The sequence below is a fragment of the Lithobates pipiens genome, unplaced genomic scaffold, assembly GCF_037356315.1.
Source record: "Lithobates pipiens isolate NorthernLeopardFrog02 unplaced genomic scaffold, aLitPip1_a1.2 Scaffold_10, whole genome shotgun sequence".
In the NCBI taxonomy this organism is placed as follows: domain Eukaryota; kingdom Metazoa; phylum Chordata; class Amphibia; order Anura; family Ranidae; genus Lithobates; species Lithobates pipiens.
This window is the reverse complement of record NW_027507686.1, coordinates 141,099,926-141,172,014: the sequence shown is the minus strand read 5'-3', so window position 1 is coordinate 141,172,014 and position 72,089 is coordinate 141,099,926.

The following is a 72,089-nucleotide window of genomic DNA, read 5'->3' as shown; positions in this document are numbered from 1 at the left end:
GTTGTGCCAAACTCACTAGGAACCCCCCTCTCCCCAACTGCTACCTCAGCTGATAGCAATCTTCTATCTGATGACTTGATCCAACCCAATACACACTCTAAATACCTTTATCATGATCACATTTATGGACAAATTCACCAAAGCATGTAGTGTAAGGGCCTGCCTCAATACTTTCAAATGCTATTTTTATTTTTGAAACACATTAATTTTCTTGCTATGTAATAGCAGAATGTCAAAATGTCATTCCATTTTGTTATTATGACACTTCTTACCTGTCCGGTGGGCTGCCAATAGTGTAACTAAGGAGGGGCTTCACAAAGTATCACACATTATTTAGGCATTCAGCTCTCAATCAAGTGGAGAGCATTGCCTGTCCTAAACATCCCCCCTCATTTTTTAGCAGGGGCCCATCAGATGGGGGGGGGGGGGGGATGGGGGGGTTCTGACTCTCATAAGGGGACCTTATACTTTAGGCTTTAAATACTCATTTCAAAAAATGTTATACTAATTTTGCCTAAAAATGTAGGTGTCTAATCTGCATACAATGTTGATTTTTCAAATTAATAGTTTTTTTTCTTGTGTCACTACACAGTGTCTTTCAATGCCACAGGAATGGCAGACTGTGGCCTCCCACTTTGCCATTTTTATTATAGTTGTGCCTTTTTCACCAACAGTGCAAACCCAAGTTCAGAGCGAGATGAGGGGACAGTCTCTTCTTCAGATAATCTTATTATGTTGTGGGTCTGCTACACACACACCTTCTTTTTGTTAACTAATGTGTAGTGCATTACTGATCAAAATCGTGCTCATTTTCAGCACCATGGCAGGAAAATGGCATGATTGTCCAAATTTATACATCACTGTGGGTGCTTTTTACTAAAGGCACATCCGCTATGCACTACAAGTGCACTGCAAAAGTACACCTGAAACTGCACTTGGAGTGCAAAGTGGAGTTGCCTTTATTAAATTGCATGTATCAAACCGTAAAATACAGAACACAGGAACTTACAAAGTTCAACTTGTAAAAGTGAAGACAATATCAGACATGAGTATGTACAAACTGGGCTGATATTGCCTTCATCACATGGGGTGTGACCCCTGGAAAATCCAAATTTGGAAGATGCACACAATGTGTCAACATGTGCTAACTCCCATCATGGGGGATCAATTGTACATGCTTTGGGGCTGCAACCCCTTCATCTCAGACACTTTTGACAAAACATTTACATTGATCCCCCATGATGGGAGATAGCGCATGTTCCAAATTTTTAATTATGCAAAATACAACATTTTTATGTTAAAAAGCAAAAATAAAACCCTATCTAGTTTTTTTATTTTTCACACTCTCCCCAAAACATCAATGATGTTCTTCATTTTATTTTTAACATCATTGATGTTTTGTTGTACATTTTCCAAATCCCTATTGCACCCCATTATCTCCCCGATCAAGATCTGGGCACTTTCACTGGTAAAACGGGAATCTTCCTCCACATCACCTAGAAAACAAAGCAAACAAACACACCATGTAATCCAAATATGGTGATATACATTGATGAGCTTACCGGAAGCTGTGTTCTCCGACACTCACCTGGGGTGACAATTTGGCCAACCTCCACGATCTCTCCTTCCTCCTCCTCCTCCTGCTCATGCTCCTGCTCCTCTGTTTCTTCTTTTGGAAGTTTCCCTTCTTTGGGAGGGGTGTGGTCCCTGGTGTCCTCATGGTCCCTGGTGTCCTCATACTTGCCGAGTCTTCTCTCCCCTATGAGAATGTAAACAAAGATTAATTAGCACACAATTAGGGCAGAAATAGGAATCTGAAACATTGCTTGGAAGTGTTGTACAATTGTGTTTTTGGGCCGAGTTACAAGGTGAGAACATTATTGGGGACACTTTGTTAAGCTGGAATACTTCCCTGCAGAACGATGTTTCATACGAACGAACGAAACCATAACCTTGAATGTGGCCATTTTAAAATGCACAACATGAAATCAAAGCACATAGAGCATGTATGCAAGCAAGAATAATCATATGAACACACAACTACTTACTTTTTTTAAGAACACGCTTGATCCTTAGGTACTGCTCGTGCTCCCTCAGTTTCAGGTCTGACCAGCGTTTTCTCAGTTGATCCTTGGATCGGTGTACCCCAAAATTCTTCAGAAGACTCTTCACAACTTTATTCATGATCTTGGCCTTTCTGATATTTGGGTTTGGGTAAGGTCCATACTTCCCATCATAGTCGGTCCTGTTCAATATGTCGACCATCTCCAACATCTCTCCAAAAAACATATTTGAGGCCTTAAATCTTGTCTTCCTGGATCGGGACGTTTCAGGCTCCGGGCTTTTCTCATCCTCCTCCTCGTTAGTGGAACTATTAGTGCGCACCTGCATTCTCTCCGCCATGTGCTCTCCCTACTGCGTGGGAAGCGAAGGGGCGGGGAATAGTCTGGAAAGAACGTCAGGGGCAGGCGGAGTTTCACGCATGCGCACTGTATATAAAACGCAACACATGTGTATCGTCCGTACGATCTGGGAGGAGAGTGTGAGTCACGGACGCGGCGAACGTGGAAATGAAAATAACATTTTTAACTTGTTGCTTCACTAGACTAGACTGCTTGTATCTAGGCCAATGTTGGGACAAGATTAGGAGGGATTTTAATTGCACTATTAGTATTTGAGGGTTTGTCTTGTGTTCTTGCAGACAAAATGGATCCATTCAACAATGCCAACTTTATGGGGCTATTCCTCGAACTCTACATGGAGATGCCCTGCCTGTGGCAGTTCCACAACAAGTTTTATAATGACAGATCAAAGAGGAACGCAGAACTGGAGAAACTGCTTGCTTTGGTGCAGATCAGGGTCCCCACGGCAGACATGACATATCTGAATCGCAAAATTGTGGCCATGAAGCTTACATATTTCAGGGAGAGAAAGAAGCACCTGGAGTCCTTGAGAGCAGGAGATCCAGATGCTGTTTATTACCCCAGGATGGTGCACTTTGACAGGCTGCATTTTCTGGTAGACCAAGGGGTACCCAGGCCACCACTCAGGCCACCACTCTCCAGGCTTCCTCCAAGGCATCCTTCACCCCAGCTGAGGCTTCTGATGTCCAACCTGGGCCTTCCAGGCAGCACCATGTGGTGGGGCCCAGCTTGAGACAGGGTTTTGCATTGTTGAACGTATTTCTTGTGTTACATTTAATGATGTTAACTAGATGTTCTTATTGATCAGTAAGTTGAGATTTCTCCAAGTGGTTTACATCTCAATACACAGTAGTGACCAAAAATGATTGGGACGGGAAAGAAAAATGCTGGTGTCAGAATGATAGTCTGTTCTATTTGGTAACATTCAATTAGCAAAAGCCAGGAGAACAAAATGTTGTGATTGATAATCAAAAAACTAAAACTATGTCCCCTTTTCATACACAGGAAGACCTCAGTCGGGGGGAGGCTGTGGCAAGTGGCAGCCAGGAGGTCCACCAACGCCCTCCTTTTCCTGCCCCAGCTACAGGAGCCCAGCCACAGCCTGGAAGGATCCCTGGTGGGAAGTCACAAAGGAAGACCAGAGAGTGATGGCCTGGGTTGAGTCTGGTGTGCCAGAAGATGCAGCCTCTTGAAGATCACCATCCTGGGGACAGAAATGGCATCTGAATTTCCTGCTCTCTAGGACTTCGGGAGCAGACTTCTCTCCCTGAGATATCTACTCCTCAGGCCACCAATTTTTTAATATCTCATTTAGTCATGTCTGCCCTGGGGGCCAAAGGCTGCACCAAAGTTAAGAAGTTTCTCCAGTGCTGCGTTCCTAGTTTTATTTTCGAGCAAACAAAATAAATTTTATTTTTGTTTGATGAAATACTTGTGTAATGTGTTTTCCTTCAAAAAGTACAGTTTATTTGTGAGCAGGCGGGTACATTTCCAAAATACAAAGTGAACTAAAGAACAAGGGGTACCAACACTAAACAACCTCCTGTAGATTAAAAAAGAAAATATAAAAAATACAATAATGTTGTTGTTGTAAGTTTACACCCAAAAAAAAATAAAAAAATAAGGAGAAATTAGCAAAGTGTCTTTAAAAGGAGATTTTTAGGGAATCCCCCCCCCCCAAAAAAAAAACATCCAAAAAATAAAAAAACAAATCAAACATTGTGTAGATGTGACGCAAACTAAAATTGTATTGCTGAAATGGTTAAAAAAGAGTAATGAAATCCGTTCGGGAGAAGTGTGTGTGACTATGAGCATCAAAAGAAGTTCATTCTTGCAGCATTGTTAAAGATCAAGAGAATGCGCTTGATGAATGATTTTTTGTTTCAAATATTTTTATTAAGATAATACAATTATGTATAAAACCAAATACAGAATAAAGCACAAACATGAGGCAAGGTAGTATACATAGAAAGTTCAGTGGTTTAGTAGTCAGCCAAAATGTAATAGAACATCAGAAAAACATACATAATAGCTTATAGATAAGTAGACATAAGCAGGTCAGAGCTCAATCATAGAAGGGAGTTATAGAAAAATCAACTCAAAACATGTCTCTTATGTAGGATTTTTAGGGGGGTTGTTCCCCGACCACTCACCCCTTTAGGGCGCAATCTGTGAGTGGGGGGGAACAACCGGCGAACCTATAATCGAAAAAAGTAAGCAACGGGGATAGGGAAGGGTACCGGTGGCGGTCGTATGATTAGCGACGGTCCGTCCAATGCCTGTATGGCAAGATAGGGTAACGAGTAGCTATCGTAGTGTGTAATTTTTGCCGCCTCGGGGCAGAGATCAGTTCCATAGGAAGGAGAGCATGGGTGGAACAGTAAGGTGATAGAAATCGCTAGACCTAATTGGGGGTAAAGAAGCCTTCAGGGATAGGTCACCTCCCAGCAATGTATGGGGGGTAAAGGAATAACAGGTTGATTGGAAGAGCTAAAGGGTAGTAACGGACCTGAATCGTAGATAGGGAGGCATAATGTTTTTATCTGGAAGGTTTAAGTGTACCATATTATATCAGGGAGGAGGGGAAGAGGGAATATTAGACCGTGTGGAGGAGCGAAAATGAAGCCAACATGCCCAAATAGCCGAGAATTTGGAGTGTCTATCTTGGGCTTGGTGGATAAGCCTCGACTTGGTGATACCATTCTTCTAGAGTGGGAGGCGTAGAGGATTTCCAATGTCTGGGAATGCATAGCGTGGCTGAGTTTATCAGATGTAGGGATAATGATTTGTGATAAGTGCGTTGTGCTATAGGTGTGTGATGCAATAAATATTGTGCTGGAGAGAAGGTCAGCGGGTATGTCGTTATCTGTACTATTTTGTCGTGGATCTCTTTCCAGAACGGTTGAAGTAGGGGACAGTCCCACCATATGTGTAGAAAAGATCCAAAATCGGCACCACATCTCCAGCACTTGGGTGGGACAACAGGGAACAATTTATGTACTTTATCTGGGGTGCGGTACCAACGTGAGCAAAGTTTATATCTGTTTTCTTGTATCGAAACATTTACAGTGCCTTTATGTGTGTGAGCATAAATCCTAGACCAATCTCCTTCAGTCAAGCTGGCGAGGAGATCGGCATCCCATCTCTGTCGAGTGTGTAGTCACGTCAGAATTTAAAAGAGGTACTATGTTGGATATCAGATGTTTTTGCGGCGTGTCACTGTTGCATAAGGTTTCGAATGGGGTAAGTTGTTTAAACCACCGGGAGGGTGGATTGCACGAATTGAAAAAGTGCCGGAGTTGCAAAAACTTGAAGAAGGGTATTCGGAGTTCGGGAAATTTTCCAACCAGCGCTGAATGTGATAGTAGGTTTCCTTGTTCTAAAAATTGATGAGCACGGTATTGAGTGAGTGGTTTTTGGAGATCATCTCTGGTAATGTCAGGGGGGAAATCAGGATTGTTCGAAATGGGGGTCATGGGGCCGTATGATGGAGTAAGGTTAAGAGAACGGTGTGTCCGGTGTAGTGCTTGTAGTGAAGAATTTATCAGGGGATGAGTCTTGCATGAGTCAGGAATAGCTTGTGTGGATATCCACGGGAGGTTCATCAAGGGTAAGTGGGTCATATCTTGTTCTAATTGGATCCAAGCCTTTTCTTTATGGTGGATATGCCAGTCAACAATCCTGGTAAGCAACGAGGCATTGTTATAGGTGTGGAGATCGGGCATACCTAGGCCCCCTCTGGACTTGGGGAGAACAAGTTTGGCCCAGCTTATTCTTGGGGACCTGTGGGACCATATGAAGTCTCTACAAATTTTTTTGTAAGTCTGGAAAAAGATTTTCGGGAGAGTGATGGGAATAGCTTGGAATAAATATAGCAGTTTAGGAAGCACGGTCATTTTGACAATGGCTATTCTCCCAAACCAAGAAAAGGAATTCTTATGCCAATTTAGTAAGTCATCCTTTATTTTCAGGAGTGTCGGGCTAAAGTTGTGGTCGTATAAAGTTAGTAGATTAGTAGGGATATGAATACCCAGGTATAACAGGGCGTTGCGTTCCCATTGAAATGGGAAGTTGAGTTTGCATTGGGATACTACTGGTTTGGGTGTAGTTATGTTTAAGGCCCTGGATTTGTCAAAGTTAATTTTCAGATTGGAAATATTATGAAAGAAAGTCAAGTCGTTAAGCAAATTGGGGATGGTTGTAACGGGGTCTGACAGAAAAAGTAATATGTCATCCGCGTAAGCGGGCAGTTTATAGGTTTTGTCTTTGATCTCAATTCCCTTAATGTTTGTGTTACCTCGTAACATTCGGAGGAGGGGTTCTAGCGTCAAAATAAAAATAATTGGGGAAAGGGGGCAACCTTGACAGGTACCATTAGCGATGGAGAAGGCGTTCGACAGGCGGACATTTACTCTGATTTTGGCTGTGGGGGTGGAGTACAAGAGCATGATCATTTGAAGCAAACGTGGTGGGAAGCCCAAGTGTGTCAGGACAGCAGCCATATAATCCCACGCCACCCTGTCGAACGCCTTCTCCGCGTCCAATGAGAGAAAGAATCCTGCCGTTTGTGTAGAGGTTAGCCAATGATGGATGTTTAAAGCCTTCGTGGTGTTATCTCTAGCTTCACGGCCAGGCACAAAGCCTACTTGGTCGGTTGAAATTAAAGTCGTGAGCAGGGGAGATACGCGATTCGCTATAATTTTGGCATATAATTTGAGGTCCACGTTCAATAATGAAATGGGGCGATAATTGGGAATTTGAGAGGCGTCTTTGCCGGGCTTTGGTATAAGAGTGACGTGAGCTTCCAGAATATCTATATTAGACCTGTTGGATGTGGGGAGATCATTAAAAGTTTCCATAAAGTGGGGTATAAGTACGTCTGAGAAGGCCTTGTAATAAGCAGCTGACAAGCCATCAGGGCCAGGGCTTTTACCTGCCTTGAGTTGTTTAAGGGCTAATAGGGTTTCAGTGGATGTAATTGGGGCATCTAGTAAGGAACGATCTTCGGGGTCTAAGGGGGGTGGAGAGTATGTAGCAAGGAAATTCTGTATGAGTGATTGTCTATTGGGATCGGTAGCTGTCGGGGGGTGCGGAGGCAAATTGTACAGTGCTTGAAAATAGTCTGCAAAATGTTGTGCTATTATGTCTGAGTCAATAATTGAATCTCCGGTGGGCGTAGAAATTTTATGAATGGTGCGTTGCATTTTCCTTTTCTGGAGAGCTCTCGCAAGCATTTTACCGGCTTTATTGCCATATTCATAAAAAAGCTTTTGCGTCAGAATAAATTTGTGCTTAATGGTTTTCTGTAATTCTTCCAGCAGTTCCTGTCTAGTTTGTATAAGCTCAGGGAAGTGCTTTTCTGCAAGTGTACGTTTGTGAGCTTGCTCCAGAAAATGAATACGTTTGTATAAGGAGTCCACATGAGCTTTACGTAATTTCGTGCGGTTCGCTTTTAGGGAGATAAACAACCCTCGAACGACACATTTATGTGCTGCCCATACGGATCCCTTAGAAATGTCGGCAGACCCATTGTCTGTAAAATAGTTTTGAAGACATTCTGTGACGGAAGCTTTATTCGCGATATCAGTTAACAAGGAGTCGTCCAATCTCCAAACAGGAGATCGGGAGGGTGTTTGTGGCAAATGGAGGACCATCGTAATCGGGTTGTGATCGGATATCAAAGCAGGCTCAATCGTGGCCTTTTGTAGGCTGTGAAAATCATCTTGTGAGAGAAAGAAATGGTCCAATCTCGAATACTTCTTATGAGGGGGGGAATAGTACGTGTAATCCCGAACAGACGGGTGTAGTGTACGCCAGGTGTCATGGAGAGCTAGCAGCCGCAATTGAGATTTAATGTCTTTAAGTGCCCTGTATGTGAGGCTAGATGAGCCGTTGGACGTGTCAATTGAGGGAGACAGAGGAACGTTAAAATCCCCTCCAAGGACCAAGAGTCGCTGGTGGAAGGCTATCAATTTGGACATAGTTTCTCGGAAGAATGGTACTTGTTGGGTGTTCGGGGCATATAGGTTGGCAATTGTGATCGGTCGGTTGTGGATATGGCCCTTAAGAAAAAGAAAGCGACCGTTCGGGTCTTTTTGAACCTCAGAGATAGTGATGGGGCACAGCCTTGAAATGAGGATCGAAACCCCTTTAGATTTTGCCTCATCATTCGTTGCATGGTAAGCAATGGGGTAATGGTAGTTATGTAGCTTCGGGACGGTATCTGTCCGGAAGTGGGTTTCCTGTATCAGGGCAATATGGGCTCTCAATTGGTGTATGGTATGCAGCAAGTGGGATCTCTTTTCGGGAATATTCAGGCCACGAGCGTTGATTGAGTAAAATTTAGTAGCGTTAATCAAATCAACTTGGGGTTGTGGACGAGGTGTAGGGGGGGGGTAAAAGAAGCCATGACTGGCAGTAGGCGAGATGAAGGTGACCAAGGGTGGGTCAGGGGGTAGGGAGAAAGGAGGGTTACGGTAGCGCTAAAACAATATGAGTCTTCCAATAAACAGGGCTAGTGGGAGAAGGGGAGAGGGGGTATTTACCACGTTCTCTAGTGGTGTGAAATTTCGTGAGATGTGGAGTGGGTAGACACCACCCCTCTTCGGGGTTGACAAGGGTGAAGCCCGATGAGAGCGTGGGGTTTGGCGAAGAGGAGTACCTAAGCGAAGGTGAGTGTGCGGCTATTCAGGACAATGTATACGTGTCATTATTCTTAAAGGTGTATGCTTAAACAAAACATTACTAGCATAGAGAAGAGTGTGGACAGTGGTAATCCTAGTAGTTAAACATAAGAGGAAAACAATCTTAACACATAAAGAAAGAGCCGTAAGGCACACGGCTCCCAAACTAAGCAATATAGCTGCAACCATATCATAAAAGGGGGTCGACCTGCTATCTACTATATAACATTGCTGTGTCATAGTCTGAAGATAGGCACGGAAATATAGGTAGTCTAAGAGACATAGTATTAATCAGCATACTAGATAGCGTGGAGTGTTGCAGATAACGGCAACATCTTAAACAAATGAGGCAGTGTATGGCAATAGTTCTATGTATCATACTAATCCGCCGGGATGAAGAATACATACGTGTGAGCCGGTATCAGACTCGATACAGTCCTATTAGAAGCTTGTCACTCGTTGAGATTCCAGGAGTACAGGTACAGTATAGACGAAGCAGTGTGTCAGATGCAATTCAACAAAAAAGCATTGTCTGTACGTATAAGTGAGACATGACCAGCTACTGTGTGGTGAGAGGAGCGAGCGTCTTCTGTAGGGTATGTGAGCTGGAGGAGGTCTCAGCAAACACCATGTTAAGGTCGGACGTGTCGGTTGCATTGAGTAGACGTGGAAAGCCAAATAGGTGAAACTGTATGCTTCTGTGCTGCGTGATGACGTCCCGAAGCAAAGGTACAGTTCGTGGGTCTTGCGAGAGCTACATCAGCATGGATGATAGGATTAATTTCGAAAGAGAGATTGTGGGTTGTCGTACCTGTAGCTCGCGGTCGTCCGGCAGTGTTGAAACTAGCGAAACGGTGCTATAGTAATTTGGCCGCAAAGGTTATCCGCTGGAGGCGGATGTCGGCAGTGATGTGAACAGAACGATAAGTCTCAAGTTAGGGGAGGAAAAGTCTGATTCATAAGTCAAGTGCCTCTCATCCAGCAGGAATGATGTGAAAGCAGGACAGGAGGGATGACTCCGAAGTAGGTCAAGTATGGACGAATAATCAAAGGTTAACTATAAACCAGGCGGAAAGTCACTAACAGAAACTCTTAAGTAGATGTAACATACTGCGGAGTATTCCGCACTAAGAAACCTTGTGGAACATGTGAAAAGATGATAGTGGAGTCAAACTCAGATGTGAAAGCTTGTCTCCAGCAGGTAAACTGACCTTACTGATCACTTGAATGCGGGGGATCTAGTAGTCCCTCCGAGCCCTCCGTGAGCGAGGAGAGGATGACGGGCTGTGATCCTGGCGGAGGGCGTTGTCCCCTATATCCGGACGGAGATCTCCTTCTGCGCTGATGATCATCCTGAGTGTCCATGGGTTCCATGTGGCATGAGATCGATTTGTAGGCCATGGGGCGGAAGTTGGCATACCAGTTTGGGACTTCCATCAGGGGCACATTCAATGTAGCACAAAAATTAGGGAGATCCTCAGGAACCTTAAGGTAGGCCGTGCGACCTTGATGAGAAGCAGCGAGGCAAAAGGGAAATTTCCACTTGTATAGAATACCACGGGTTTTCAGCGCTTCAAGCAAGGCTGCGGTGTTGAAGGGTAATACCCGAGAGGTCCTGAAAAATCTGTATAGGTGCAGACTCGTAGGATAGCTGGGGTCTGGACCTGGCTGCTTTCAAAATGTCTTCCTTGAGACGGTAGTTAACCAGGCAGCAGATGACATCCCCCGGCGGATCCGCATCGCGGCCTTTAGGGCGCAAAGCGCAATGGATCCTTTCAAACTCCACTGCAGTTTGTGGGGGTCTGTCCAACACAGTGTTGAAAATGGATGTGATCGCTGAGGGGACATGATCACCCTCAATGGATTCCGGGAGGCCTCTGATTCTCAGGTTGCGCCGTCTGCCCCTGTTGTCCAAGTCTTCCATGTGCCTCTGCATGTCCCTGAGTTGTAATGTATGACCATCAAGCAGTGTTTTTTTCAACCGTGTGCACCCGGTCAGTCAGGGCCCTGATGTCCACCCGTAGCTCAGCAATGGCTGCTGACAAGGTGTCTTTGATGTCAGTGGCAATCGTTCTAAGATCCAGCATGCTGATGTTTTGCTGGGAAGGCAGTGTGCTCTGTGCGCGGTGGCTGCCACTACCATTGCTCGTAGGGTTACTGACTGGGAGGGTTTCTGTCAGTATGATATCGGTATGAGGCGAGGATCTGATGTCTGCGGCCTGTGATGTGCTATGGCGGGAAGGCGCCATGTTCCCCCGCTGAGAGCGAAACATCTCCGGGATGTTTCCCTGCGATTGTCCGGCTGAATGTCTCCTCGGGGAGCGGGAGCGGGATGCCGAGGATGTGCGAGAGGCTGTGCCCATCTCTGGGGTCGATGAGGAAGCGATAGTACCTGCCAAAGCAATGCTTCGTGTCCTGAGGCGCCGGAGCTCACAGATTACACGTCCGCCATCGGGCTCCGCCAAGCCACGCCCCTGATGAATGATTTTTTAACATTGCAGAGTGACGAATGTGCTATAATCGCTTACGGGCAGTAGTTTTACCTGAACGAGCGCTTCTGTGTCGGAATTTGAATGTGAGCATGCGTGGCACCTGGTCCGATCAAAATGCTCTACACATGATCGGATTAGGTCCGACCGGCCCAGCATGCGTGGCACTTGGTCCGATCAAAATGCTCTACACATGATCGGATTAGGTCCGACCGGCCCAGTTGGTCGGGAAATATTTCCAACATGTTGGAAAATTGGGTCGGACGGAGATTCGGACGGAATCAGTCCGATGCATACCACACACATTCCGACAGATTCTCTGACCGTGTGTACAAGGCTTAAGAACATTTAGACCCAAAATATTTTCTAAATACAGGTGTAGCATAAACAGTAGCACTCCATCAGTTATAGAATAGTTTATTGCTATTATATACATTATTATTTAACAACAGCTGTTAAATCAGCATAGCTGTAATACTGGTATGAGGCAATATATAATTTAATTAAACTTGTCATGGGTAAAATATTGGGAGCATCTATTGCTGACTTGTTTTTGAAAACTATGGTCTCCCTAAGCTATCACTTTTGTTAAAATCAACCAAAATGGCAGTCACTTGCATCATCACTAAGTGACCATCCAGGCCCCTGGAAAAACAATTACACAGGAAGTACTAACTTGTGCTCTACAAGTGCCAGCATTTAATACACTGGAAGAAACCTGTTCCTACCCTCTCCCTCTCTGTTTCTCCTGACCAACTGTTAGCCAATTGGTGGACATGTTAAGGATATTTAGCAGCATTCACACACCGTTCTAATTCAGCAGTGTGGAATGTAAGAGCAATAAACCTGTCTCCAGCATTACGCATTTGGGTGAAGTTGACAATGCTCAGTAAACAAGCAGGATTTTGCCGATGTTTGGGTTTCAGTCAATCAACTTCACTTCTGTTTATCCCACCCACATGTTATCTGATTGGTTTGCCTAGTTTCCCCAGTAGTGATGGCCAAACGGTTCGCCCGGCGGTCGTTTCGCGGCGAATTTCGGCTGTTCGCTGTCCGCCCAATCGGCGGACTATTGCCACCGTTCGCCCAGCGGACTTCCGTGTTTACTGTGTAAAAGAACTTTGACCTATGATGACACATCCATCATGGGGTACAGGACAGCCAATTGAGACATTACAGCACATGGACACTTGGACATTCCCCCTAACTTATAAATAGACCCGATCCGGCGGCCATTTTACATTCTTTCTTCTGTCACTATAGGGAGAGGTTGCTGTGTGGAGCAGGGAGAGATTGCAGTGACCCAAATCGCTAGCTATTTGGTACACAAAAGTTTTTTTCAGGACTGGTATAGGTGTTAGGTGTAGTTCAGGATATAGGTTTGAGGCAGTGCTGTGCTAGTGATTGTTGCAGCAGCCTGAGTGTCTTTTGTCAGTGTAGAGAAAGGGACAGGACGCTGTGTGCTGCAGGGACAGTCAGTTTAATCATTAGCTGTTACTATTAGGTCCACAAAAGTGCTATTCAAGTTATTGTTCCAGCAGCCTCTGTTTTGTCAGTTTATATAGGGACAGGCAGGAAGCTGTGTGTGAGGCAGTGAGGGTCAGTTTAATCAGTAGCTGTTACTATTAGGTCCACAAAGGTTCTTTTCAGGACTGCTATGGTAATAGGCTTGTACACGTATAATATTCTTTCTTCCAAATATAGAAAGAATATTATACTTGACTGCTGCCCTTCTTCTGCAGTCTGCTAATCATTCACAACCTACTTTTTCCACAAAGGTCCTTATAAGGACTGGTAACATGGTCTAGGGTGCTGCAGTACATAGGGTTGAGTGAGGTACAGTCTGCTATTCCATAAGGACTGGTATAGGTCCACAATACAAAGGGTTGAGGTGCACTACTGCTGACCGCTGCCCTATACTGCAGCAGTCCTTCATCAGTATAGGGACTGACGTACAGTCTGCTAATCAGTCACAACCTACTTGTTCCACAAAGGTCCTTATAAGGACTGGTAAGGTCTAGGGTGCTACAGTACATAGGGTTGAGTGAGGTACAGTCTGCTATTCCGTAAGGACTGGTATAGGTCCACAATACATAGGGTTGAGGTGCACTACTGCTGACCGCTGCCCTATACTGCAGCAGTCCTTCATCAGTATAGGAACTGAGGTACAGTCTGCTAATCAGTCACAACCTACTTGTTCCACAAAGGTCCTTATAAGGACTGGTAACTTGGTCTAGGGTGCTGCAGTACATAGGGTTGAGTGAGGTACAGTCTGCTATTCCATAAGGACTGGTATAGGTCCACAATACATAGGGTTGAGGTGCACTACTGCTGACCGCTGCCCTATACTGCAGCAGTCCTTCATCAGTATAGGGACTGACGTACAGTCTGCTAATCAGTCACAACCTACTTGTTCCACAAAGGTCCTTATAAGGACTGGTAACTTGGTCTAGGGTGCTGCAGTACATAGGGTTGAGTGAGGTACAGTCTGCTATTCCGTAAGGACTGGTAACGGTCCACAATACATAGGGTTGAGGTGCACTACTGCTGACCACTGCCCTATACTGCAGCAGTCCTTCATCAGTATAGGGAATGAGGTACAGTCTGCTAATCAGTCACAACCTACTTGTTCCACAAAGGTCCTTATAAGGACTGGTAACTTGGTCTAGGGTGCTGCAGTACATAGGGTTGAGTGAGGTACAGTCTGCTATTCCGTAAGGACTGGTAACGGTCCACAATACATAGGGTTGAGGTGCACTACTGCTGACCGCTGCCCTATACTGCAGCAGTCCTTCATCAGTATAGGGACTGAGGTACAGTCTGCTAATCAGTCACAACCTACTTGTTCCACAAAGGTCCTTATAAGGACTGGTAAGGTCTAGGGTGCTACAGTACATAGGGTTGAGTGAGGTACAGTCTGCTATTCCGTAAGGACTGGTATAGGTCCACAATACATAGGGTTGAGGTGCACTACTGTTGACCGCTGCCCTATACTGCAGCAGTCCATCAGTATAGGGACTGACGTACAGACTGCTAATCAGTCACAACCTACTTGTTCACAAAGGTCCTTATAAGGACTGGTAACTTGGTCTAGGGTGCTGCAGTACATAGGGTTGAGTGAGGTACAGTCTGCTATTCCATAAGGACTGGTATAGGTCCACAATACATAGGGTTGAGGTGCACTACTGCTGACCACTGGCCTATACTGCAGCAGTCCTTCATCAGTATAGGGACTGACGTACAGTCTGCTAATCAGTCACAACCTACTTGTTCCACAAAGGTCCTTATAAGGACTGGTAACTTGGTCTAGGGTGCTGCAGTACATAGGGTTGAGTGAGGTACAGTCTGCTATTTCGTAAGGACTGGTATAGGTCCACAATACATAGGGTTGAGGTGCACTACTGCTGACCGCTGCCCTATACTGCAGCAGTCCTTCATCAGTATAGGGACTGAGGTACAGTCTGCTAATCAGTCACAACCTACTTGTTCCACAAAGGTCTTTATAAGGACTGGTAAGGTCTAGGGTGCTACAGTACATAGGGTTGAGTGAGGTACAGTCTGCTATTCCGTAAGGACTGGTATAGGTCCACAATACAAAGGGTTGAGGTGCACTACTGCTGACCGCTGCCCTATACTGCAGCAGTCCTTCATCAGTATAGGGACTGACGTACAGTCTGCTAATCAGTCACAACCTACTTGTTCCACAAAGGTCCTTATAAAGACTGGTAACTTGGTCTAGGGTGCTGCAGTACATAGGGTTGAGTGAGGTACAGTCTGCTATTCCATAAGGACTGGTATAGGTCCACAATACATAGGGTTGAGGTGCACTACTGCTGACCGCTGGCCTATACTGCAGCAGTCCTTCATCAGTATAGGGACTGACGTACAGTCTGCTAATCAGTCACAACCTACTTGTTCCACAAAGGTCCTTATAAGGACTGGTAACTTGGTCTAGGGTGCTGCAGTACAAAGGGTTGAGTGAGGTACAGTCTGCTATTCCATAAGGACTGGTATGGGTCCACAATACATAGGGTTGAGGTGCACTACTGCTGACCGCTGCCCTATACTGCAGCAGTCCTTTATCAGTATAGGGACTGAGAGTTTTGTCACTGGGTCATTTAAAAAATGACAGGCAGAGGAAGAGGCAGGCCCTTCCGCAGAGGTGGTAGGGGTAGGGCAGGAGCAACAGGCTTGAGCCAAAGTGGGAAGTTGCAGAAGGTGAGTTCAATTCATTTAAAGGACACGCCAGACTTGGTTGAGTGGCTCACTCAGCCTTACTCTTCTGCACCCTCCTCATGCTATTGATCTGCACCCTCTTCTTCACTCTCTGCTATGTGCACCCCCAAAGACACTACCACCAACAACACCACCACCACCACATACCTTCCGCTTGAGTCACAGGAATTATTTTCCGATCCATATCAAGACATTTCTCATGCGCAGCCACTCTTGGTATTGGATCAGGAAGAGGAGGTAGCAACAACCGCTACTCAGCAGTCTGACGACAGTACCCAGATCAGCCCAAGGAGGAGGTTGGTCCCCGGTGTTGCTGCCTACTCCGAGATCTCTACTTATAGCGGTGGGGAAGGTGACGTCGATGATGACGTGTCTAGTGATGTCACGTGGGTGCCCACAAGAGAGGAAGAGGATGGGAGTTCAGAGGGAGATATGGACCAGCAGATAGGGAGGAGAAGCAGGAATAACTTACATTGCACAGGAGGGATAAAGCAGACTGCAAATGTATCAGGAGCGAGTCATCGACCATGTACAGTCACATCTGGCGCTCCCAGGACACCGGCACATGGCTCCGCAGTGTGGGCTTTTTTTAACGTGTCCGCTGCTGACAATAGCATTGCCATCTGCAATCTTTGCAGTCAACGCATTAGTCGCGGTAAGCCCAACACTCACCTAGGGACGACCGCCTTAAGAAGGCACATGAGCAGCCATCACCGAGCCCAGTGGGAGCAATGGAACATACAAAGCCACACTCCAGGCTCTCACCGTCCAGCCTCGTCTTCTACTTCTCCTTCTCCTCTCTCCTCACAATTGTCCTCCACTCCACCTTCCATCACGCCAAGCTCATGTTTTTCTGCAAAAAGGCAGGCTTCCGTGGGCCTAATGTTCGAGCGTAAAAAAATGATGACGCCGTATAACCCTCTTGCCCAACGGTTGACGGCTGGCTTGTCAGAACTCATAGCCTGCCAACTACTGCCATATAAACTGGTGGACTCGGAGGCCTTTCGCAAATTTGTGGCCATTGGAACACCACAATGGAAGGTCCCAGGAAGGAAGTATTTATCAGAGAAGGGCATCCCAGAGCTATATGGCCATGTTCAGCGGCAAGTGAATATATCTCTGGCACACAGTGTCGGTGCCAAGATACATCTGACCACAGACACGTGGTCTAGCAAACACGGGCAGGGAAGGTATATAACTTTTACTGCCCACTGGGTGAACCTTCTGACGGCCGTCAAGCATGTAACCCGTGGCACCCGTGTAGATTTGGTTTTACTGCCACAGATTGCATGCAGGTCTGGCCCTTCTTCTCCTCCTCCTCCTACTCCATCCTCCTCCCTCTCCTCCTTGGCTGACTCCTCCTTTTCCGCTGCTAGCGTCTCTTCCGCTGCGCCGCCCAAGCTCCCCAGAACCTATTCGACATGCCAGGTGAGATGTTGTCATGCCGTGCTGCGTCTGTTGTGCCTGGAAGCCAAGAGCCACACTGGCCCGGCACTCCTTTCAGCTTTGCATTCACAGGCAGATCAGTGGCTAACACCGCTCAATATGACAGTTGGTAAAGTGGTGTGTGACAACGGTGCCAATCTGCTTAGCGCATTGAAACAGGGCAAAATTACGCAAGTGGCATGCATGCCACACATCTTAAACTTGGTCATGCAGCGATTCGTTGTCAAATACCCTGGGATCCAGGGTATCTTGCGGCAGGCAAGGAAAATCTCGGCCCATTTCAGAAGATCTTACACAGCCATGGCTCGCCTTGCTGACATTCAGTGGCGACACAATCTGCCGGTCAGACGTCTTATTTGCGATTGCCCGACGCGATGGAACTCAACCTTCTATATGCTTGATAGGCTGCTCCAGGAGAAACGTGCAGTTAACGTCTACCTGTATGAACTCTGCGGCAGAACAGGTTCTGGGGAGCTGGGGGTTTTTTCACCACGCCAGTGGCTGCTCATGCGCGAAGCATGCAGACTTCTGCGGCCATTTGAGGAGATCACCAAACTGGTCAGTCGCAGCCATGGCGCTATCAGTGACATGGTACCTTATGCCTTCTTTATGGAGCGTGCATTACGTCGTGTCATTGATCAAGCTGTGGAGGAGCAGGAGCGGTAAGATGAGGAAGTCGCAATGCTGGATGAATTCCCGGGGGGGCTACTCTATCTGAGACAAGTGAACAACAGGAGTCTGAAGAGGAGTCAGAGGAGGATGGTTCGGGGCGAATGAGGAGGAGCAAGAAGAGCATTCTTTAAACCTTTCTGGGATCCCTGTTGTTGTACGTGGATGGGGAGAGGAGAATGAAGAGGACGACATTATCCTGGATGATGAGCAGGAGCCAGGCCACCACACCGCTTCCAGTTTAGTGCAAATGGGGGCCTTCATGCTCCAGTGTTTTAATAGGGACCCCCGTATAAAAAGCATAAGGGTCAAGGACCAGTACTGGGTGGCAACGTACTTAGAGCCCCGGTACAAACACAAAATGGCGGAAATGTTCCCGCCGTCACAGAGGGCTGGCAGAATGGAGCACTTCCAGGCCTTGCTTCGAGAAATGCTGCATTCTGCTTTTGCGTGCGCTGGCAGAGGAGCAATTCCCACTCCCAGAGAAGAAGTTGCGGGTACCAATCCAACAGCACCTGCAAGAAGAGGCCGGTTTGAAGATGTGTTGGTGACTTCGGATATGAGGTCATTCTTTCAGCCGACCCATCGACAGGTGTCATCCGGATCCAGCATCAGGGAACGCCTAGACCGTCAGGTGTCCGACTACATCAGGTTAACGGCCGATGTGGACGCTCTGAGGAGTGATGAACCCCTGGACTACTGGGTGGGCAGGCTTGACCTCTGGCCAGAGCTTGCCCAATTTGCAATCGAACTGTTGGCTTGCCCCTCGTCCAGTGTCCTGTCCGAAAGGACGTTCAGCGGAGCAGGGGGGATCGTGACCGATAAGCGTACTCGCCTAGCTCACGACAGTGTTAACTACCTCACATTTCTAAAAATGAATGAGGCGTGGATCTCGGAGGAATTCAACACATGTGACCAGTAGACCATGTCTATAAACAATTTTTTTAATCGAGCACACAGACCTTCTTTCTTCCTTTGGCTCACTTCCTTGTCCAAAAAAAGCACACCTTACTATATGCCGTACCCTCCTGTTTGAAGAGGTTGAGCGGTGTCATATTTCTACTGGGGCTGCTTATTATGAGGGGCTCCCACCATCCCTGTGCTGTGCTGACTTCCTCCTGGGGCTGCTTATTATGAGGGGCTCCCACCATCCCTGTGCTGTGCTGACTTCCTCCTGGGGCTGTACCTCTGCTGTGCATATTATGAGGGGCTCCCACCATCCCTGTGCTATGCTTATTATGAGGGGCTCCCACCATCCCTGTGCTGTGCTGACTTCCTCCTGGGGCTGCTTATTATGAGGGGCTCCCACCATCCCTGTGCTATGCTGACATCCTCCTGTGGCTGCTTATTATGAGGGGCTCCCACCATCCCTGTGCTGTGTTGACTTCCTCCTGGGGCTGTACCTCTGCTGTGCATATTATGAGGGGCTCCCACCATCCCTGTGCTATGCTCATTATGAGGGGCTCCCACCATCCCTTTGCTATGCTCATTATGAGGGGCTCCCACCATCCCTGTGCTATGCTGACTTCCTCCTGGGGCTGCTTACGGTGCAGGTGTCAGTGCTGTATATCATGGTGCTGGTGTTAGTGCTTTATGTCACGCTGCTGATGTCAGTGCTCTCTATCACGGTGCTGGTGTCAGATCACTATCACGGTGCAGGTGGCATTGCTGTATGTCACGCTGCTGCTGTCAGTGCTCTCTATCACGGTGCTGCTGTCAGTGCTGTATATCACGGTGCTGGTGTTAGTGCTTTATGTCACGCTGCTGATGCCAGTGCTCTCTATCACGGTGCTGTTGTCAGATCACTCTATCATGGTGCAGGTGTCATTGCTGTATGTCACGCTGCTGATGTCAGGGCTCTCTATCACGGTGCTGCTGTCAGTGCTGTATATCACGGTGCTGGTGTTAGTGCTTTATGTCACGCTGCTGATGTCAGTGCTCTCTATCACGGTGCTGTTGTCAGTGCTCTCTATCACGGTGCAGGTGTCATTGCTGTATGTCACGCTGCTGATGTCAGTGCTCTCTATCACGGTGCTGGTGTCAGATGACTCTATCACGGTGCAGGTGTCATTGCTGTATGTCAGCCTGCAGGTGATCATCTCCCACACCCTCTTCTTTGCCTACCCTGACCTTCCCTCTCCTCCATTGCCTTCATGTGCTCCACAGTCCTGAATTGTCACAACAATTTCCCATATAAAAAAAGAATGCTTGTAGTTGTCGATCCCAGATTCACCTCATACATGTGTTATGTCATTGGCCATGTGGTGGGACTATGTTTGCACAGCTAGTAATTATTTTGTGGCTGAAAATTTGACCTGTAGGTTTGCAAAGTTTGCCTCCCATTGAAGTCAATGGGGCCCGCCGCAAAAGTTACGGTTCGCGAACTATCGGTCGCGTTCGCGGTCCGCGTTCGCTAAACGTCCCGTCGGAAGTTCGTCCGTCACTATTCCCCAGGTCCATTAAATGCTGGGACTTGAAGAAAACAAAAGAGTACTTCCTGGGTACCTGTTCCTCCACAGTAAATGGATGGTCAGTTAGTGATGGTGTAAACAGCCACAATTTTTGTTGATTTTAGAAACTGGCTTAAGATAATGCACACTAAAGTATTTACATGTTTCAAACAAGCAGTAAAAGAACTTTCAAAAAAGCACTCATTCTTCTATTACAATTTCTGATTTAATATGTTTGCTAAGCTAAATACATTACTTTTTGGGAAAAAAAGGTACGGTTGCCTTTTAAATGCTTGTAAACATGAACAACAACTAACATATTTCAGCAGCAGCACAAGCACGGCATTGTTAAGTTTGCCTGATTCGTCATCAAGTTGCAGATCAATTTAGCACAATTGGGAGTATTTTTACTCTCTAACCTTCCACATTGATATACAAGATGTGACGTGGAGTGATATTTTCATATGTTCTCTTGTCTCCGCTGAATTTATAAAATTTTAATTATTTTAAATTATACACTTTCCTGCCCAGACCGATTTTCAACTTTCAGCGCTGTCACACTTTGAAGGGCAATTGCGCGGTCATGCTACACTGTACTCAAACTAAATTTTTAGCATTTTGTTCCCACAATTAGAGCTTTCTTTTGGTGGTATTTGATCACCTCTGGGATATTATTTTCTGCTAAATACATAAAAAAGACAAGTTTTTTGTTTCAGTTACAAAACTTTGTAAATAAGTACATTTTCTCATTCACTGATGGGCACTGATGGGGCTGCACTGATGGGCACTGATAAGGCAGCACTGATGGGCACCGATGAGGTGGCATTGATGGGCACTGATGATGGGCACTTTGTGTGAAGTTGTCATGGGGCACTGATATGCGGCACCGATGGGCACTGATAGGCGGCACTGATAGGTGGCACAGATGAGCATGGATGGGCACTTATAGGTGGCACTGATGTACTGTAATGTATTGTACTGATGGATGCCAATCAGTGCCAAACAATAATGCCTGCCAATTAGTGATGCCCATTGTGGGCACTGATTGGTATCCATTGTGGGCACTGATTGGCATCCCTGGTGGTCTAGGTTGGCATACCTGGCGGTGGGCATCCCTGGTGGCCTGGTGGCATCACTAGTGGTCCAGTATGGGCATCCTCAGGGGGGCTGCACTGATAATTGATCAGCACAGACCCCCCCGTCAGAGGAGCAGCTGATTGGCTCTCCTCTGCTCGCGTCTGACGGACACGAGCGAGGGAAAAGCCGATCACCGGCTCTTCCTGTTTACATCGTGATCAGCTGTGCTTGGGGTGTGCTGTGGCTTAATATCCTGAAGATGTCATATGACGTCTAGTCAGGATATTGAAACCACTTTGCTGACATCATTTTACTGTATGGCAGATGGCAAGTGGGTAACTGCCATCAGATATAAGTCCAGTAGAAGGTCTGGAACGTTATAAGCATAGTTAGAAGGGGTCTGATGCTCACTCAGCTTTTACTGATATCCCAGGTTAGGAAAAAACAAGAGTACATCACCAATAGTTTATGACTACTGGATTGCGGATTGCATCCTAGTAGGACAATACCTTAAACTGTATGTTCAGGCCCTCAAGACCAGGTGTTCTGCCTGAATTTCTAAAATGTTAATGCGCAAAGCAATTTCTGATCTAGGCCACTTCTCCTGGACAGCTGCCTCTTCCAGGACGGTCCCCCAACCTAAACAAAAAAATGTTGGCATATGTTGTTACTATTTCCCAGGTAACTGAAAGAAGTATTTTCCCCTTTGCAGATTTTTGGATGTTAACCATAAACTGAGTCTCCAGCGCACCCAGCCTACAGCACCTGGTAATTCCAGGTGGTCTTTAATCCGGGTACTAACCAGGACCCTGCGCTATCAAGGTGATGTGGCCGTAGGCTTTGCAGTTAGACACAGTGGTAATGTAGAGCTTGAAAGTTTTGTTTCAAGCCGATAGGATACTGTTTTGCAGCAGTCTAGAATGAGACTGAGCATAAGGAATGGCCTTGAATGAAGCCACTATCTTTCCTGACAACTTCACATAAAGTTAAATAGGAGAAAATCATCTTGCTTTGACTACTTAAATCAGTTCCTTTATGGCACTGATCTTAGCCTGGGGTATGAATACCCTTTTCTGGGTGTACCTAAGATCAGACCCAAGTATTTTCTTCATGTTTTAAAGAAGATTCCTCATAGGTTGAGAATCGACCTAGATATTCCAGGTAGTTGAATTTGGTGACCATACTTCGGTCTAAGCAGGCTAACAACTGATCTAACAAGAACAGATCTACTAGGTAAACCATAATCGTTAAACCTTGGGCCCTCACTCTGGCTAGAAAAGGAGCCAGAACCTTGTACTCGAGGTGTAGCAGCTAGATCAGAAAGCAGAGCTACACACTGAAAATAAAGATTTTCCACTTTGAAAGAAAATATTATTAGTGAGCCAGGAAACAGGCATATGGAGATATGCATCTTTTACGTCGATAGACGCCAGAGGTTTTCCTCCTTGTAGGATGGAGATAGATTTTATTGACTTCATGCCAAAAAAGATTATATTCAGGAATTAAATTTTAGACCTTTGAGATCCAAAATGTCCATTTGGATTTTACCAAACCCCAACCTCTGCTCTTATGTGGGGGCCACCATGAACGCTTTTTTCCAAAAGATGGTCCAATGATAGAGAGAAAGATTTCTTTTTCTCTGGAACCTTAGGAACATTTGATCTGAGAAAACTGAGGATAGGGAAATTCTTGGAACTCCAGTTTGTACCCAGTTTGGAGCTATTGAGGAAGTCCCCCATTCATCTTGACACTCCTTCTGCCAGATCCCTGAGAGCTGCAGAAGCATTATCCCTATTGAGCAAGTGTGGGCATCTCCTCATAAGGAGGCTACAGAATCTTGTAGGCTTCCTCCCCCCAAGACCTCTTTTGTCCCTGGGGTTAACCCTGAGGATTACCCTTTGAACCTGATGGCAGAAGCCATCATGACAGTCTAGAGGCTGATGCCCCTGGCACAGAAGAAGGAGCTTTGAAAAATACATTTACTCCTTCACTTAAATGGAAAAAGGGGTATCTTTCTTTCAGTAGAAATTCTTTGGATATATTTATCCAAAATATCCCCAGATAGCTGTTTTACCGCAAAAAAAAAGGAAAACTAGCCAGGAGCTTCTTGCTTGATGCTTAGCAAAGGGCGTAAGACCTAAAGGATAGAGCTGTCATAGCAACTATTGCAAACATAAAGCTGCCTCCTGGACCTGCTGAGCAGGATAATCTTAAACACCTGTTTAAACTGAGTAAATATTACGCCGCGCTATAAATATGATCTCATCAAAAATAAAATAAATATAAAAGGTATTGGATCAATATAAAATACAGCAGCTAAAATAAAAATAGATTATTAAATAATTAAATTGAAAAGTGCTGTGCTAGGTATTATGCACTATACACCCAATAATGGATACCAAATGCATACATAACATAAAAACACACAATTGTATAAAAAGAAAAGGGGGGCAAGTGGGACTTTAAGTGAAGCATGTCAATTGAAAATAAAAATAATAAATACATGTGAGTAGATGAAATTATTTCGTTTTAATTTATAATCCATAACCCCTAGGGGCAGTCCATGATCTGAATGCATACAATGGTAATACAGTAATATAAATATAGATATACACTCAATATATTTTCATAATAATGATCATAAAATCTGGAGTATAAACAAATCAATGGACATACATAGCTGCAGTTCATAACAAAAATACATAAATTACCAATCAAAATCATAAAATCACATGAATAAGTACAAACTCTATAGGACAAAAATCTTATTATCAAGGATTAAAATAAGCTTATTTGGGCATCCTTAGTTTGAGAACTCGACGCGTTTCTTGGCTTCATGCCAGTCATCAGGGGTGGGATGCATGTTTTTACTAAAAAAGCAAATAAATATGACAAATATTAATATATGTGGAACCTCAGTTAAATGGAGAGAGTATCAAATTGATCCACTTAATTGATAAAATAACTTACAATATAGCCCAAAAATTGGGCAGAACTTCCAGCAATGGGAACTGTTAGAGCTGAGATATAACCGTCTCATCTGGGGGTTGAGGCAGGGTTCCGACCATCCCCCCCAACAATGTCAGGGGGCAGGCCAGGGGGAACCGAACACAGACACCCTCAACATTAGTCCACTAGGTACTGAACGTACATGTGTGTTACCCAAATCTGTGAAAAAGAAAAAAGAGAAGTGTGTGTGTGATGTGTCACCAAAAAACACCAAAAACACAAAAAAAACAAAAAACAAGTGTTGTGTTGTGAGTGTTGGATTGAACGTGTTAAATGAATATGTGTGAATGAGATATGCACACATAATTGGGAAATAGGAGAAAGATAAATGTGTGTTAAATAAGTGGGAATGGATGATAAGGAAATAAAGAATCATCCTTTCAAAATGTGTGAAGGAATGTGTGCAGTGCTCTGGATGAAACAATGTATGTGCATAAAGGAGAGAGAAAAAAAACCCCATGAATAAAACTCTATTACCCATATGTAGAGTTAAGGAGTGATCTCTTAAAAACACACAAATATTGACCAATGGTGACGTTGCAGTAAATAAAAAATAAAATAAGGGAGTGGAAACTCAAATGCACAGTAAATATATAGTGCTCATGTGAAAAAACATATAAATTCATAAGATTTAAAAAGCTCATAAAAGTTCATATTATGTATGTGAAAAAATATATGACAAGTATTAAAGTGGGGTACCCCCTAAAAAAAAAAATTAAAAGTCAGCAGCTACAAATACTGCAGCTGCTGGCTTTTAATAATCGGACACTTACCTGCCCCAGGGTCCAGCGATGCGGGGGAACAAAGCCCCCCCCTCGCTCCCCGCTCCGCTCGCGGCGCCGTCATGCATACTGTGGGCACCCGGCTGTGGCTTCACAGCCGGGCACCCACTGCGCATGCGCGAGCGGCGCAGGGCGCCGTGATACGCCGTACAGTCACCTGGGACACGTGACAGGTCCCAGGTGAATGTGCGGCGCGAGGGGAAGTGATGTCACCAGCCCGGGCAATGAAGAAGGCAGACTACGAGGGACCCCCTAGCAACCGGTATTTAGAGGTGAGTAAAAATTTTTTTTTTTGCCAATTATTTTTTTTTTTTTTTTTTAAGAATTTTAAGTAGTTTTATTTTTTGGGTGGCAACACCACTTTAAAGTGCTCGTGTGCAGACAAAGTGTCCTGCTGTGCATCTAATCAATATGCTGAGTAGTTCATGCAATTACAAAAACAACCTGGTAGGTGTTCAAATGTGCCACGGAGACAGGATGGCACGAGGAGCAGTTTATCTGGCATAGGAGGAGCTGCACATCACCCCCATACCTTTCCAGCATCTGATCTTATTGGTTATTGCTGGCAATAGAGTGGTGCACTAGATGCACTTCATAAATGTGAGTACCCTGTGTTAGGGTTTGTTTTATTTGTGGTCATTAAATTGTTTAGACCTTACTACACCATCAAGCGCTTTTATTTTTGCATACAACTGAGGTATTCCACTGAGGAGCCCTGGATGCAGTTTTTCCCATCTGAGCCCAGAGGAGGTTCTAATGCATCTTTAGACTTAACTTAATCGCTAAGTAGCATGCTCTAAGATGAGCATTCACTACCTAGGGGATCACTGAAGGGAGGACACCTTGACACATTTGAACACCTACCAAGTGGTTTTTGTGATTACATGGACTATTTAGCGTATTGATTAGAAGCACAGCAGGACACTTTTGCCTTGTACACACGGTTGGACTTTCCAACGGAAAATGTGCGATTGGAGCTTGTTGTCAGAAATTCCGATCGTGTAGACTCCATCTGACTTTTTCCATCGGAATTTCCGACACACAAACTTTGAGAGCTGGATCTAAAATTTTCCGACAACAAAATCTGATCGCGTAAATTCTGATCATGTGTAGACAAATCCGACGCACAAAGTGCCATGCATGCTCAGAATAAATTGCTAGACGGAAGTGCTTGGTCTGGTAAAACTAGCCTTCGTAATGGATATAGCACATTCGCCACGCTGCAATGTTTAAAATTGTTTAATGCAGCATATTCTCTTTTTCTTTATAATGCTAGAAGAATGAAGTTGTTTTACTGCTCATATTCACACAGACTTCTCACATACTTCTTTCTTTATTATTTCTCGTGATTTCATGAATATAATATTTTTATTCGTCAGATCTCCCGAATAATTTTTTTATTTTTATGTTTTAATATTTTTAATTATTTTGTGTTTTTTTTTAATCAAGATCTCCATTTATTTTTTGGGATTATCTCCATAATTTTTTTGTGGGTTTTGTGTGTCAAGTTTCCACAACACCATTATTATCTTGTATTTTTAAACCTCAAGGAGGTTGTTTGGTGTTGGTGTCCCTTGTTAATTTCACATTGTATTTTAGAAATGTACCTGCCTACTCACAAATAAACTGTCCTTTTTGAAGTAAAACACATAGGCAAGTATTTCTGAAAAATAAATATACCTTTATTAGATGGTCATAAGAAAATAAAGAGGCTGAAACTGGCGAAGCCTTTGTACCCCAGGGCACACATCAACTATTTAAAGGCAAAATTGGCGGCCTGAGGAGTCCATATATAAGGGAGTACAATCTGGTCCAGAAGTCCAAGGGATCAGGAACAGCAACAGAAGACATCTATGTCCCCAGGCAGTGGTCATATAACACCCTGCATCTTTTGTCAGACCAGACTGAGCTCAGGGCATCACACTCTTGTCTTCCATAGATACTTCCTTCCAGGCTTCCTTCCAGGATGTGGCTCTGCTGTTGGTAGTTGTGGCAGGAGGAGGAGGAGGGCGATGGTCGACCTTCTGGCTGCCACTTGCCACAGCCTCCTCCTTGTATGGTCTTCCTGTGTATGAAAATGGGACATAGTTTTAGTTTTTTGTTCATCGATCACTCAATTTTGTGCTCATGACTGTTGCAAATTGAATGTTAATAAATATAACAGACTATCATTCTGACCCCAGCATTTTCCATTATTGTCCCAATCATTGTTGGTCACTACTGTATATTGATATGTAAACCACTTTGTTAAATCAGAAATTAGTGATCAATAATAACATCTAATTAACATAATTAAATTTACAAAAATAAGTGTGTTGAACGATGCTCTACCTGACCCAAGCTGGGCCCCTCCACTTCTTCCTGCCTGGAAGGCCCAGGTTGGAAATCGGAAGCCTCAGCTGGGGGGAGGGAAGGAAGTCGTGAAGGAAGAATGGAGAGTACTGGCCTGGGTTCACTCTGGTCTGCCAGAAAATGCAGTCTATCATAGAACCACAGCTTGGGTACATAAATGTCATCTGCTGCTCCTGAACTCAGGGAATCCTGGACCTTCTTGCGCACCCTAAGATAAGTGCTCCTCATGCCACCAATTTTGGCCTTCAAATAGGTGATGTCTGACGTGGGGATCATCGACTTCACAAATTCAAGCAGTTTTTCCAGCGCTGCCTGCCTCTTTCTTAGCTTATTAAAAAACGGGTGGGTAACCTGCCACAGGCAGGGCAGCTCCCTGAACATGAGTCAATGAATATGAGGATAAATTCCCTATCTTTGAATGGATCCATTTTCTCTGTAAGACACGACACAAGACAATGTCAGGCTAAACTCTTCTAAACTTGTCCCAATATAAGCCTCAATCTAGAAGCAGTATAGGCCAGTGATGCACCAAGTTAAAATTGTACCTTCGTTAGAACGATCGGCACTTCCGCTACTCCTTCCTCCACTCACAGATCGTACATACGACACACGCGTGTTATGTTTTATATACATTGCACATGTGTGAAACTCCGCCCACCCCTGGCGTTCTTTCTAGTCTATTCCCCACCCCTTCTCTTTCAACACAGTGGGGAGAGCACATGGCGGAGGCACAGCAGGTGCATGCTAATTTCATCAATGAGGAGGACGAGGAAAGCCCGGAGCCAGAAACGTCCCGATCCCAGAGGAGATTTAAGGCCTCAAATATGTCCTTTTTAGAGATGGCAGAGATGGTGGACATATTGAAGAGGAACAACTATGATGGGAATTATGGACCTTACCCAAACCCAAATGTCAGAAAGGCCAAGATTAGACTAAAGTTGTGAAGAGTCTGCAGAAGAATTTTGGGGTACGACGATCCAAGGATCAACTGAGGAAAAGCTGGTCAGACCTGAAATTGAGGAAGCACGATCAATACAGGAAGATCAAGCGAGTTCTTCAAAAAAGTAAGTAGTTGTCCTGTGCTCATATTATTATTATTATTACTTGCATACTGCTCCATGTGCTTTTCCTTACTGTTGTACAGTTTAAAATGGAAATTTTCATGGGTTCAATCAGTCGTAAGAGACATTGTTCGTTTGCCTACTAAAATACGATGTTTTGGGAAGTTGCAGTTGCAGTTAACTACAGTTCTTCAGGCCTATTTCTATTCAAAGAAGATTGTTGTCTAGATGGGTTTGTAACTAGAATGAAATGCAAACTTGATTCAATGTAAAGGAGAGGACACTCAGCAGCTGTTTCCACATCTGGACTCAGGAGCACTAGTGTGGGACACCAGAACACCCTTTTTATTAGGGTGTCCCACACACGTGCTCCAGTGGATACTATAGGGGTGTCTCCATCTGTGAAACTTGCATAAAACAGGTAAGTATTCCAGCTTTAGGAAGTGTAAAAAATAATGTTTTCAGCCTGGAACTCTGCCAAAAAATGCAATTGTAAGACACTTCCCAAGCAATGTTTCATATTCCTATTTATGCCCTGAAATATCTGTGTGCTAAGTATTCCTTTTTTTACATTCTCATAGAGGAGAGAAGACTTGGGACATCTGAGGATACCAGGAACCCCCCCACCTCTGAAAGAAGGGGAAATCCTAACACCAGAAGCAGAGGAGGAGGAGGAAGGAGAGGTTGTTGAAATTGGCAAAATTGTCACCACAACAGGTGAGTGTCTGAGACCACACCTTCAGGTAATAGATGTATGCCTGCATATTTATAATACATGGTGTGTTTTTTTGTTTATTTTTAGGTGATGTGGATGTTGTGGAAGAAGAATGTCATTTTACCAGTGAAAGTGCCCAGATCCTCATCGGGAAGATAATGGGGTACAATCGCGATTTAGAAAATCTAAAGAAAAACATCAATGATGTTGAACAAAAAATGAAGACCATCATTGATATTTTAGGGAGAATCTAAAACACGCAAAACTAACTAGCATTGATTTGAAATGTTAAAATCCAATTTTACATTTTTAGAAAAGCCAAATTTTGAAGATGCACATTGTGTCAACACGTGCTACCTGCCATCGTGGGAAATCTATGTACGTGTTTTGTGGGTGCATCCCCTTCCTCGCTAGTAAAGTGGCTGAGATGAAGGGGTTGCACCCCCAAAACAAGTCCATTGATCCACCATGATGGGAGATAGCACATATTGACATTAGGCATGGGATCAGGAGGAAAATGCCTGGTTTGAGTCATAATTTGTATGCTTCAAAATTTGGCTTTTACAGGGGTGACATCACCCCATCTGCTGAAGGCAATATCAACAGAGTTTGGACATACTCATGTCTGATATTGTCTTCACTTTTCAAAGTTCAACTTTATAAGTTCCTGAGTTGTGTATGTTATGCTTTGAAACATGCCTGTCTTCACAAAAACAGCTAGTTATATTATATAAAAAGAGATCCTGCGCTACTAATGAAAATGTAGGATACCTAAATAGGTGCTGCAGACACTGTATGAGTCAAACAAAGCTCAAATGGTAAACAAAAAAGTATATATAGTGGTGTTGCGCTCTTATTATAATGGTATTAATGAATACTATAATGAATGAATTTATTTTAGACCCAAAAAAAGTGTCCAGGGTAAAGTGAATTGTGCTACTACATAAAGTGCTAATGTGCTAATATAAATAAACATATGTCTAAAAACAACATAATATTCACAGTGACCGTGCAAAAAATAAATGAATAAAACAAGTAGTGAAATCAATAATCAAACAAATACATGGAGGTATCAACACTAATAAAAAACTAATAAAAATAACTATAAATAAAGATGCGTGGCACACTAATATAAATAGAGTCAGTGGCACACAAAAATAATAAATAGAAGAAGATCCAAATGCTACTATAGTGAAAGTTTTCATAAAGTGAAATGTCTTCAAAGTTTAGCTGCAGTGAAACTGGTGATAAATCTCAAACAGTTGGCAAATAGTGTTCAAAACACTGATGATTCTTTGGTGTCCACAGAGCCCGTAGGTGTACTAAATAATTACTTTGCTGCTGTAAGGTGAACAACATAAACAGTTAAATCTTCAAGATAGGCTGGCTCCTGTCTACTTCTCCTGTCCAGAATCTTTTCTATGCAAGGGGACACTTTCTTTTTGCTAAAATACTCATAAAACAGAATAGGGAGCCTGCTATGGTGTAGTTTTTTCCATATTTAAAGATTTATTTAAAAAATTTAAATTCTACTCACATTCAGTTGAATGAAATCGCACAATACATAAAAATGAGAAGCGTGCTCACGTGAGAATGTCACGTCCAGTGTCCGCCTGCGTCTCCTACGCGTTACGTCACTGTCACGTGACTTCAACTTTTTAATTTGCCCCAATCATGCAATTTTCATGACTCCACAAATTTCTGTCATGGTGCTGAAAATGTTCAATATTTTTGTCAGTAATGTACTACATACATTAACAACAAAAACAAGGTGGGTGTGTGTAGTAGACCCACAACATAATAAGAATATTAGCTGGAAGAGAGCTGAAGAAAAGACCCTGTCACCTCATGTCTCAAAGAAATTTGGTTTGCACAATTGAAGAAAAAGGCACACAAATAAAAAAAAAAAAAGGAGACAGCTAAAAAAAAAGCCAAGCAGTAAATGAAAGAAAATATTATTCCAGTTTCAAATTAAAATTTATTTAAACAATGTCTCAGTCATTGTCTGGCATATCAATAGCCCCCCTACCCGCAAAGTACTCCATGTATCTTCTTCTGACCTTGCGGGCGCTTTGGGGGGGCAAGCCAGGATGTCCAGCTTCAAGTGCCATCAGGGATGTAGCATCTGGAAAGTTGGTCTCAGGCCCAACTGATGCCAGATATTTTGTGGAATGGTGTCTTAGAAAATTGTGCAGAATGCAGCAGGCAAGTACAATATGATTCAGTTTATATTCCGCCATGTGGATCGGTGTCAAAAATAGGCGTAACCAGCCGGCCATTATTCCAAAAGCATTCTCCACCACTCTTCAGGCTCTGGCCAGCGAATAATTAAAAACCCTCTGGTCTGGGGTGAGGGTCCTCATAAGAAAAGGCCACATAAGATGGTCCCCCAGTGCAAAGGCTTCATCCGTGATGAAGACGAATGGGAGTCCTTCCACATTGTCTTCTGGAGGTGGCAAGCCCAAGCTGCCATTCTGGAGACGCCAGTAGAACTCCATCTGGGCGATCACCAGGGCCATTTTTAATATTGATTGGACCCTGGGAAATTTTTTTTTGGGTCCCCCTCCATGCAATTTCGCTCTCCACCTGCTTTGAGAAAAAAAGCAGCTAGACTCAAAATCAGTTTACTGAATCAGATCAGACAGTGATTGCAATTGGTTGCCAGAGGTTACAGTATATCATTACCTCACACTGACTGGTTGCTAGAGATTACAGTACATACTTTCTGCTTGTTGATTGGTTGCTAGAGATTACTGTAGATGAATACTACATCAATACTGTTCACTGATTGGTTGCTATAGGTTACTGCACATTATTACTGCTTACTAATTGGTTGCTAGAGGTTACAGCACATGATCTCCTCACTGCCTGCACACCATGGACTGGGAAGGTGAGCCAATTAACCACTTCAGCCCCGGAAGAATATAGCCCCTTCCTGACCAGAGCACTTTTTGCGATTTGGCACTGCGTAGATTTAATGGACAATTGCGTGGTCATGCAACATTGTACCCCAAGAAAAACGTCCCAGAAATAGAGCTTTCTTTTGGTGGTATTTTATCACCCCTGCATTTTTTATTTTTTGCGCTATAAACAAGAAGACAATTTTGAAAAAAAACGCATTCTTTTTTACTTTTTGCTATAATAACTATCCCCCAAAAATATATAAAAAACATTTTTTTTTCCTCAGTTTAGGCTGATACGTATTCTTCTACATATTTTTGGTAAAAAAAAAAACGCAATAAGCGATTGTTGATTGGTTTGTGCAAAATTTATAGTGTTTACAAAATAGGGGATAGTTTTATTGCATTTTTATTAATATTTTTTTTTAAATGGCGGTGATCATCGATTTTTATCGTGACTGTGACATTATGGTGGACATTTTGGAAATTTTTGATAAATTTTTGGGACCATTGTCATTTATACAGCAATCAGTGCTATAGAAATGCACTGATTGCTGTGTAAATGACACTGGCAGTGAAGGGGTTAACCACCGGGTGGCAGTGTAGGGGTTAAGTGTGTCCTAGTGGCATGTTGATAACTGTGGGGGGCGTGGCTATGTTTTGCAGATCACTAATCTCTGCTCCAATCACAGGGAGCAGAGATCGGTGTCGCTAGGCAGAATGGGGAGAAGCTGTTAACATCGGCATCTCACCGTTCTTCCTCTCAGTGAGGCAATCACGGTGATTGAGTCCGCAGGACCAGCAATCGGACTCATGGAGCTTCCCGTGGGCGTGCGCCCCTGCCGCCCCTTAAAGGACAATGTAAAGGTACGTGAGTTTGCCTATACGTACCCTTCTGCCGACGTATATCGGCGTGAGGTGGTTGGGAAGCGGTTAATAGAAAACTCCTAGGGATCCTTGGACTCCTGGGCTCAGTGGCAGTGCTGGGGGGAGGGGAGGGTGTGATCAATGACAATGCTGTTTTTTTTTATACTGACTACCATTATAAAGAGGAGTTTCAACACTGGCCACCAATGTAATAGGGTTTTACACTGACCACTAATGTAATAGAAGCATTCAAAGTAACCACCAATCGAAGGAGGGATTTTCACTGACCACCAATGTAAGGGGAACATTCACACTGGCCACTAGTGTGAATGAACGGATTCTACACAAGCACCGATATGATAACAAGATTTACACTAACCACTAATGTAACTGAGACATTTAGCCTGCGTTCACATTTGTGTGTATTGGGAAAGCATGCAAAATCACTTTCCTGACACCACAGAAATGTGCTGTCCTTTAGGAGATACACAGCAGTACCATTAATTGTTTATGAGACTCTCATGCATCTGCTGACATGTGCTTTGGCACCGTGTGATTTTGGAAAAGGGTTTGGAAGTTTCTTCTGCATTTATAGCACATAAAGCAGCCCATTGAAATGAATGGGCTGCCCTAAACGTGAACTGCATCTTTATTATCCATCCTGTCAGTACACATTTGCATCCTTAAACACATGCTGACCTCTGCGCCCCAAACCTCCCCCATCCTCTCCACTCCAATCCCCTTCCCCTTTAAAAAAACCTTTCCCCCCGAGTGTACACAGATGTGTGTACTTGGCTTTCGGGGTTATATCGGGATGATGCACACAGCTGCAGGCATCATCCTGGTACCGTTGTTTAGATCAGGTGATTGGGTATCCAGGGATAACAACCGATGCAGCTAAAAGCTGCTCGGCTGTTAACCCGGAGGAGTGGGAGGGGATGTCTCTGCTCCCCCCAAATCCCGCCTCTCTTCCCGGTGGGACAGGAGGCCTAATTGACAATCCACCGCTTCTGGTGGCTATGGACAGACTGTAATGAAACCAGAAATAGCTTCATTCCAGCCTTCTGATTGTAAACACGGAAGCGACGTCACAACGTCACTTCCTGTTTACTCGGCTGCCAATGGTACCGGTTTAAAAAAAATATACAGTATTCAGAATCCCCAAAAATGGCGATCTGAATACTTTGAAGTGCAAAGGAGGGATTATAGGTCTTTTAGACCCCCGATCCCTCCATAAAGAGTACCTGTCACCACCTATTACTGTATAAAAAGCAGGTAAGGTAACAGCGCTGAAATAACACAAAGAAAAAAGAAAAGCGGCTAGCACAGTTCATTGATCATCAAACTTAAAAATATATAGTCCAAGGTGCAGCGCTTATACACATTCCATCATTGAAGAAACCAATGTAAGGAATAGTTAATAATAGTGAGGAGAACTCCATCTTTTCCAAGGAGTGCAGGAAAGATCACACAGCACCCATGTGTATCAAATCTGCTTACCAGATCACAAAATAGAGTGGAACATCCAAAAATATTTTTGGCAGCACAACTTCTATTTCCTCTCGGATAGAAAGATGATCACTAGGATTTGGTCTATTCAAATTGATGTTAATCCTCCTCAATCATCATAAAGAATGAAGATACACACGGGCGTGAAAATGGCAATAAAGATCGTCAGAATTTCATATCCAGCATGCTTGCATCAGTCAGCCTTACATGTTTCATCCTAAGGGATATCGTGAGAGGCATGACTAAAAGATGCAAGCATGCTCCATATATAATAACCCATTATGAACATCAGGTGCTGAATTCACATTCAACTGTATGCAAAGTATGTCAGGTTAAGCAAGAGAACGTACACACTGTGAAGGTGGAACGTTCACTTAATCCACAAAGCAATTAGCTATAAATTAATAAATACTTTTCTCGAAAGAACCGCCGAATCTTTAAAAAATGCAAGAATAAAAAAGTGTTTTATAAATTAATAGAATACTTTATAAAAGATCCCCCAGTGGACCGGAAGCAAAAGAATCTCAGTACTCCGATTACTGGAAGTACTCACACGAGTACCTAATTGCACCGATCTAATTTGGGAGGATCTATGCAATGTTTACTCACATATATACTAATATTTTAAAATGAATTGAGGCAGTAAATCTGACCTATTTCCGATAAGCGGAACGCGGATAGTAAAGCCATATCAACTCCCGGAACCAGAAGTGATCGCTGGAATACAAATCGGAAACTGGATGTGGTCACCGTAACGTGTCCGGAAGTCGCCGTTGGAACACAAATATCTCATTGCCACGGCGACCACAGGACGTCACAAGGGATGTTACATTCCTTGTGACAGCAATAAAAGCGATCACATTTTTTTTTTTTTTTTAAACACAACTTAATAATATAAAAATAAATAAAATAAATAAGAATTTTTTAAAAGCGTTCCCGTCCCCACGAGCTTGCGCAGCAAAGAAAACGCATACGGAAGTTGCGCCTATATATGTAAACGGTGTTCAAATCACACATGTGAGGTATCTCCGTGATCGTCAGAGTGAGAGCAATAACTCCTCTGTAACTCTAACCTTGTATCCAGAAAAAAATGAAAGCGTCGCCTATGGAGATTTTTAGGTACCATAGTCTGTCGCCATTCCACGAGTGCGTGCAATTATAAAGTGTGACATGTTTGGTATCTATTTACTCGGCGTAACATCATCTTTCACATTATACTAATAAATTGGCCTAACTTTACCATTTCATTTTTTTTTTAATTCATGAAAGTGTCCTTTCCCAAGTTGCGTTTAAACACCGCTGCACAAATACCGTGTGACATAAAATATTGCAACAATCGCCATTTTATTCTCTAGATTATCTGCTAAAATATTATATATATATATATATATATATATATATATATATATATATATATTGAAAGGCCAGTATGGTGGCCTGTATTTATGGGAGGAGCCCGGAGGAGTAATTGATCAGCCCGTTCAGCTGTGTTCCTTATCAGCCAGTACAGTGGCTGGAATTTATGGGAGGAGCCCGGAGGGGTATTTAATCAGCCCATTCTGCTGTGTTCCTTGTCGGTTCCTGTGTGCAATACCACAGATCTAGGGCCGACTATTCGAGACCGTTCGATAGAAGGAGTGCAGTGTTCGTGAGTTCCGTCTTCATTGAAGTCCTGTCTTCATCCTCATGTTACAGTCGGTTTTGCCGTCGTGAGCGTTCGTGTATTGTCTGCAACGCATCTGGTTCGGCGGTCATGGGTAGGGCTTCGGCTCCCATTTCTCATTTCATGTTATTTCATGTCACTAAACTGTGATCTGTTGAACTCACGAACCACTCACTGAAATATCACCTTCGTATTTTTCCGATATCGTTCACGCATCCGTTACCTCTAAACATTTGTGCTCCTTGCTTCTCGAAAGAAGTCGTGGTCATCCGTTCGTGACACCACATCGAGCATTTCATTTCACAAACCCGCTATACCGACCAAATCACTGGTCTCTACTGAAACGTCCGAATCGTCCGGTTCATTTAGAAATTCCCAATCAGATGTTCTAAATTCTAATTAACCGGCTCATTTTAATCGTTTTAATCATTGCATTTTATTTCATTCTTCTCTAAAGAAGTCGTGGTCACTCGTTCATGACTCCACATCGAGCATTTCATTTTTCAAACCTTCCGCATACCGACCAAATCACGGGTCCCTACGTCCGAATCGTTCGGATCATTTCGAAAATTCCCAAACAGACGTCCTGAATTCTAACTAACCGGAGAGTTTCAATCATTTCAATCGTTTCAATCATTTCAATCGTTTCGATCATTTCTATCATTTCGATCATTTCTATCATTTTGATCATTTCAATCATTATCGATCATTTCAGTCATTTCATTTCGGTCACGAGTCGCGCTCCGATTCGAATCTAGTCGCATCTCCGATGCACCGATTCGCTCCGGTGTGCCCCAGTTGTCGGCCTCATTTCAATACATGCTCCAGAGACAGAATCATTCGCAGGTTCAGGCATGGTTTTCGATTCTTGTCTTTGTCATGGCATATCATTTCTGGTCACCTATCACGCCCCGTTACGAATCCAGTCGCATTATATCGATGCACCGATTCGCCTCGGTACGCCCAGTTGTTTGGCCTCATTTCTATACATGCTCCAGAGACGGATTCTTTACCGAATCGGTGGGCCACTCGTTGATTCCGGTCTCTGTCATGGTATGTCACTTATTACGCTCCGATTCGAATCCTGTCGCAGTTATATGCACCGATTCGTTCCGGTGTGCCCAGCTGCTTCGCCTCATTTCAGTACATGCTCCAGAGACAGGGTTCACCGTTGATTCTTGAGCGCAGCCGTTGATCCCTTTCTTTGTCATGGGTATCATTTCGTTTCACCTATCACGCTCCGACACGAATAGTCACACCTATGTTCTAATTCGTCTCGGCGTGCCCCAGGACTGGCCTCATTTCAGTACATGCTCCAGAGTCCGTTTCGTGCTCAGTCGCAAAGTTACGGCATGGCGATCCGGGCCTCTGTCATGGCGGATTCACTCATTTCACTCATCTCACTGTCACCTCCTGCACCTCGGTTCAAACCCAGTTGTTTTACAAATTCGGGTTCTGGACAGGGGGCCGTGCTCATTTGGCCTCATTTCACTAATTGCCTCATTTCAGTACATGCTCCAGAGTCCGGCTCGCTGTCAGTGGCACCTGTGACACGACCGAGCTGCGCTTCTGGCATGGCAGGTTCTCATCAAAGGCAACATTTTGTTTATGTTTGTTCGTCTCATTTCATTTCATTTCATTTAAAAAAAAAAAAAAAAAAAAAAAGGGGGGGGGGGGAAAGGAAGAAATAATAATAATAGAAAAAGGAAAAAAATATATATATATATATATCTAAAAAATAAATAAAAAAAAAACATTTCATTGTGTTTGTTTGTCTCATTTCATTTTATTTTATGTCATTTCGTTTTATTTCAAAGCTCACCACTCCCATTAGGAGTCACCATTTGGCCAGTTGTCTATGACAGGTATGGAATCCTCAACTGGTTTGGCCTTTGTGTTTACAGGTCAGTCAAGTCCAGTAGCACCCTCCATGCACTGATTCATTGAGGCATGCCCCAGGTGTCTTGACCTCATTTCATTCTGTGCTTCGCAGTTCCAAGTACAACTCTGTGCAAGCTTGTTGCTAGCATGCATCTAATCACAATCATTCTGCAGTCACCACAAGCACATCTAGGCATAACTCCCTGCAATCGTGGCAGACTCACATCCAAGCATAAACTTCTTGCAATCGTTGCAAACACGCATCCAAGCATAGACTTCTTGCAATAGTTGCTAGCACACATCCTAGCATAAACCTTGCAGTTGTCGCTAGCAAGCCCCAGGCACAAACGTAGTACTATCCTTGCTGGCAGGCAGTTCTGGCTGGCTCAGTGCATTGCTGGGTAAGGCCTGGATATCTTCCTAACGTACGTAGTATAACGGGGTGCTATATTGTAGGTAGGTTGATCCAGGGAGAAATCTGATTGCCGCTCGAGGGGTCAGGAAGGAATTTTTTCCCCTGCTGTAGCTAATTAGAGCATGCTCTGCGGGGGTTTTTTGCCTTCCTCTGGATCAGCTGTGGGGATAGCGTTGGGTGTGTCGGGTTGTGCAAGGTTGTTTGTCTAAATTGTTGATTTTGTCGTGGGCTGGGTGGACTTTGTCTTTTCAACCCAGCTAACTACGCATCCTAGCATAACTTCTTGCAATCGTAGCAAGCACGCATCTTGGCATAACTTATTTAGCCTTTTCAGGTCATACTGCTCACAGCCCTGTGTCCGGACGTCTGCGTCACCACCGAGTCCAGCCAACAACAAACACATCTCCAGTGACGTTAACTCCCTTGCTATCATTGTGTGCACACATTTAAGCGCAACACTTGCTATCACGGCTAGGCGTGCAACTTAGCATAACTTGTGATCGTTGCAAGCATTTTGTTGGCACTCAGCCACACATCATTTTCAGCGGTACTCATCTGGCCACTTAGCCCCAGTGACTACGCCACTCGCCATTCCTGACGCTCATTCCTCCCGTTGGGCAGTTGAGTTCAGCTTCCGTCCTACACCAGAGGTCGAGTTGCCACACGCAGCTGGCTTCTTCTCGTAATACGGTCAGGCTATATCTAGCCAGCACCCGACATTTCTATCCTTGCAGGACCCCGGTGAGCCGTCTGTTGATGGCCCATACAGTAAGATCCCCTCTAACGGGTATCCAGAAACATCTGCCCGTAGCCAACGCTAGACGCTTGCCCATCACAACTGCCATCTTTAGGGACATGTAGAATATCCTCGCACGCCAGTTTCCCCCTTGACAAGCTGACCCTATCAGGTCAGTTTTTCAAACACTTCACCCACACACAGGGGTATACCTAGAAGCAGCTTCAGTCTGTTTTGGGTATGCTCAGTTCTGCGATATGGTCATTCCCCAGGGTTGGTCTTTATGTCATGCATCCTCGTCTTCCCCTCCCAGATTCAGGGCCCCTGTCAGACCCTTAATCTGGATGCCACGGATCTTTCAATATCAGAGGTTCCGTACTACGTAGATCGGTATATCATGTTTATACCGTCTATCTCACCCCTATCACCCCGGCTAGGGACAGATGTAGCGACCATCACAGGCTTTGCTGCAATTTTTGGCCACCATCAGGCAACCAGCAGAGATTATTGCAAGATAGGTCTAAATCCCTAGCAGTCATGTCCTGCCTGGGTAGGCTGGTACAGCTGTCGTTATAATTCAGTTTAAAGTTGACTATACATTGTTCCTGGCCTAGAGCAATCTCGTAGCAGATGCGCTGTCGTATTTGACTGAAGCCGATCCAGTGTCAGCCGTTGTCCTTGGTCGGTCTCACCTAAACCCCGGTTTAGTACAATATCTACAAACAGCGACCAAACTCGTAAACGTCTCACTTTCTCGCAACATGCTCAAACTACCAGACGGCCTGGAGGGCCTTCAGAAATTCCGGATACACCTCTCCTATGAAACCTCCAACATCAGGCAGTTACTGGCCTTTCCGTCATACTGTCATACCCAGCTGCCTATCCCATAACACTGTTCGGCTATACCTAGCCGGCAGGCAACATTTCTTGTCCTTGCCAAACCTTCTTTATTCATGTCCCACGCTGGTTGAACCGTGCTTCGTGAAGTCCAGGAAATCCAACCGATGGTCGGTGACAAATGCTTACCCGAACGGGTGACATCCTTAAGGGTATTCCGACCATCCTGACTATCCCCTCGGTTGTTCTCTCCCCTAGCATGGTCCTACAAGCAGCCAGGTGTTGGCCTACTACAGGTTCCTGTGACCTGGAAAGTTCACCTGCGGTAATCCAGCGGGCCGAGAGCTATGTAGACGCTACTTAGCCTGATACAAAGATCACTTCGTACTTCCCCTAGCGGTTTCAAAGAGCAGCAAGTAAGCTCCAGCGTAGACATCCACTTTTACAGAATCAGTAACAGCGGGTCCCCAGACAATGTCATTGAATAGCTAGGCAGGTAGAAGTCTGCCTGCTTCACCCAGTACAGCCACAATCCTCAGGTGGAAATAAGCTCAGGCATCTGTTAAACTCACTCAGTGATCGAACTCAATCGATAAAGAGCAATTCCCTACCAGTATGTTTTTGCCCCCTTATTTTGGTATACCGTACGTTAGACCAGGGCACACCCTCAGGTCTATTTCAAGTGGTAAGTTTATGTTAACCCTGTTTGTCATCGTTATACGTATCGGTCATAGGGCTCTGAACCATAAGTTGAAAGGCCAGTATGGTGGCCTGTATTTATGGGAGGAGCCCGGAGGAGTAATTGATCAGCCCGTTCAGCTGTGTTCCTTATCAGCCAGTACGGTGGCCGGAATTTATGGGAGGGGCCCGGAGGGGTATTTAATCAGCCCATTCTGCTGTGTTCCTTGTCGGTTCCTGTGTGCAATACCCACCCTCCCATCCCCTTTTTAGGGTATTTCTCAAGGCATCATACTCCTCACAGAGTACTCATTTCACTTCATTTCATGTTCATTTCATTTAATCCTCATTTCTTATTTAGGGTATGCCCCCTTATTTTGGTATACCGTACGTTAGACCAGGGCACACCCTCAGGTCTATTTCAAGTGGTAAGTTTATGTTAACCCTGTTTGTCATCGTTATACGTATCGGTCATAGGGCTCTGAACCATAAATATATATATAGTGTTTGGGAGCTCTAAGTAATTTTCTAGCAAAATATACAGATTTTAACTTGTAAAAACCAAATGTCAGAAATAGGCTTGGTCATGAAAGGGTTAACTCTACTTGCCTCCTCTGCTCATCTTTGCACTTACCTTCATACATTTCCTCTTTGCTCACCTGTTCACCCCAAATTCCTTCTCTGCCTACCTCTGCACACCCCCACTAATTTGCTTACCTTTGCAGAACAGGCTTATGATAGGCTTAAAGACCACAGTTGTAGGCATGACTTTCAAGCATGCCCCTTTACCTCCCCGGTGGGCAGCATTCAGTATAGGTGATGGTGGATATGAACTCAGGGGGGGATGATATATATATGAATGCTGCCTCTACTTACATGTGAATAATGCCGGTCTGCCTCTATTTACATATGAATGTCGTCACTATTTACATATTAATAACAGTATTTACATATAAACACAGGGTCTGCAGGTGAGGTATCTGTACACAACAATAGGGCACAGCTGGGCTTCACTAGTTACAAAATTTCACACTGCGATATCAGGCCACAGCTGAGACTAAAACCTCAAGGGACACGGAATTTTAAACTGGGATAGTTGCCAAGTATGAGGCAGCTGCTTTGGGCCCCACAACAATGACAGGGCCCAGGGCAGCTTCCCCTTTTGCCCTGCCATAAAAACGGCCCTGGCAATCACTCCACCATCCAACATCCACCCATTTTTTCCCCACGTCCACATAGAGGAACTCGTAAGTAGCTGACACTACCACCAACATCACAATACTATTATACCCCTTGTAATTATAATAGTATGACCCTGAGTTGGACGATGCGGACATCAATTTTACCTCCACAATTGGAAAAGTCCCAACAGGTGGTAAAGTGGGAGGCCACAGTCTGCCACTCGTGTTGCGTTGAAGGAAACTGTGGAATTTTTTTTTTTTTAATTTTGCACACAAGCAGATTAGACACAAACATTTTTGGCCAACATAAGTATAACATTGAAATGAGTATTTAAAGACAAAAAGTATAAGGTCCACTTATCAGATTCCTCACCCCATCTGATGGCCCATTGCAAAAATTGAAGGGGGGGGGGATGTTTTGGAAAGGTAACCCTCTCCATTTCATTGAGAGCTGAATGCATAAATAATGTGTGATACTTTGGCCAGACCCCCCTTACTTACACTATTGGCAGCCCACTGGACAGGTAAGAAGTGTCATAATCCAAATATAAAAATACACACTGAACAAATGGAAGCATATTTTTAAATTCTGCTATTACCTATCAAGATAATAATATGAGAAACAAACTTTAAACAGTACCATTTGAAAATATTCAGGCAGGCCCTTGCACTACAGGCATTGGTAAATTCGTCCATAAATCTGACCACAAAAGAATGGTATAGTGTGTATGGGTTACCAAAGTCAGCAGATAGAGGTTTGCTATCAGCTGGCTTAGTGGTTGGGGGGATGGGGGGGGGGGTTCCAAATGAGTTTGGGCCAGAAAAAAAAAGCCTCTAGCACTCTGCATGAATTTAAAGTGGTTGTAAACCCTTACAAACCACTTTGACCTACAGGTAAGCCTAGATTAAGGCTTACCTGTAGGTCCAAGAAATATCTCCTAAACCTATATGGTTTAGGAGATATTTGCCCGAAAACAGGCACCGCTCACTGAGCGCGGCCTTTTTGACGACGGAGCTGCCGCGCGTGACTGCTCCCGTGCGCATGCGCGGGAGTGACGTCATCGCGGCTTCGCCGAATGACAGCGGCGGAGCTGCGAGACCCCACCAAGAAGATGGATGCGGCGGACTACAGGGGACAGCGGCGACTTCGCTGGCTCCTGTGTCAGGTAAGTGACACATAATGGACTACTATGCGATGCATAGTAGTCCATTATGCTTTACCTTTGCAGGGAATGAAAGAGGAAGTAAACTCATCAGGGTTTACTTCCTCTTTAAGGACACAAATAAAATGTTTACACATTTTTGGGGGTGTTTAGGGGAAAGCACTACAATGGAGCTGACAAAATACATTGCTAAGTGACTAGACTAGAGGTGTATATGGGCCCAAGAGAGCATTCTGGGAAGGTTAGTGAAGGCAAATATGCATGAAGGACAAAAAAGGAACTTTAAAAGCTTCCAGCATGCATGAGGACAAAGGGGCACAGCATATTACAATCATGTTAATTATGGAATGATGAAAGAAATACAATACATTAGCAAATATTAAATACATAGAATGTGATGTTAAAGGATAAAACTTACCTTAATATAGTCCTTCTGCAGGACCTGTATGATGGCAGAACAGGTCTCTGGAATAATGATCCCCAGAGCCTGGGGGGAGATGCCTGTTGAGAACTTGAGGTCCTGCAGGCTTCTCCCAGTTGCCAAGTACCGCAAAGTAGCAACTAGCCTCTGCTCCGGAGTGATGGCTTTCCGCATGCATGTATCCTGCCTGCTGATATAAGGGGACAGCAAAGCCAACAGACTGTGAAAAACGGGGTCCGTCACCCTGAGATAATTCCTGAAATGATCAGGATTATTCTCCTGGATCTCACAAAGCAAAGGCATATGCGAGAATTGGTCATGCTGGAGCAACCAATTCTTTGTCCATGAACTCCTCCCCACCCTGTTCATGGACTGGGCTTGTGTCAAAGCTAGAACCCTAAGCCCTTGTACACACGGTCAGACATTCCGACAACCAAATCCGTCGGATTTTGTCAGTCGGATTCTGTCTGACTGATCTTGTCCGAAACTGTTGCATACACACGGTCGGACAAAGTTTCCGGAAAATCCGATCTTTCAGAACGTGATGACTTAATTTCATTACGATGGGACTACGTTCAGGCTAGTAGCCAATAGCTTTGATGTAGGAATTTGATCTGAGCATGCGTGGCACTTTGTCCGATCGGAATTCTCTACACATGATCGGAGTATTTCCGATCGGAGCAGTTTGTCGGAAAATATTTCCGGCGAGTTGGAAAATTTGGTCCGACGGATATTCAGACGGAAACAGTCCGATGCATACCACACACAGTCAGAATATCCGACAAAATGCTCCGATTGGACACATTCCGACGGAATCTCCGACCGTGTGTACAAGGGCTTTCACCAAGCGCCTGTAAAGCATGAACTCTACAACGAGTATGTACATGCAACATGGCTTCAAAACGGTCGGCTGGTCAGAACGAACTAACAGAAAGCACTGAAAAATAGCAAGGCCTGAAAGAACAAACTGAAAATCAGCAACGAGCAGACAAGAATGCACTGAAAATCAAATAGAGAACTATGAATAGCACGCACTGACAAACAAATGCAAACTGACTACACGCCCTGAAAAGCAGATACAAACCCACAAGCACAAACTGAAGAGCAGTAGCGATCTGAAGCACAAGTCTGAAAAGCGAAAATCGTCTCTAACCAAACTTCTACTAACACGTGATAAATGCGAGATCAGCAGAAGGAGCCCAAAGGGTTGCTGAACTTCCCTTTTATAGTCCTGTCGTACGTGTTGTATGTCACTGCGTTCTTGACAATCGGAAATTCCGAAAACTTTGTGCGACCACATGTATGCAAGACAAGTTTGAACCAACGTCTGTCGGAAAAAATCAGATGGATTTTGTTGTCGGAATGTCCGATCGTGTTTACAGGGCATTTGTCCCCACAAAAGCACTTTAATACTCATATATTTTTTCACATACATAATATGGACTTTTATGAATTTTTTGAATCTTATGAATTTATATGTTTTTTCACATGAGCACTCTATATTTACTGTGCATTTGAGTTTCCACTCCCTTATTTTATTTTTTATTTACTGGTTCTTTACCATTGGTCAATATTTGTGTGTTTTTATGTTATGTATGCATTTGGCATCCAATATTGGGTATATAGTGCATAATACCTAGCACAGCACTTTTCAATTTAATTATTTAATAATCTATTTTGATTTTAGCTGCTGTATTTTATATTGATCCAATACCTTTTATATTTATTTTATTTTTGATGAGATCATATATGTAGTGCGGCATAGTATTTACTCATTTATGTTTGCACAATTTGTGAGACGTGTTTAACGCCAGCAGCTTTCCTTTCTCTATATATTTACTGGGCATCTGGCTAGTGGTGGCTCGTAAGATTCTTTGTGTTTTTTACCTGTTTAACTGGTTCCCGACCAGCGCACACCAATGTACGTCGGCAGAATGGCACGGGCAGGCATATTGGCGTACAGGTACGTCCAATCTTCAATACCGCCCTGCCATCGCGAGCGCGCCACTGGCGTCGCGCTCGCATGCTGACGAGCATCGCGCTCGCGTGCCAGTCGGGACCCCCGTGAGTCCGATCACGGGTCCCGCGGACTCGATCGCTGCGGGCATACCCGCGATCGTCTCACGGGACGGCTGAATGGAGAAATGCCGTTGTAAATAGCATTTCTCCATTCTGCCTAGCAACTAGTGATGCTGATCTCTGCTCCATGTGATTTGAGCACAGATCAGTGTTCACTAAATGAAAGCCCAACCCTTCACAGTTAGTAACACACCCCTAGGAACACTTAACCCCTACACTGCCACCCACTGGTTAACCCCTTCACTGCCAGTGTCATTTACACAGGAATCACTGCATTTATATAGCAGTGATTGCTGTATAACTGACAATGGTCCCAAAAATATGTCAAAAATGTCCGATGTGTCCGTCATAATGTCGCAGTCACAATAAAAATCGCTGATCGCCGCCATTACTAGTAAACAATAAAAATAACAAAAAATTATTAATAAAAAATGCCATAAAACTATCCCTCTTTTGTAAATCGCTATAACTTTTGCGCAAACCAATCAATAATCACTTATTGTGATTTTTTTTTTACCAAAAATATGTAGAAGAATACGGATTGGCCTAAACTGAGGGAAAAATAATTTTTTTTATATATTTTTGGAGGATATTTATTATAACAAAAAGTAAAAATAATGCGTTTTTTTCAAAATTGTCGCTCTATTTTTGTTTATAGCACAAAAAATAAAAACCGCAGGGGTGATCAAATACCACCAAAAGAAAGCTCTATTTGTAGGAAAAAAAGGACGTCAATTTTGTTTGGAAAAAATGTCGCACGACCGCACAATTGTCAGTTAAAGCGACGCAGTGCCGAATCGCAAAAAGTGGTCTGTTCTTTGACCAGCAAAATGGTCCGGTCTGTAAGTGGTTAAACTGGTTTCTTAATGATTATCCAGTTACTGTCAGCGCAGGCTGAGACACTCAATCTGCCAGAGGAAAAAAGTGTTTGAGTATTGTCTGCAGGACAAGTCAAACTTACTCACAAAGGATATAGTAGCGCTAATTGCTGGTATACCTCCAGTGAATTTTCACTACCATAGGACAAAGTGTGACAACTTTTTAGAAAGGAAAATAATGCTTATCTGGGTGATCCTCCAGATACAAAAAAAATGTCCAACAAAGAATGGACAGGAAAAAGCATGCACAGCTTGAGGAGGCTTTAGTGAACCCAAAAATTCAGTTAAGGGTACATAAATATGGAGCGGATCATTCAGCAAGAAATTGTACCATCAATCTTACAGATTTGACACCTCAGAAGAGGAGTCATCAGCCTCACCACGGGCCCCTGAGAGAATCATCTTTTTCTGCCCCTAGTTCCTTAGTCTGAGGGTCCTAGGAAAATGGAAGAGAACCTGTCGCATCTTTGACCACACTGGGATGCAATTAAAGTCGTTAAAATGTTTGTTTTTAAACCTACCATGGATGAGGAAAAAGAGTAAAATGAACAGGGGTTGCAGAGTTGAAAACAGTTGCAAACATTTTATGGCTCTAATGCTCACTTTGACCAGCCACCCCCTTTCAGGGGAGGATGCCATTTGTAGAGTAGGATTTCCAGAGCTTGAGGGAGACCCTTTTAGCTCCTTTTTTGGGAGTGTTTCAACCTCCCCTTCTGAACATAGCCCGATGCACAAGCAGGGGTACCACCAGAAGAAATCGCATCCATTTGCTTGAGCAATAGTCAGCCACTGCCGCCGTTATTAATGCTCAGCCTGATGCAATAGTAATTGTGTCAAAAAGAATGCTTATGACACAAAACCTCTTTCAAGCCCCTCCACGCTCTTGTGTCCCTCCACCAGCTTACTGCAGTAAGAATGATGCTTTAAAGACACATACCTGCACTGGACTTTGGAGGGCGCCAACGCAGCGCTAAGCTCTGCCTCCTCCGTTGCCCCTCTCCCTCTCTCTTTATTAAAATAAAGTTTTCCCGCGTGAGTGCGGGCCACTGATCCTACAGGACCAATATGTCAGGGGAAAAAACATGGCGAGGATAGAGCTTGGAAGCCGCCGAGTAGCGGCATGCTGATGTTTTTTTTTCCCCAACGCTCTTCCTCGTGAAGTGTGGGAGAATCAGCACAGGTGAAGAGGTGTCTGGAGAAGAGAACCCCCCCCCCCCCCCAGACTGACCGGAGGTCTGCTGCTGGCTGGAGAGAAAAAGAAGCCTGCTGCTCCGGACCCAGCATGTTCTCTTGAGGAAGCATGCTCCATACAGCCCCCACACATAGGCATGACAACATTTACTAATTAAAGGAGACATTTCATAAGAAAAAAAAAATAAAAATCTTAGAAAACTCCACTTAACTTTCCCGTCGCAGGGTTTTTTGTGGTAAACACCAACAGACCTAATCTTCACCCTTCACGGTGGGTTCCGTTAACAAACCTTCAGGAGCCAGGGATTCTCGGGTAAACCCACAATGCTGGACCTGTAATAGCACCTCCGCCAGTAAAACTTTATGGCCTTAATATCAAAAGGACTGGATCCCGGGGTCCAGCTCTCTAAAAGAGAAGCATTTACAGGCAAAACCTTGTTTCTTCAGAAACGAGGCCTGAGTACCATTCAAGACACTTTGAATGGATCCGGCTGCATAGCTAGCCCCAGCAAGGATTGTTCCAGCGGAGCTCAGTACAGCACATCTTCACTCGTGAACAACACCTTAGACACTGGCGAACAAAAAGGGACTCCCAGTAGTGGGAGGAGTTATATAGGGAATGCACTTTCTGCCTTAGGGCGTGCCAGTGTCCATCACCTGAAGGTGGCCTATAACCCACACAAGGCCGGTACAACGCAGGGGTGGAAGGGACACGTGCACTGGGCGGTACCATTTGCTATAGGAGGGGGGGCGCAGCCTGCAGGTGAAGTTCTGCCATGGCCGCTGCCCAACAGTGTGTACATGTCAGCACCCAGCGGCACTGTACAAATTGTGTGTGCCGAGTGAGTGCTCTTCTGCATCCTCCCTTCCCTCAGCTTCACTGTTTACTGTCTTCTACTGTCACTGTTTACTCCCACCTACAGAGGAGTCTCGTAGTCCCTGCCAGCAGCTTGACATCACTCACGGCCGGAGGCAAGGTGGGAGGACTCAGAGGAGAGAAGGGAGCTGTGTCGGACTCGGCGCTGTGACCTAGAGGAGTCGAGGAGCTGCTGCCTGGCTCTGGCTGGAAGGAAGCTAAGCTAGAAGATTTGGAAACTGGATTGCAGTGTGACAGACAGTGTGCTACGGTCCGGACTGAACTTATGTAAAAGTAAGCAGAAACAGATTAATAAATGGCTGGATTGGGGAGGGGAGGAGACTGAGGTGAGGTTAATGACCACCACTGCTATTTAATTTCCGCTGTGACAGATAGGGAAGTGTGTGGTGTGTACAGTGTGTATGCCCTCTCCTGCATGGATTGGCTGGAAGGAAAGAGCTGCCTTGTAGTGGAAGTGTGCTGTGCGTGCAGTGTATTATGATGTCCAGGTTGGCATAGACAAGTGGGAGTATATGTAATGCAGCCTGGACAGAGTTCAGCAGGGTGTCACATTAAACCTAATTGAACTTGTATTGTTTTAAGTCTATTCTTGTTTTGAAACAACATTGATTATTTTTTTTAAACGGGAGGGGGGGGGGCACAGTTTGCCATCTTCACCCTGGGCACCAAATGGCCTTGTCCCAGCACTGAACCCACATAGTAACTACTATGGCTCTGTGTCCTGTGATGTAGGATAATTATGTGTAGAGATGGCCTTGCGGCTGCCCCCGCAGTCGGTTTGTGGCAAACATTGGATGTTCGCTGATCTCTGAACCGGCGAACATATGACTCTATTCGCGGCCACCATATTCTTTTACATTGTGAAGAACTTTGACCCATGACACATCCATCATGTGGTACAGGACAGCCAATTGAGACATTTCAGCACATGGACATACCCCCTACCTTATAAATAGATGTGATCTGGCTGCCATTTCACATTCTGTCTTTTGTCAGTGTAGGGAGAGGTTTCTGTGTGGAGCAGGGACAGGCTGTAGTGACACAAATCACTAGCTATTAGGTCCACAAAAGTCCTTTTAAGGACTGGTATAGGTGTACTATTGTTTGGTGTGCAATATATAGGGGTGTAATACACTTATAATATACTTTCTAATATAGAAAGCATATTATAGTGGATTTGTATTGTGCAGCATTGTGACTGCTGAGCGGTTCTGCAGCTGTCTTTTGTCAGTGTAGGGAGAGGTTTCTGTGTGTAGCAGGGACAGACTGTAGTGACACAAATCGCTAACTAATATAGGTCCACAAAAGTCCTTTTAAGGACTGGTATAGGTGTACTATTGTTTGGCATGCAGTATATAGGGGTGTAATACACTTATAATATACTTTCTAATATAGAAAGCATATTATAGTGGATTTGTATTGTGCAGCATTGTGACTGCTGAGCAGTTCTGCAGCAATACTACAACTACAAAGAGTGACAAACGCAATTAGAAAAAAGTATTATAACTGGTGTGATAGACCAGTGGCCCCCCAAAACTACAGATTGAAGCGAGGTGTTATATACCTTCTTCCACATATACTGCGCTTCTCTAGAGACTTTTGTCACAGGGTCATTTAAAAAATGACAGGCAGAGAAAGAGGCAGGCCCTTCCGCAGGGGTGGTAGGGGTAGGGCAAGAGCACCAGGCTGGAGCAAAAGTGGGAAGTTGCAGAAGGTGCATTTGATTATGTCAAAGGACGCACCAGACCAGAGTGGCTCACTCAGCCTTCTGCACCCTACTCATCCTTTCTATCTGCACCCTCTGCACTCTCTGCTGTGTGCACCCCCAAAGACACTACCACCAACACCACCACCACCATATACCCTCTGCTTGAGTCACAGGAATTATTTTCCGATCCATCACAAGACATTTCCGATGCGCAGCCATTCTTGGCATTGGATCAGGAAGAGGAGGTAGCAACAACTGCCGCTCAGCAGTCTGACGACAGTACCCAGATCAGCCCAAGCAGGTTGGTCCCCACTGTTGCTGCCTACTCCGAGATCTCTAATGTTAGTGGTGAGGAAGGTGACGTTCGATGATGACGTGTCTATGGACGTCACGTGGGTGCCCACAAGAGAGGAAGAGGAGAGGAGTTCAGAGGGAGAGATGGACCAGCAGATAGGGAAGAGAAGCAGTCCGAACTTACATTGCACAGGAGGGACAAAGCAGACTAATAATGTATCAGGAGCGAGCCATCAACCATGTACGGTCACATCTGGTGCTCCCAGGACGCCGGCACATGGCTCCGCAGTGTGGGATTTTTTTAACGTGTGCGCTGCTGACAATAGTGTTGCCATCTGCAGCCTTTGCAGTCAATGCATAAGTCATGGTAAGCCCAACACTCACCTAGGGATGACTGCCTTAAGAAGGCACATGAACTCCCATCACCGAGCCCAGTGGGAGCAACGCCGTCAGAACCCACAAAGCCACACTCCAGGCTCTCACCATCCAGCCTCTTCTACTTCTCCTTCTCTTCTCTCCTCACAATTGTCCTCCACTCCACCTTCCATTATGCCTTCCTCAAAAAGCATAAAGGGCAAGGACCAGTACTGGGTGGCAACGTACTTAGACCCCCAGTACAAACAAAAAATGCTGGAAATGTTACCATCACATAGGGCTGTCACAATGGAGCACTTCCAGGCCTTACTTAGAGAAATGCTGCATTCTGCTTTTGTGTGCGCTGGCAGAGGAATTTCCACTCACAGAGAAACAGTTGTGGGTACCAATCCAACAGTGTCTGCAAGAAGAGGGCGTTTGAAGATGTGTTGGTCACTTCTGATATGAGATCATTCTTTCAGCCGACCCATCGACAGCTGTCATCTGGATCCAGCATCAGTGAACGCCTAGACCGACAGGTGTCCGACTACATCGGGTTAACAGCCGATGTGGACGCTCTGATAAGTGATGAACCCCTGGACTACTGGGTGGGCAGGCTTGACCTCTGGCCAGAGCTTGCACAATTTGCAATGGAACTGTTGGCTTGCCCCTCATCCAGTGCCCTGTCCAAAAGGACGTTCAATGCAGCAGGGGGGATCGTGACCGGTAAGCGCACTCGCCTAGCTCACGACAGTGTTGACTACCTCACATTTCTAAAAAGGAATGAGGCAAGGATCTCAGAGGAATTCAACACATGTGATCATGTTTGATTCAAATTCCTCATGACAGGCCACAAATATCCGCCACCACCCATAACAATTCATGGTCCCTGTCTTAGGTAAATACAGTGGCATAAAAAGGCCTTTTATGTCCGTTGAATGCCTAATTTTTGGGGCCTGTAATGGCCAAAAGGTATTTATCCTGTGAATGCCTAATGTACGTCCAGCCACAGAATACAAAGTTCTTTGCTGTCAGGTGAACGCCTGTTGGCTAATTTTTGGGGCCTGTACTGGCTGACACTTACTTCTTTATGCAGGCTGTGAATGCCTAATTTTTCAGACTGGAATTGAAAATCAATAGGTCTGTAAACCTTCCTCTAAATTGTGGAATGGATGCGGACCCATTTTACAGATGTGTGAATGGACCCTATATGTATTTGACATGTATTTACCGGCTGCTGTCAGTTCTGGCCATCAGAGACTCTTTACCTAGATCGGTGTCAGATTGACACACCGCAACAATGATTGCCACAATGATATCCTGGCAACGTCATATGACGTCTGGTCAGGACATTGAAACCACTTTGCCGATGTCATTTTGCTATATGGTGGGCTGCAACTGATTAAAATAGATCATCCCACCATACAGGCCACAAGCCATACAGGCCACAATGGTCTTATCTAAGGACAACCGACTATGATACTTTATCATCCATTCACATCCCCATCCCAGTAGAATCCCTCAAATGGGTAATCCCAAACATATCCCTAAACCAATGGTTAAGTAAAGACATCCACTACTTAAAGGATCTCTTCATGAGAAATAAACTAATGTCATTCACAGACTTAGTGCACAAACACCAAATCCCAATAAAAATTAATTTTCACGTATAACCAGATTACTAACATACAAAAAACACCCACATACCAATCTTTGAAAAAGTATGGACATTTTGGCACACTAATGCAATGAAGGTGAAAGGAATCACCATGATATATAACATACTACACTCTAATGAGGCGTACACGCGACTGAACTTTTCGACAGACTATGTCCAACAGTCTTCCCGATGGACTTTCGGTGGAGGTCCGACAGATTTTCTGAACGAGCGGACTTGGCCACACACAACCAGACTAAGTCTGTTCGAAAATCCATTCGTTTTGAACGTGATGACGTAAACGGGACTAAACAAGGAAGTTCAATAGCTAGTAGCCAATAGCTGTCCTTGCGTCATATTTGGTCCGTCAGACTAGCATACAGACGGACGGTTCTCCCGATTTTTAGTCCGTCGGACTTGAGTCTGTCGGATAGATTTGAAACATGTTTTATTTGTACGTTAGTCTGACTTTTGGGAAAAAAAAGTCTGCTGGAGCCCACACATGATCGAATTGTCCGACGGATTCCGGTCCACCGGACCAAGTCTGGCAGAAAGTCGGATCGTGTGTATGCGGCATAACACGCATGGTTTGGGCCTGCCTCCATCTCCGTAGCTTCTGGTCAGGGATATTAAAATTAATATCTAGATTAACTAGGGTCTTTGTAAAACCGAATATTGAACAAGCTATTCTTAGTATCAACATGTCAACCTACCCAATTTCTATAAGATCGATAGCTATACATATAATTTTTGCAGCATACTCAGTGATAATGCATAAATGGAAAACAAATTCAATTCCTAGTATAAGAGAGATCATTAAACAGGTCAACACTGTAGCAGAATGTGAAAAAATTCTAGCATACAGAGATGGAAACACTTCCAAATTTAAATCTAACTGGTCTATTTGGAGAACCTTTTCATATACACCAGGGATCCTCAAATTATGGCCCTCCAGCTGTTGTGAAACTGCACATCCCATGAGGCATTGTAAAACTCTGACATTCGCAGACATGACTAGGCATGATGGGAATTGTAGCTCCTGAACAACTGGAGGACCATAGTTTGAAGACTCATGATGTACACCATAGATGGATTGAATACTCTTAAGTTAGAACACCTCATCCCCTGAGATGCAATATGATTCCTTTGGGCCATCCAGACGGATGAAAATCGCAATGCTTGATCAGTTATTGTATTAATTACTGCTATATTGTTTGGTAAAAAAAAAGTTATGATATTGATTGAGCCTCTAAGAACAATGCAGATGCGTTAGAATGATATGTTAGCATATGCGATTAGGGATAGATATATGCAAATGTAAACGCAGGATCTGGAATGTATTATGCACTTGCATAACATTGCTTTCTACTTTTTGTTATCATCATAATAACTCCCATTATCACCCAATGGCAGAAGAGGGTCCAGAGGCAGCTCCTGAAATGGAGGGAGATGTTCTTGAAAAATTACTATAACGTGGGCTGTGCTAAGAGTGATCGATTTGGAATTTGACTTCAGGAAGATAAACCTTTTAGGGAGAGAGCTTGGTGAATTCCCTTTGAACTTGGAAGATCTTCGAGTGCAAATGGCTGAGTTGAAGTTGACAGGGATTATCTGAGAGTCATGAAGCCCCAATGCCTCCCCCATAGTGGTGGTAAAGGAGAAGATTAGCTCCCTCAAAATGTGCATTGATTATTGAACACTCAATCAGAGAATAACAAGGTGGTTCAGTATGTTAGAACTAAAAATGTGGGTATTACTTATCTGTGAACTAAAATTCAACAGAACACCCCAAGGATTGTCAGCAGCCCCTGCAACCTTTCAATGGCTAATGGAATGCACCATAGGAGACATGAACTTGATTGAGGTACTGGTGTATCTTGATGATATAATTGTCTTTGGGAAGATTCTTGGGGAACATGAGTATTGACTGGAAAAGGTATTGAAGAGACTTCATGAGAAAGAGTTAAAATTGTCATTGGGGAAATGTAAATTCTATAAACCCTCAGTCACCTCTCTGGCACATGTTGTCTCCACAGAGAGAGTTGCCATTGACTCAAAAAAGGTACAAGATGTCACTTCCTGGCCTAGACCGAAAAACGTCACTAAACTAAGGTAATTTTTAGGATTCTGCTTCTACTACTGAAGTAGATGTGGATGCACCCAAGTCAAATAAGCCATGTAAAGGCTCAACAATCTATTCAAGACCAGTGGACAGATCAGTGCCAGTAGGTATTTCGCCAGCTGAAGAGAAGTCTAACCAATACTCTGGTATTAGCCTATGCTGACCCCTCTAAACCATATAAACTACACTTCGATGCTAGGAGAAATGCACTGGTTGAGGTACTATACCAAGAGCATGATGAACCAGTCACATATATGAGCAGAAGTCTGGCCTCTGCCAAAAGAAACTACCCCACTCACAAGTTGGAGTTTCTAGCTTTAAAGTGGATGGTGGTAGACAAGCTAAAGGACCATCTGTACAGTGCAGACCTTGTGGTCTAAACCAAAAACAACCCACTTACCTATGTACTCAAAGAAGCCAAGCTAGATGCTACCAGGCACCAGTGGTTAGCTCTAGACATGTGCAATTTTTTAGTTACGAATTAGTTTTTTTAATGAACAAATTAGTCAATTCGGAAAGATCCAAATTAACGAAAACCTGTTTAACTAAATTTACTCAATATTTGTAAATTCGAATATTCGCAATTCGATTATTCAAAAACGTTAAAATTTGTAAATCCGGAAATTTGAAAATTAAGAAATTCGGAAATACGAAATTTAAAAATCTGGAAATTCGGAAATTTGATGATTCGTAAGTTTGGAAAATTGGAAATTGGAAATCCGAAAATCCAAAAATTCCAAAATCTAAAATAATAACTTACTAATAAGAGCTTAGGTAAGGTAATTCCTTTCAAATTTTTCTGCTAGTGAACGGAATGAATACAAATTTATCTGAAGTTGTGAATTATCGAAAATAACAAATGCCGTATCTAAACGAATGGAACATAACAAATTAACAATAATAAAAATGTTTTATTATTATTTATTATTAATTTGTTCCATTCAATTTGTTTAGATGCGGGATTCATTATTTCGGATAATTCATAACTTCGGATAAATTCGCATTCATTACTTTGACTAACAGCCAATTTGGAAAGGAAATTCCAATACCTATGATTTGATAGTTAGTTATTATTAGTTAGTTAGCTACTATATTGAATTTTCCTATTTTTGGACTTTAAAATTTTAGGATTTTAGAATTTCAGAATTCTTAAATTTTCAGCATTTCAGGATTTTAGAATTTTGGAGTTTTGGAATTTATGAATTTACGAGTTTACGAAGTTTCAAATTTACGAATTTCGATCATAACAAATAACCAATGAATGGCCTGCCTGATTGCATACAAATTGAAACTCCTAAGGTTTGACCTCATATTATATGGTTTTGGTAAATCTGAAGACAAAAATCAGCAGAAAATCTGATAGTGTGTATGGGGCTTTAGACTTTTATGCAGAGTGCTTAGAATTCTAGGATTTGTATTTTGATCTTCTTGGCACCCAGGGAATTAGAGAGAGAGTACCCGTCGCTGAACATTGACCTGACAATGGGAGACCATGCTAGCAGAGATCCAAGCCTGAGGCTAGAAGTGAGGACACCAAGGGGCAGTGCAGCACCGCCCACATCACAGGTACCTGCACCGCTGCCCCAGGGAGACCGGAGTATCCACTCACCCTCTGCTTACCACTGCTGATCACTGGAGACCTTTGGAGAGGGACTGAGGGGGCCCCCCTTCTACAGTGAGAGGTCACCTCTGCATCCCAGGAATTGATGAGAGGGCTATTTGCCCATTGCTGAAACTACTAGCAGAGACAGAGCCACTGAGAGCAGGATACCAAGTGTACCCAATCAATACTACATTCTATACTGCACTTATTGCAATCCTAGACTGAACCTATACCAACTCTATAACACATTTTACTGAACCTTTACCACATCTTAACTACATCTACCTTACACCTGTGTCAAGACTATAATGTACTTATAATGTACCTACACAGGCCTTGCTACTTTTTATGCTGATCTGGACTAGGGATGAGCCAAACAATGGTTCGGTTCACACCAGAACTTGCGAACGGACCAATAGTTTGCGCAAACTTTCGAACCCTGTTAAAGCCTATGGGACTCGAACATGAGAAATCAAAAGTGCAAATTTTCAATGCTAATATGCAAGTTATTGTCCTAAAAAGGGTTTGGGGACCCGGGTCCTGCCTCAGGGTACATGTATGTGTTATCACCCCTGTAACCTTTGTTTTGCTGTCTGTGTGCACCTTTTCAGAAGATTTCAGCTCACTTTCTGTCCCAATGACAATTGGATTTAGAAAATCTGGGGTTTTTAGTGAAACAAGGAACTCTTACAGGAGAGAATTTCCCTACCTAGGGGTAGATTTCCTCTCACTTCCTCCTATCTCCTTCTGTTTGAAAGTAGGAGTCATTTGTAAGTTGGATGTTTGAAAGTAGGGGCCTGCCCTAAATACTCTGCAGAAATTTGGGCCTTAGGTGTTGGTGTTGGTGTTGCCACAACACTGTAAACCCTCACAGTTACTCTTGGTGAAGGAACAAAATCTGCTATAAATATTAGATCAAGAATTGTAATTACATGCCCCTGTTGAACAGGGTTGGAAAAATTGAGCATTTGGTGGTGGACGGTGTGGTGATGTTGCCACAACACTGTAAGGCCTCATAGTTACTCTTGGGGGCACAGGAACGAGCCTTGCCATGAAATATTAGATCAAGAATTGTAATTACATGCCCCTGTTGAACAGGGTCCTAAAAATTGGGCCTTTGGTGGTGGACGGTGTGGTGGTGTTGCCACAACACTGTAAGGCCTCACAGTTACTCTTGATGGGCGCAGGAACGGGCCCTGCTGTGAAATATTAGATCAAGAATTGTAATTACATGCCCCTGTTGAACAAGGGCAGAAAAATTGGGCCTTAGGCACTGATGCCACAACACAGCATCCCCTCACAGATACTCTAGTTGGAGCACAAAAATGAGCTCTGCTGCAAGGTATTGCACCAAAAATTGTAATTATACGCCCCTGTTAAATAGGGGCAGAAAAATCGGGGCTTAGGCACTGGTGCTGGTGCCACAACACTGCAACTCCTCCCAGATACTCTAGTTGAAGCGCAGGAATGAGCCCTGCTGCAAAGTATTGCATCAAAAATTGTAATTACATGCCCCTGTTAAACAGGGGCAGAAAAATTGGGCTTTAGCCACTGGTGGTGGTGCCCAGAACCAAAAATATTCTTACAAGCTATCAGCATGAAAATTGAGGAGGAAGAGGATAGTCACTCAGCATAACAGGATAGTCACTCAGCATCAGCATAGGCAGTCTTGAAGGTATCTCACATTAAAACAAAAATTATTTGCTTACATCAGCATCAGGTGCTTGGTAGCTGGTGATAAAAGACTGAATCACTTTTATGAAGGTCAGCCGATCGACCGATTTGGTGGGCAGGCACACCCTGTGATCAGTTACAAAGCCTCCAGCAGCACTGAATGTGCATTTCGAAAGAACGCTGGATGCAGGACAGGCCAGTAGCTAAATTGCATACTGTGCAAGCTCTGGCCAGTGATCCATCCTCAAGACCCAGCAACCCAGAGGATTTTCAGTGGGAAAGGTGTCCAAGTCTGATCTTGCCCCTAGGTATGCCTGCACCATGTAAATCAGATGCTGGCGATGGTTGCTGGAACCGATCATATCTTAGGGCTGCGGACTAAAAAATTGAACGCATTGGTCAGCCGGCCACCTTCTGTGACTGACTGAAGCCTCAGCAACACGTTGTCCAGAACCAGGAGTTTGTAACCTCCCAGGCTCTGGAAACGCGTTGCACAAACCTTTCTGCAAGGCCTCCCAAAGATATTTCATCCTCTTCTCCCTCTGCGACGGCAAGATAAGATCCACAACCTTACCCTTGTAACGTGGATCAAGCAGGGTTGCCAGCCAGTAATGATCCCGCTCCTTGATACCATGAATACAAGGATCCTTCTGCAAGGTTAGCAGGATCAGGGAGGCCATGCAGCGTAGGTTTGCTGAGGCATTCGGTCCGGAGTCCTCTGGATCACTAAGGACGACATGATCCGCAGCCACCTCCTCCCAGCCACGTACAAGTCCATGGGTTTCTTGGGACTGTAAATGATCCCTTGACGAGTGCTGCTGTTGCTGAGTTCTAGACTCCGCCTCCATACTGACACAATCCTCCTCCTCCTCCTTCTCTTCCTGTGTGATCGGCGGACCAGCAGGAACACTGTAGGATAAAGGGGGCCTTGAGGGCCTTCCTCCCTCTGTTCTGCCTCAAGTGCCCTGTCCATTATTCCATGCAGCGTGTGCTCCAACAGGTGGGCAAGAGGGACAGTGTCACTGATCCATGCACTGTCACTGCTCACCATTCTCGTGGCCACCTCAAATGGTGACAGGACAGTGCATGCATCCCTGATCATAGCCCACTGGCGTGGGAAAAAAAACCAAGCTCTCCTGACCCTGTCCTGGTGCCATAGTTGCACAGTTGACCCTCTGCTGCGTGTGCAGCTGCTGCAGCATGGCCAACGCTGAGTTCCACCTGGTGGGCATGTCACAAATTAGGCGGTTCTTGGGCAGGTTAAATTCCTTTTGGAGGTCAGCCAGCCGAGCACTGGTATTATATGACCGGCGGAAGTGCACATAGACTTTCCTGGCCTGGATGTGAGACAAACATAGAACATGGGTGAAGTATCCCTGTTGGAGGGCGGAGAGGAGGTTGGTGCCATTGTGGCAAACCACCATTCCGGGCTTAAGCTGGTTTGGCATCAACCACCTCTGAGCCTGCCCCTGCAGACCTGACAGAATCTCTGCCCCAGTGTGGCTCCTGTCCCCCAAGCACACCAGCTCAAGCACCGCATAGCATCTTTTTGCCTGCGTACTTATGTAGCCTTTTGAATGCCTATGGAGCACCGCTGGTTTCGAGGACAAATCAGCACAGGAAGAGGCCATGGAGGAAGAAGAAGAGGAGGGGGTGGAGGAGAGAGGTGTGTCAGAATCACCACTAGTAGCATTTTGGAGGCATGGTGGTGGAACAGCCTCCAACACTACTGCACGCTGTCCTGCATCCTTCCCAGCTGCCAGTAGAGTCATCCAGTGGGCCATAAAAGATAGGTAACGTCCCTGTCCATGCCTGCTAGACCATGAGTCAGCGGTAATATGCACCTTTCCGCTGACCGCCCTGTCCAGCGAGGCCAAGACATTGCCTTCCACATTCCGATATAGAGACGGAATTTCCTTCCGTGAAAAATGGCGTTTGGGAACCTGCCACTGAGGAACCGCACATTCCACAAACTCACAGAAGGGGGCAGAGTCTACCAACTGAAAAGGCAGCAGTTGAAGTGCTAGCAATTTAGCCAAGCTAGCATTCAACTGCTGGGCATGTGGATGGCTGGAAGTGAACTTCTTTCGGTGGTGCAGCAGCTGGGGCAGGAAAATTTGTCAGGTACAATCGGACGTTAGTGTAGCAGATTGCCCACAAGTACTTGACAGTGACACACCTAAGTCTGCACCTTCATTCCTCTCAGTGCAGGTTTCTCAGAGGACTGAAGGTGTGGTGGGGTTAGAGATCGAAGCTGATGAGGAGCAAGGAGAGGTCCGCTTTGTTCTTTGATGTGGGTCTTTTATGTATGCTTGCCAACAGACTGCATGGCAAGTCAACATATGTCTGGTTAAGCATGTGGTGCCCAAGCGGCTGCTGTTTTAACCATGCGAGATACGCTTCAGACATATATTGCAAATAGCAATGGTGTGATCTGCTGCACATGTCTCAAAAAAGGCCCCACACCAAAGAACTTTTGGAATAACGCTCAGAGACAGCAGTGCCCTGCACATGCAGAGCTCTGTGGTGTGATGCAGTCGGTGTGCTGCCCTTAAGCTGGCCCCTGGAGGGCATCCTGTCTTGTTGGAGATGTGCCTCCTATTCCTCTCTCCTATCAGGCACACATGTAGAGTCAATGACCTCATCCTCCCCTCCCTCCTCATCACTGGAGCAAACCTGGCAGTATGCTGCAGCTGAGGGAACATGACTGCCAGTTTGCTGTCTGTCTTGGGCACCCCCTCTTTCTGGGCTCACATAACTGCCTTCCTCAAGCTGGGTACCATCATCGGAGCCCTCAAAACACTGTGCATCCTCCTGCAGCATGTACACAACACTGTGGTCAAACAGTTCGGTGGACTCCTTAGGGCATGGTGGGGCTGATGCCATAGAGCCGAGGGAAGAGACCGCTTTGGCAGCTGCTTTGGCAGACAAAGTACCCTGAGCCTGGGTGAGAGAGGATAAGGAGGATGAGGACGGCTTGGTCATCCACTCTACAAACTCTTCTGCATGCTGTGGCTCAACACGGCCAGCTCCTGAAAAAAAGGACAAGCGTGCCGCACGGCCATGTGCTGAGGATGCACCGTGTCCATGACCAGCACTGTTTGCTGTAGACACAGAGCCTGCTTGCCCTCTCTTAGTGTCCTGTGAGCATCTGGAACACACACTCAGGCCAAGCCTGCATATATATATATATATATATATATATATATATATATATATATATATATATATACATACACATACACACAGTATATATATATATATATATATATATATATATATATATATATATATATATATTCAATGTAGTGAGCTCAGTGAGTCACTTGCCTGGCTGCAATTGTCTTTGAACATGCACTCAGGCAATGGTCTAGTCAGGTATAGGCTTGGCTAGACTAATATATATATATATATATATATATATATATATATATATATATATATATATATATATATATATATATATATATATATATATATATATATATTTATGGTCCAGAGCCCTCTGACCGATACGGATAAGGATGACAAACAAGGTTAACATAAACTCTCTTCCTTGAAATGGACCTGAAAGTGTGCCCTGGTCTAGCGTATGGTATACCAAAATAAGAGGGCATACCCTAGATAGAGAAATGGGTATAAATGAGATGAATATGAAATGGAGTGAAATGAGTACTCTCATGAGGAGTATAATGCCTGAGAAATGCCCTAAAAGGGGATGGGTAGGTGGGTATCGTGCACCGGAACCGACGAGGAAGGTAGGCGAACGGGCTAGTTATATACCCCACCGGGCTCCTCCCATAATTCCAGGCCACCATACTGGCCTTTCTATTTATGGTCCAGAGCCCTCTGACCAATACGGATAAGGATGACAAACAAGGTTAACATAAACTCTCTTCCTTGAAATGGACCTGAAAGTGTGCCCTGGTCTAGCGTACGGTATACCAAAATAAGGGGGCAAAAACATTCAGGTAGGGGTTGTTATTTTATTGTTTCAAGTTTGAGACTGGGTGAGTTTGACAAAGGCCTGGGCCATCTCCACTTGCGGATTGGGTATGTAACGGGCGAAACAGGTGGACTTCCATCTGCCCAACTTCTTGATAACATGGTCCGGGACCCCTTGGCGGGAGGCGGTTGAAGCTGCTCCGATACGGAAAGAATGTCCGGAGTAGTGAGTAGGATTGAGGTGAAGGATGCCCAGAAGTATCCTGACATGTTCCATAAACTGGGCAGCGTTCAGTGGTTTAGTGTGAAATGGCAGAAGCGGGCCAGACCCTGGTTGACCGGCCAGAAGGGTTAACAAGCGGGTGAGAACGGCGACCGGGCACCAGTGGTTGTTGGTTTTATAGAAATGTATGTCCGTACCTGAGCCAAGCTGCTGCGTCTTGGAGACTGCTAAGTGTAGAATGTAATGGTCTTCGTATCGGACCAGGTGGTGCTTGCACAGCATACGTGCTGTGGGGCCATTACAAGTAAACTCGCTTGGCCGTAAGAAGCCGTAGAAGGCCAGGTGTATGGCTGCTTGCAAGATGATACTTATGCGGAGACCGAAAGATGAAGTGGCCAGAATATCTGACATATCTCTAAAAACGTCTCCTGTAATAGGCAGCCGTTTGGTGCGGGCCACTGGCTGGCGCTTCTGGACGCCGCGCATAACAGCCCGCACGGCGTGATAAGAAAATAAGGCAGGTTCGGTAGGGTCCTGGAGGGACGAGAAATGTTGTACACCGGCCAGATATAGCCGGATCGTATTAAAGGATAACGCCAGCTCCGAGTGGCAGTAGGAAATGAAGGCTAGGACTTGCTTGACACGGGACGTCTCTGCGCTGTGACCCGTCATGAAGCGGTTAAAGGCCCTCCAGGCCGATTGATAGGCCTTGAGGGTATTGCGTGAGAGGGAGTGCTCGATGAGTTGGGTCGCCGCTAGGAGGTGTGGTGCTAATCCAGGGTCAGCTGAGACCAGTCCGGGATAGCTGCTGATGTTGGTCCGGCTCCGGGTACCTGATCAAAAAAAGAGACAAAGTTAAAGCGGGAGAGGGCGTCCGCTGCCTGATTGAATTTACCGGGGATAAAGGAACAATGGATGTTGAACTGAAATGATAAAGAGAGCTGGACCAGTCGACGAAGGAAGGACATAATCACTAGAGAGTTGGATCTGCCTTTATTAATGATATAATGGCTAAATTATCTGTTGAAAAGGTCACCGTTTGCCCCGACCAACTGCGGCCCCATGTGTGTGCTGCAGCTACGATGGGGTACAACTCAAAGAGGGTAGACGTCTCGGCGAAGCCAGGAATAGCCAGTATCTGGGGAGGCCAGGGAGCTGCGAGCCACAGATGGCCAAAAATTGCCGCAAAGCCTGTGGAGGCCGCTGCGTCGGTCACCACCTGGGGTGAAAGGGAAGACACAGAGGGAATGAACAGGGACACACCATTCCAAGAGGATAGGAACTCCTCCCACATAGCAAGGTCTGCTATCGCCGCGGGATCCAGGCTGAGGACTTGCTCCGGGTCCTGTGAGAGGGACAGTAAGACTAATAGGCGTGACACGAATGCGCGACCCTGAGGGATGATGCGCATGGCGAAATTCAGCATGCCGAGTAGGGACTGTAGCTGTCTTTTGGTGCAAGTTCTGGCACGGGTGAAGTCCCTCAGGACCGTCCTAATGCGGGCCAGTTTATCCGGGGGGAGGCTGGCCTGCATGGTGTTGGTGTCTAGGCTGACCCCGAGAAAGGTGATGGTCTGCGTCGGACCATCCACCTTGTGCTCGGCAATGGGGACGTTGAGATTACTGAAGACCGCCCTTAACTTATCCAGATCTCCTGGAGGTGAGCCGGGTGGCTCGATCAGCAGGAAGTCATCCAGATAGTGTATGACTCCCCGACACTGGGCTACGTGCAGCAGGATCCACGTGAGAGTCTGTGCGAAAGTATCGAAGAGCCAGGGGCTGCTTTTGGACCCGAATGTTAGTTTGGTGGCGAAATAGTACCGCTCCTTCCACTTGATGCCATGCCAGCACCAGAGAGATGGATGGATGGGAAGGAGCTTGAAGGCATCCGAGATGTCGGCCTTGGAGAGCCAGGTTCCTGTGCCTGTTTTGAGAATGGCCTGGATGGCCGTGTCTACGGATGCATACTTGAGGGAGAACTCCTCTGAGGGGATAAGGGAATTAAGACTGGGGACAGAAGAGGAATGAGGCGCTGACAAATCGTACACCAATCTGAGTTTATTTGAGAACTTGCCCTTGACAAGCCCAATAGGGCTGACTCTCCAGGTGTTGAATGGGGGCTGTGTGAAAGGGCCTATGATGAAGTCTCGGTCTAACTCTGACTGTAGTAGCTGGTCAATGGCTCGTTCATCCATAGCTGCTGACCGCAGGTTCTGGCATTCGTGCGTGAGGTGAGGGAGAGAAATAAGTCCAGTGTGGAAGCCTTGAGTGAAGCCCTGAACAAGGTAGACGGATAGTGAGGGGGTAGAATGATCGGTAAGGTAGGTGCTGAGCCACGAGACATTGACCCGGCTTAGTCAAGACTTCTTAATCTGTTTGACCTTACACATGAGCCTGGGATGAGCCCTATGACACTGCGTGCATACGTGGAGCAGCCTGCACTGACTAAAATTGCATGAGCCGCTATTGTAATTGTTGCAGATTGCTGCACCTCCCATGGTCTTGACCGGGCGCCCAAATTTATCCGTCTGCGGCAGGCGTGCCAGCGCCTGTGGGCCCTGAGTGGTACCTGAGGTAGAAGGACCGTCTGAGGGCGGGGCTGCTACTGAGCTAGCGCACCAAGTCGCGGTATGAGTAGTCGATTGGCAAATCGCACAGAGAGGAGACCGTAGCCCCGCGAAGTGGCGGCAAAATAGCTCGGTATCCATGACGCTCCAATCAGTAGGCGTCTGGAACTGGAAGAGCCTGGCGGCCGCCTTGGCGGAGGAGGAGCGGTGGTAGTCGTAAAATGAAAAACCGCCGTATTTATAACCTAGATCTACTACCACATGGAGGTAGCGATCCAGCTCCTCCCTCCTGCCAGGGGAGACTGAGCAGATGATGTCCCTCATCATGCCGAAGGCCAATGTAAATTCGGTGACAGAAAGCTTCCTGTCCAGCCTGGGGTCTTTGGTCTTGAAGACCACCGACACGTCCCCCCATGTATAAGCCTTATTCTCCGCAAGTTCATGAATGGAGATGAGAAGCGAAGCCAGATTGACGTCCTTGCCCTCTAGGATGTCCTTCCTGATGCTAGCTGATACCAGATGAGAAGGGTACACCACTGATGAACACCCGGTGGTACCTGCGAGAGGGTTAGTCACTGCCTGGGATGCTGGTACCGGAGGAGACACGGGCGGGCGGGTCTCGAGGAGGGCCACCCGATTCTGGACCTCTGACATTGAGGTCGTCAGGGAAGACACCAAGGTATGGAGCTGCGAAATAGAAGAAGCGATAGAGCCCAGGGAGGCCTGCTGGGTACTAGCCTCAGCCGCAGCTGGGGGAGAAAAGAGGAGCCTGAAAAGCTCGGCCTTTCTGGCCGTTGCCGGAAAGGGTACGCCTCTGCGCCTAAGCTCAGCTGTCAGCTTAGGAATAGTCCATGCTCTGAGGGACCGTTGGCTGCCACTCTCTGAGACTAGAGACGGAGATAATGGGGCAGTGAGGTCCTCGCTGCCAGCCCGGGACATGGTGGCGTAATCCAGGCCTGGCGAGCCTATTAATCCTCGGGTTCGGGTTTTCTCCTACAAGGAACCTAAGGAGGCACCGTCCCACCAGGTGCAGGGTGGACCTACTGAAGACTCGACTGACCTGAGGAGATGAGGTGAAGTTTGTTTGAGAGTTCTATACCTGAACAGAAATGGCTAGCTAAAACAGTGACTTCATGGAGGTGAGATTTAGAAATGAAATAAAATAAATGAAGAAACAAACAAATGAAATGTTGCTTTCCTTTCTTTTTTTTCCTCTTTTTTTTTTTTTTTTTTTTAAAGCAGGTAAGAAACTTTGAAGCAATTTATAGTGAAATGAGGCCGATGAGCAAGGCCCCCAGTAGGAATCCAAACTTGAAGAATCAACTGGACTCATACCGGGAAGCAGCATGTGACAGTGAAATGAGTGAATCTGCCATGACAGAGGTCCGGATCGCCATGCCACAATCTTGCGACCGAGCACGAAACGGATTCTGGAGCATGTACTGAAATGAGGCCTGTCCTAGGGCAAGCCGAGACGAATTTGGTACACAGATGTGACTATTCGTACCGGAGCGTGATAGGTGAGATGAAATGATACCCATGACAAAGACCAGAATCAGAGGATGAGCCCATGAATGAAACAAATGAATCCTGTCTTTGGAGCATGTACAGAAATGAGGAGTGACAGCTGGGCACACCGGAACAAATCGGTGCATCAATAAATGCAACAGGATTCGAATCGGAGCGTGATAAGTGACAGAAATGATATGCCATGACAGAGACAAGAATCAACAACTGGACCGATGGTTACAACAAAGAATCCGTCTCTGGAGCATGTACTGAAATGAGGCGTAACAGCTGGGCACACCGGAACGAATCGGTGCATCAATGAATGCGACAGGATTCGAATCGGAGCGTAATAGGTGACCGAAATGGTATGCCATGACAAAGACTAGAATCAGGGACTGTGCCTGAACCTGCGAGTGACTCAGTCTCTGGAGCATGTACAGAAATGAGGCCGAAACTGGGGCACTTCGAAGCGAATCGGTGCATCGGGGATGCGACAGGATTCGCACCGGAGCGCGGTAAGTGACAGAAATGATGAAATGATTAGAAATGATTGAAATGATTGAAATGATTCGATCTGACATAAGAGAGATTGAAATGATACGAAATGACATGAAATGATCGAAATAATTCGAACGGAATGAAATGATTGAAATGACTTCGAATATATGAATCGTATTGCAACGGTCGGACCGATTTACTGTATGAAGCGACATGGCATTTGAAATGGTCCGGACTGCATGAATTTCACGTAACGAGCAGTCGGCTGTGGTATCGAAGTGCTTCGATCGATTCGAATATTTTTAAGAAATGATCAGGGAATCGTTTCGGCTCGAACCGAAGTGCCTGACGTGGCACGACCGACATGTCTCGAAACGAAATAACGACTTTCCTTCGAAAGGAAAGGAGTAGTGACATGAGGTAACGAGTACGAGTGACACGGTTTAAAAACATACATGAAATGAAAAGTGAGAGGTTCGTGAGTTCGGGATATCGTGTTTAAGTGACATTGTAACACATGAAATAAAATGGGTGCCGAAGCCCTAGCTGCGACAGCCGGCCCAGGCGCGTTGTACGACAACGGCAATTTCTTTGAGTATTGCGACACTCGGACGGAAAACACACGAACGCCAATGACGACAAGAAGACTGACAACACGACCGGGACAAACACGGGAACTCACGAACACAACTCGCTACGTTTGGTCTCGAACAGTCGGCCCTTGATCTCTGACGTATCAGATATCGTGCACCGTAACCGACGAGGAAGGTAGGCGAACGGGCTAGTTATATACCCCACTGGGCTCCTCCCATAATTCCAGGCCACCATACTGGCCTTTCTATATATATATATATATATATATATATATATATATATATATATATATATATATATAAAATGTACTGAGCTAAGTTAGTCACCTGCCTAGCTGAACTATATTAGCGACAGTACACCATGAACGGTCTGCAGCGAGATGGCGTGCGTGTGTATATATATATATATATATATATATATTGTAATGTTTGGGGGACCAGGTAGATCGCAGGACACAGGCTTTGCTCACAACAAAGGGTTTATTAAACTTAAATCGCTTTACAGCAGCCAAAAACACAAAGGAAAAAGTTTTTAGTCTCACCAACTTGCACAGTTCAGAATAGCTGTCTCTATCCAAACAGAGCTTGATCTTGCTGGCAGGTAGCTTCCCCTGCCAGGGAGCCTTCCAAACAGGACACTGCTGTCCACTTCAGTTGCTGTAACCCAGAACAAACACCAAACACCATCCACCATCTGTTCTCCACTCCTCCACCCCCATCTACAACTTCCTGTCTTGTTTTTTAAAGACACTTCCTCTAACAGGTGGGTTAATCAATTTTCATTCCCTTAAAGAGAGCACAACCCAAACAGAGGGGAAATATAGCGTCCTTCCAGGACCCAGCCACGGCGTCCATTACAATATATATATATATATATATATATATATATATATATATATATATATATATATATATCTATCTATATATCTCTATATCTATATCTATATATATATATGGTCTAGAAGGAGTATGTGACCTAGAATTCTCAACCAGATGGGTTGAGGGGCTCCAGGGAGCATGTAACATGAAGAGGAAACTGGCCTTTTAGTTTCCTCAGTGTTTTCTAAAGTCCACTTTGGTACTGGAGCTCAGGGATTTCTGAGAGATCCGGGTGGGATGGAATCCCTAGTCCTGTGTCCTGATTTTGAGAACAGCCAGCATACTGATTGGGCAGGTGTGTGCTGGGCTTTTAGTACTGACCTGACCATGGTTCTGGGCTCCACTCTGGCAGATAGGAAGTCTGAGTACCAGGAGTCAGGAGGGCTCCATGGGGGAGCCAGTACAGCAAGAGGCTGCTAGCTGTGTGCACCAAGGTGGTCGGTGAAACAGTCTGTAGGAGACAGACAAGGGCCTGCAGTGTAAGGCCAGAGCAGCAGTGCTGCATGTGAGAGCCAACTAGGCCGAATATAGTTTTGTTGATGAAAAGGAATGCTGAAACCCCTGCAAGGAATCTTTTTTTGTTGGACTTTCTTTTAATAAAAATGGGCAAACAAAGCCCTTAAAAAGAAGAACCAGCAAGTGGCGGTGTCCTTCAAGCTCTACATTTGATGCTAAGCTCTACACAATACACTGCAGCTATCTAACTGTCTCACCTGCCTGAAGTATATTAGCAACAGTACACCAGGAACAGTCTGCAGTGAGACCTAGCTAAACTATATACAGTGTTTTTATGTATATATATATATGTATATATATATATATATATATATATATATATATACATACACACACACACACACACACACACACACACACACACACACACACACACACACACACACACACACATTACACTGCAGCTATCTGTCTCACCTACCTGCCTGAAGTATATTAGCAACAGAACACCAGGAAGGAATTGCCTGCCTGCTGAAACTAAATGAAATGACAGTCTCTCTGTCTCTCTTTAACAAACACCGCCAACACACTACACATGGCTGACATGCAGGCGGCCTTATATAGTGTGGGGAGTGTAGTTAACCCCCTGAGCCATAATTGGCCACATGCACCCTGCTTTTGGCCAATTATGTCTCTCTTCGCTGATGGCGCTGTGATTGTCCAAAACATGTGTGTCAGGTCACCTTGAGGCGAGGCGACAGATGCACACCGTAGGGATTAGGAGTGCACCGCAAGGTTGTGGGCCCTACGGCTGACTGCTGCAGACGGGGGACAGATCCCACTGGGGTTAGAGCGTAAGATTCCCTGGAGAGCGCCTCTAGTGGTGAGGATGGACTTGGCTGCAACTGGCTCCAGGTCGCGACCCCCAGGGTCCCCCAGCTCACACCCACAGTAGGCAACAAGAGGATAGGGATAGTGAGGGACAAAGCCAAGGTCGGGGCCACAAGCAGATAGGAATAGTCAGGGACACGCCAAAAGGTCAGGATCACAGGCAAACAGTGATAGTCAAAGACACGCCAAAGTCGGTAACGGAACAGAAGAGCACATGGCAGGTAACAGGAAGCTAACACACAAAGGTTGATCAGCAGGGTTGGCTTTCAGTGCACAGGTTAATATAGAGCTCCCTGATAAGAGCTAGGGTGTAGCCATGCCAGAGGATGGATTACAAAAGCAGATAGGTGAGGGTCGGCTGGTCTCTAGATGAACACATGGGAACAGGTAAGCAGACAAACTATTGCATAACCATGACAGTACCCTCCCTCTCCCCCGCCTGGGTCCAGGCTTAAAGGGAAACTCCAGATGGAACCTCCTCAACAGACTAGGAGCAAAGACCTCAGATGCAGTGATCCAAGACCTCTCCTCAGGGCCAAACCCTTTCTAATGTACGAGGTACTGAAGAATGCCTTTACGGAGCCGGGAATCCAAAACTTGACTAACCTCGTATTTTAGATTATCCTCAGAGACTGGAACCATGGTAGGGAGAGGACGAGAGGACTTGAGGACTAAAGGCTTCTTAGGAATGGGTAAGGGCATGAGAAGATCAGGAGCCTGAGCAGGGTCCTCCAGACCCTTATAGATGAGCTGGGCATCCATAACAGGACCACCAGACTAGGCAGAGGTCAGTGGATCCCTGATGTCAGGTTGGTTAGAAGGTGACATGTTACAAAAGTCAAGCTGGATAGCTGAAACACAAACAGAATGCAGAGAACCCTGAGAAAAAGATTGAAAACCCCTCCTGGCCGAATGAGGTATTCTATCCAAAGGATGGATTGAGCCTCTTAAACGGGTTTGAACGGACATAGTAGCAGGAGGGTGAGGCCAGGTCACAGAAGGTCCTGAACAAGAAGCAGGAAGCTCATTGGGCATGGGCTGGACTGGCATAACTGGTGCAGAGGCCGACTGAATAGTATTGTCAGGTGTAGCGACCATCTCAATCGCATCACAGGGCATAGCAACTGTGGAACTTGCAGACAAGTTAGCCTGGCTGTGTGTCCAAGGGAGATTAGGGACAGACAAAGGTAAATGGTTATGCGAACTGGAGTGAATGATCGATTTAGGTTCATAGGTGGGCCCCTCATCCAGAGTACCACATGACCTAGAGAGTGCATCAGTCCGACTATTGCAGGACGCATCCCAGAGATCGCTATATACAGTGGGAAGAGCAGAAGATACTGGGATGGTGGTAACAGGAAGTCTCTCATTTGGGGTACCCTTGAGTAGGCAGGAAGAGGAACAGGAGGAACCCCAAGCCAGGATCTGTCCAGCAGACCAGTCAACGTGTGGAGAATGGAGCCATAACCAAGGAAGACCTAATATGATAGGAGATGAAGCCTTAGGTAAGACAAGGAAGGATATCCACTCCTGGTGGAGTGTCCCTACTGACATCTTAACAGGAAGAGTCTGGAAGCGGATAGGGCCCACTGGGAGAACCGTGCCATCAATCGCCAAGACCACCAATGGCGTTGTAAGGGGCAAAAGGGTAAGTCTCATGGAGGATGCAGTCTCCCAATCCATGAAATTGGCAGCGGCTCCGGAATCCAGATGTGCTGAGACCGAACGAGAGGAAGCGCCGACATGAAGCAACACAGAAAGGAGAAGACGAGAAGGTGAAGGTGATATTTCAGGGTCTAATACTCCACCTTCCAGATGTATTAGCCCTGAGCGTTTTTCAGGACGAAGAGAACAAGTGTCACGGAAATGACCTTTGGCCCCACAATAGAGGCATAGGCCCAGAGTTCTGCGCCTAGCACGTTCTTCGGGAGATAACTTAGTCCAGCCCAGCTGCATAGGTTCCTCGATAGGCAGGGGGTGCTCCTCGGATCGAAGAGAAGGGACTGGCGGCTCAGACTGCCTAAAGAACGGGGAGTGCTGGCATCTTTTTTCCAGGGCCCTCTCCTGAAAGAGAATATCGATCTGGTTAAACAAGGTGATGACACTGTCCAGATCAGCAGGAAGGGATCTTCCTGCTAATTCATCCTTCACTCTATCAGAGAGGCCATGTAAAAAGGTTGCAACTAGAGCCTCATTATTCCAGCTCGCTTAAGCTGTGAGGATACGGAACCGAAGAACATACTGTCCCACAGACGCAGACTCTTGACGGAGACGTAAAAGAGCGCTAGCCGCTGAGGAGACATGACCCGGTTCCTCGAAGATATTCCGAAAAAGTTTCAAGAAATCAGACAGGCTAAAAACCACTGGATCATTCAGTTCCCACAGAGGGGCAGCCCAAGCTAGCGCCTCGCTGGACAGGAGGGATATGATATATGCTACTTTTGCCCGA